This window comes from Lichenostomus cassidix, chromosome 23 (genome assembly GCF_008360975.1).
Source record: "Lichenostomus cassidix isolate B80296 chromosome 23, HeHo_3.0, whole genome shotgun sequence".
NCBI lineage: Eukaryota > Metazoa > Chordata > Aves > Passeriformes > Meliphagidae > Lichenostomus > Lichenostomus cassidix.
Genome location: NC_139503.1, coordinates 1,027,913 through 1,080,000, shown reverse-complemented (window position 1 = coordinate 1,080,000; position 52,088 = coordinate 1,027,913). Strand labels below are relative to the sequence as shown.

The 52,088-nt window shown below is 45.7% G+C and overlaps 2 protein-coding genes across 11 annotated transcripts in view; both read left to right on the top strand.

Annotated features, from left to right (window-relative positions):
- The window catches only part of SRRM1 (serine and arginine repetitive matrix 1), a 16,661-nt gene extending 5,643 nt beyond the window's left edge, over window positions 1-11,018 (top strand). For 3 of the 10 annotated variants that reach the window (XM_085081490.1, XM_085081500.1, XM_085081499.1), the window contains 15 exons: window positions 1-143; window positions 346-458; window positions 842-1,042; window positions 1,498-1,701; window positions 2,221-2,340; window positions 3,856-4,127; window positions 4,249-4,329; window positions 4,662-4,748; window positions 5,366-5,510; window positions 5,746-5,787; window positions 7,390-7,494; window positions 7,978-8,439; window positions 9,026-9,203; window positions 9,660-9,854; window positions 10,022-11,018. The exon at window positions 1-143 is cut by the window's left edge. In XM_085081490.1, coding sequence (XP_084937616.1) covers window positions 1-143; window positions 346-458; window positions 842-1,042; window positions 1,498-1,701; window positions 2,221-2,340; window positions 3,856-4,127; window positions 4,249-4,329; window positions 4,662-4,748; window positions 5,366-5,510; window positions 5,746-5,787; window positions 7,390-7,494; window positions 7,978-8,439; window positions 9,026-9,203; window positions 9,660-9,854; window positions 10,022-10,126 — 2,453 coding nt within the window. In that variant the 3' untranslated portion in view covers window positions 10,127-11,018. The remainder of the gene's footprint in view (window positions 144-345; window positions 459-841; window positions 1,043-1,497; window positions 1,702-2,220; window positions 2,341-3,855; window positions 4,128-4,248; window positions 4,330-4,661; window positions 4,749-5,365; window positions 5,511-5,745; window positions 5,788-7,389; window positions 7,495-7,977; window positions 8,440-9,025; window positions 9,204-9,659; window positions 9,855-10,021) is intronic. The other 7 variants (XM_085081494.1, XM_085081493.1, XM_085081492.1 and 4 more) reach the window with 7 other exon arrangements.
- A 12,845-nt stretch (window positions 11,019-23,863) lies between these two features.
- Window positions 23,864-50,235, top strand: CLIC4 (CLIC family member 4). The gene is made up of 6 exons (XM_085081357.1): window positions 23,864-24,054; window positions 38,590-38,699; window positions 43,249-43,374; window positions 44,056-44,162; window positions 45,252-45,433; window positions 46,298-50,235. Exons 1-6 carry the CDS (start codon window positions 23,983-23,985, stop codon window positions 46,460-46,462), a joined length of 762 nt encoding a protein of 253 aa, XP_084937483.1. The 5' UTR covers window positions 23,864-23,982; the 3' UTR covers window positions 46,463-50,235.
- The last annotated feature ends 1,853 nt before the right edge of the window (window positions 50,236-52,088 follow it).

Genomic DNA, 52,088 nt, shown 5'->3' with positions numbered 1-52,088 from the left:
ACCTGACTGGTTTTTTGAATGGGAAAAATGCTAGGGAGTTCATGGGAGAGCTGTGGCCACTGCTATTAAGTGCACAAGAAAACATTGCTGGTATTCCAACTGCATTTCTGGAACTGAAGAAAGAAGAAATAAAACAGCGACAGGTAGGATTTTCTAAATGGAGTTGTGGATGGGTTGTGAGCACTGGGCAGAATTGGTGGCTGTTCAAATTTTGGGTTCAGCAGAGCTCTGCTGCCTGGGCAAAACGTTCCAGTCCTGCAGCAGATATTTGCTGGTGTTGGACATACATATTTGATAAGGTCTGTATGCTGCCTCTGAGTTAAGTGCTGATATTTGGTTGCACAGATCGAGCAGGAGAAACTGGCTTCCATGAAGAAACAAGATGAGGACAAAGAGAAGAGAGATAAGGAAGACAAAGACAACAGAGAGAAAAGAGACAGATCCAGGAGTCCAAGAAGGTAATGAAAATGCACAGGCAGCATATCAAGGGTGCTGTAGAACAGAGGGAGGACACGTGGCAGAGAAAAATTAATTGAGCTTTGGAAATACTCCCCTCAGCTATTGTAGCAGGCTGGCCTGACCTACTGCTGAACAGGAATTGCAAGTAAACCAGAGCAACTTTGACATGGAATTGTTTTCAGTGGTTCATCTGTTCCAGGCTTTGTTAGTTTTGGGGGGTTGGGTTTTCTGTTTGACATCTGAATTTGTCCGTGAGTTACCAGCAGAAAGTTCAGTTCTCTGCCTGCTCTAAATGCTGCAAACAGCGCTGAGTGTCCCTGATTGCAGAGTGTTTTTCTGCTGGCTGTCCCAGAGCTGTGAGTGTCCCTTCTGTCCCCTGCAGACGCAAGTCCCGCTCTCCATCCCCTCGGCGGAGGTCGTCCCCGGTGCGCCGCGAGCGCAAGCGCAGCCACTCGCGCTCGCCCCACCACCGCACCAAGAGCCGCAGTGCCACCCCTGCCCCCGAGAAGAAAGAGGCCACTCCTGAGCCAGAGCCCTCCGTGAAACCAAAGGAGACTGTTGTGCAAGAGGCAACTTCAAACAGGTGAGTGTGAGAACTCTGTGTGTTGAGCTATACATTGCCAGTAAAAAATGGAATTATTATCCTGATACCTCCTTGGAGCTTGATTTGGGCAATGCTTCTCCTCTTTGTGCCACTTCAACAGCCAAGGAATTTATTTAATCTTCAGTAGGGTTTCTTTCTCCTGTGTAGAATTGTAAGGGCAGTGTGCTTTGCTGCCACCATGATTTCATTGTCCTGGTCATCACTGTCACTTGTGACAATGTCATCTTGTCTTCCTGCAGGCTGTCGTCACTTAGCCTGTATGTTACTTATTCTCCTTTTTGAACCGTTGTACCAAATTCTAACTCTTTTCACAGTTCTGGAGCATCTTGTCAGGAGAATGTTTTTTGTAGGGGAAAATCTGGGCAGCTTCTGAAGTGTTACTCTACAGGCTATTGTTTGTATGTGCTTACGAATAAAGTCCTTATTTTTAACAGTGATATCCCAAAAGCTCCTAAACCTGAACCTCCTGTACCAGAGACTAAGGAAACTTCACCAGAACGTAACTCAAAGAAGGAGAGAGAGAAGGAGAAAGAGAAGACTCGCCAGAGATCCCCAAGTCGGTCCAAGTCCAGGTCAAGATCCCGATCCCATTCTCCATCTCATTCTCGACCCAGAAGGCGCCATAGATCACGGTCAAGGTAGGGCTTGGGGTGTTGATTGTGAAGGTTGAGAATGAATGTTTTCTGCTGAAGGTGCCACTTAATGTTCTTGGTTAGTGATATTTTTGGAGGTGTTGAGGTGTGGATGTTTTTGGCCAAATGAGAAAGATGCATTTGGTGCACAAATGTGTTTGGGAGTGTTTTGTTTGCATTGATTCATTAAAAAATGCTCACAGTGACCAGCACTGACTGGAGAAGAAATTGGGCTGCTTAATATTGATAATGGGGATTGTGTACCCTTTTTTTAGGACATGGGTTTGATGTTGAAAATGCTGTAAAATACTTCTTTTTCCTCCTTTTAAAAATTATTTTACTGCTTAATAGAGAGATGTTGTTAAACTTCAAAGTCCTGTTTGTATCTGAACGTAAACTTCTCATCCTCACCTTAATACGATGCACTTGAAGGAAAGCAACTCTGCACTCAGTGCCCTGAGGATAAATCTCCTCAACTCTGGAAGTTAGATAGTTGCTTTTCATTGGAATTTCTGATTGTGACAGGTCTTACTCCCCTAGAAGGCGACCCAGCCCGCGGCGCCGGCCGTCCCCACGCAGGAGGAGCCCACCCAGGAGAATGCCTCCCCCACCCAGGCACAGACGGAGCAGATCCCCTGTGAGGCGGTAAGATCCCTGCTTTTTGAGACAGCTGCAAGTGCTAAACCTGCAAAGTGAAAGGGAACTCTAGTTGTGTTAGCAAAATTACCTCGTTCATCTCACCTTAGCGCTGTCAGGTGTGTGATTAGAGTGATGGAAAAACTGTGGTGTCACATTTCCTGTGCGTTGTGGGCGAGCACAGTTACAGCTGGGAAATTATTTCTTCTGAGTTAGAAGAGTGATGAGAATTCCACCCTTTTGAAAAGTGGCAATTTTAGAGCTATTAGTTCTTCAAATGGCTCTGGGTAGCTCCCAGCACAGACTGACATGACATCTCTTAGGTCTTTTTTGCTTAAGTCTCAGTACTTTTTTTTCCTGCCTGGGGAAAAAAAAAACCAAGAACAAGTAATTGAATTTTACTTGTTGGGAATTTTTAATTATGACTTGTATTTCTATCATGTAAAATTAAATTTGAAGTTGAATTATGTTTCTTCTTCGTGTTCTCTTACTTTAAATTCTTCAAGTTTTGCCCTTTGGTGTTGAAAGTCACATTTTTCACAGCATAAGAATTGTTCTAGTGGCAAAGCTCTTAGTTGCCTTGCAAAGTAAATTATGTGCTTATGGCAAAGGCAAAATAGATATTTGTCTTCATGGGGAGAGAACAGATTCTTATCCTCTTCATAGGAAGAGAATCAAAGTGATGTTTCTTGTGTACAGCAGTTGTTTTTGAGGAAGGAACACTTCTCTTCCTTTCTGTGACAGGGTGATGACTATTTCCTGAGTTTGTCCATATGTTCATTTCACACAGTTACTGGGAAAACTGTGAAAAGTATCAAACATGTATGTTGCAAGATGTACAAGAGCTCCCTTTCAGCAAATGTTTATCTCACTCAAGGTAGGGTTTCTTTTTTCCAGGTTCTCAGGAATTCTGCAGCCAAAGGTGGATTCTGCAGGTACACAATTGCAACAGAACTTGCCACAAATTTTGCCGCAGAATTCTGAGGCCCTACCTTTCTAAATTGCAAAGTAAAGATGAAAGACTAAAACATAAGGATAGATAGATTGATTTTGAATTGTTGTTAAGTTGTCTAGAATTTTCACCTCCTGGTGTAAAACATTTTAGTGTACTTTCACACTAAACTCTTATTCGGATCTGCTCTGAAGATCATTTAAGTCACATGTGCTAACACAGAGAAGTTCTCTTAACCACCCAGAAGCTAGAGAGCCCAGACAAAACTAATTGTTTCCAGGGACAAAAAAAAAGCTAAAGCTTAGCTGTAGCCTGTAGATTGACAGAAAGCCAGTGAAGGTGACACTAACAATTTTTAGCTCACTATTGTAGTTTAAGAATAACTGTGAAAGATGGGTTGTTATCCTCCTCTTCTCCAAACCAAGTGTTGAAGGCTGTCCACCATGTTTGGGAAGTGCTGTTGTCTGTGGCTCAGTGTCTGTGCTTGCAAACAACTGCAGTTCTTTGTTCTTTGTGCTGAAATGTTTCCCCTCTGCGGCCGGGCAGGACCTGACATGGGCTTTGATTTGCAGGAGAAGACGATCCTCGGCCTCTCTGTCCGGCAGCAGCTCCTCTTCATCCTCCTCACGCTCCCGCTCTCCACCAAAGAAGGCTCCCAAGAGACCTGTGTCCAGCCCTCCCCGCAAAACTCGCCGCCTCTCGCCCTCGGCCAGCCCTCCCCGGCGCCGGCACCGCCCCTCGCCCCCCGCCAGCCCCCCGCCCAAGCCCCGCAGGTCTCCCACCCCCCAGCAGTCCAGCCGCAACAGGAAAAGCCGCGGCTCCGTCTCACCCAGCAGGGCTTCAGGTGAGGGAAGCTGTCATTGCTTTGGGTTTGGACTTCTCTCAAAGATTGTGTGTGTATTTTGGAGAAAAGTGGGAAGGGAATGGCATGAATTGCAGCTGAGCTGTTTGGTTTTGTCTTGTAGCACCCAAACATAAGAGTACTGAGAAAAGAGAATCTCCTTCGCCAGCACCCAAGCCCAGGAAAGCAGAGCTGTCGGAATCAGGTATGGCTCTCACTTGTCAGCTCTATTTCTGGGTGAGGCTTTTAGTCAAAAATACCTGACAGTAAAGGGTGGTGAAATGCTGAGCTCTCCTGGTAGCCTGGCATGGAAAGAAAGAGGTTTCAGAACTCTAAAGGTGATCACTCATATTGCCTTGTTCTATCCAAGATGGCTTGGGAGAAAAGCCCAAAGTGCATTCCAGCCTTATGTTGTCCTAAGATTTAAGTGGGGAAAACCCCAGGGTCCATGATCTGCTGTCCATGACTTTGCTTCTGCCTGAATAAGGCAAATTTGTGTCCTTGGTTTAAGTGCCCTGTCCATGTGTGTCCTTTCAGAAGAAGACAAAGGAGGCAAAATGGCTGCAGCAGATTCTGTCCAACAGAGGTGCCAGTACAGGAGGCAAAATCAGCAGTCTTCATCTGGTATGGAGGAGGGGAATTCCCTAAAACTGGGTTGTAGTTTACTTTTGTAGTAGTTAAGTTCAAATATAGATTAAAGCTATTGGCTGTGTGCTCTGCAGTGCTGTTGTAAACTTAATTACAGATTTGCCACTCATAATGAGGTCACTTTAATTATTGCTCAGGAAGAATAGAAGTATGACTTCTAAAGGTTATTATATATCTTTTGTTAATGGGTTTGCATCTTTAAAAGTTGTACCTGTAAACTCTTTAACATCACACACAAATGTGTGCTGTGGGTTACTTCATCTGTTCTTATTTTGGACTCTTTTATGCTTGAGATCAGTGAATTCACCTGGGTATTTTTATCCACATAATCTTTCAAAAAGCAACTGCAATTCACTTTTTAAATTACCTGTCTAGCCAAATTTTGTGGGGACAGTTAGATTGCTGCAAGTATTTTTACCCAGCTCTGGTAGATGTATTTATCATTTGGCTTCAGCCAACTCTTCTGGTTGATCTGCTTTTAAATTTTGGGTTCTTGTTTTGTGGGAGAGGAGGTTGATTAGAACCATAGCCATGTATGACTGCTCAGTGTCACGAGGATCATTTCCCAGATGGTGATTCTTCTACTTTTGCAGATTCTGGTTCTTCATCTTCCTCAGAAGAGGAGAGACCCAAGAGGTCCAACGTGAAGAACGGGGAGGTGGGCAGGCGCCGCCGCCACTCGCACTCGCGCAGCCCCTCGCCGTCGCCCCGCAAGCGGCAGAAGGAATCCTCCCCTCGGTAACTCTGCTTTAAACTCACCCTTTCTGTTCTTTAATTTTGTTGATCTGCTCTGCAACTGCCACCAAATGCACATCAAGTCATACCCACTTTGCCCCATCTTGTTTCAAGATTTCCTTCCCGTTACACTCATTCGGTGTAAATGACTCTGACCTTTCTTTGGACATGTTGGTTTCTGCCTCAGATAAGTGGCAGATAGATCTGTTTTGTTTTGTTTTCCCTCCACTGCTCTCAGGATGCAGATGGAAAAGAGGTGGCAATCGCCAGTGATGAAAAGGTTGGTTAGAAATTCATCTCTTACACAGGCTGTCATTTATTTTGGCATGGATAAGCATTTGCCATCCTTTGTCCTTCAGACTTGGACATTCAGAGTAAGGGAAGTTCAGACTGATGTGCTCCTTAATGTGTTGGCTCTGGAACCATTTCAATGGCTAAAAAAAGAGAAGGAACACCATCTGCTCTGTGTCCTTCAGTGCTCACTCTGTGTTAATTCACATCAGCCTGTGACATCAATAAAATCAGTTTTATTGCATCTCTCTGGTGCCTGAAAACAGCTGAACACTTGTGTTCCTCAGGGACTCCTCACTCCAGACACCCAGCTTTGGGTGAGCAGTGTTGGATTCCTCTGACTCAAACCCTCCTGCACATGTGCAACAAGCAATTAAGATCTTGATCTTCTGGGTCACAGATGATTGGAGTTTTGTAAAGTCTCATTCCTCAGTTCATGAGACATTTGGAACTACTGGAAGTAGACCAAAAGTAAAATAGTAATGACTTTTTCATTTGTGACATTATATGCTTGTGTTGATCTGAGAATACAGAAAGGTTCAGGAAGCTGTGTGCTTGATGGGTTTATTAATTGGATGTAATGACCCTTGAGCAGGCTGTAATTAGGCCCTAGCAAGCAGATACTCAGCATCATGATGTGCGAGATAAGGATGACTACCTCACAAATGTAACCTCCCTAATTATGGATCCTATCAAACAATTCTATGGAAAACAGGTTGGATTCAAAGGCTTTCCTCTTGTTTTGCAACACACTGAATTCACCTACTGCCTGTTGCATATATGCACATTTAATTAGGACAATTAGTACATTTCAAAGCTGGGGTTTTTTTGGATCATAAAAGAACATTGTGTTTTGGAGAAAACTCTTATCTATAAAAGTGTGTCTCATTGCCTTGGAGAACAATACCCAGCGTATTTGAAATCAATTTTCGCTTCATGGAAATGAGTTGCTTTCCTTTTTAATTGCTCTCATTTTCCCTTATCCAGTCATTTTATCTTAATAGCTTTTTTTTAAAAACAGGAATATTTCACTTTACCAATATTCCTGTCCTTTAAAATTCCAGGCAAGTATGTGTTGGATTAAAATTCCCCATTCCAGAAGTCTGTTGTAAGCCCTGCACAGCACAAAATGGCTCATTTGCCGAACAGTTCTAATCCAGAGAGCTGCAGTTTAGCAACCACTCTGTTTTCTTCACTGCATTTCAAGAAAGAAATAATTTTGGATTTCAGATCCTTCAATAAAAGCTATTTTTTAGAGCACAGTTTCACACTGTGAAGAAAATTAACTCTACCCTAGGCAAAATCAGCACACGATCCATCCCTTATTCTAATCACTTGGTCTTCTTATGGCTAGAAGGTGGTGATGGATCAGGTTGTGCAGATGTGGAATTGTGTGTGGTGGGCTCAGAGTCACAGTCAAACACTTCTTGTCTCACGCTCATCAGATTTAAGTACATCTTTTCCATCAGTGCTCCCAGTAGAATTTCATTTAAAAGCGCATGAAGGAGCTGATTTTGTGCAGTGAAACCAGCACGTGAAGAACCTGGTGGCTCAGCTGGAATTTTTCTGACAAAGCCCTGTTTTCCTGCAGCAGGAGGAGGAGGAGCCCCTCGCCGCCCCCAGCGCGCCGGCGCCGCTCGCCCTCCCCAGCCCCTCCGCCCCGGCGCCGCCGCTCGCCAACCCCACCTCGCCGGAGGTACACCTGGGGCACGGACTGGGAGAGCTGTCCTGATCCCAGTGCCTTGCCTGGGAAGCTGAGGGGGCTGTGGTTCTGCTGTGGTTCTGCTGGTGGGGTTGGGAGTGTGGCCTGGATGGCATTGGGTTGCTGCTGCAAATCCTGAATTGTAGAATCGCAGCACCGCGGGATGGTTTGGGTTGGGAGAAACCTTAAAGCTCATCCAGTGCCACCCTGCCATGGGTGGGACACCTTCCACTGTCCCAGGCTGCTCCAAATGTGGCCTTGGACACTTCCAGGGATGGGGCAACCATAACCTTTCTGGGCAACAACTTTTAAAGAGTTTTATTTTAAATTCTTAAAACTTCTAAAGAATTCCAGTTTAAATTTTTAGAAGTTTAAGGAATTCTAGAGGGGTTTTTCCCCCCTCTTTGGGTGAACTGCAGGGCACTGCTGACTGATTCCCAAGCCTGGGTGGCTCCTGAAGGTTTATTCTCTTTGCAGGTCTCCATCACCACCCCCTCGCAGACGTTCTCCCTCTCCACGGAGATACTCTCCCCCGATCCAGAGGCGATATTCCCCATCTCCCCCTCCCAAGAGGAGAACAGCTTCTCCTCCTCCCCCTCCCAAAAGAAGAGCCTCTCCTTCCCCCCAGTCCAAGCGCAGAGTCTCCCACTCCCCGCCGCCAAAACAGAGGAGCTCCCCCACTGCTAAACGGCGCTCCCCTTCCATATCTTCCAAGCATAGGAAGGGGTCTCCTCCCAGCAGATCCAACAGGGAAACACGTTCTCCACCACAAAACAAAAGGCATTCACCTTCACCACGGCCTCGAGCTTCCCACCCCTCCTCCAGCCCCCCGCCGCCCCGCCGGGGAGCGTCGGCGTCGCCGCAGAGGAGACAGTCACCCTCTCCCAGCAGCAGGCCCATCAGGAGGGTGTCCAGAACACCAGAACCCAAGAAAACAAAGTAAAAAAATTCTCCTTGCCTTGTTTGAGTTTAATGAGGGATTGTTGTTTTGTTATGATGCAGTGGAAGTAGCTAAGGAATCCCAGAATGGTGTGGGCTGGAAGAGCTTTAATGCTCATCTCATTCCACCCTTGAGTGGTCATTCAAGATAAACTGCTAAAATTGGATGTTTTTTTGTCTTTAGTGTGCTGCTGCTTTTATGAGCAGACAGTGAAAGGTGTGGTGCTGGCTTAGTGTTTTTTTTTCCAAAGGAAGATGTAGCTGAGTGGAGAACTTTGCACTGGGTGGTAAAATAGCATTGCTGTTCTCTTGACTGTTACGTGGTTATAACTTAGTGGTACCAGAAAGGCAGCAATCAGTTCTGAGCAGCAGCAGGGTTGTTTAGCAAGCTCTCAGGTTGCATTATACCTCTGCATTATGGATCCACTCTGCTCTTGCATTGTTTTGCCTGTTTTAACACATCAGCAAAGCAATTAATGATCTTTGAAGTGGCAGCTTGACCAAGTTAAAGCACACGTGTTCATTTGGCTCTTTTGTTAGTATTTCCTTGTTCTTTGTCTCAAATTGTGACTCTTGTGTTTCTCAGGGCTTCCACCCCCAGCCCCCGGCGTGTGTCCTCATCCCGGTCTGCGTCAGGCTCACCTGAGGCAGCTCCCAAAAAACACCAAGGACCTGCATCTCCTGCTCGCTCTCGCTCTCCTTCCGCGAACTGGTCACCTGCAAAAAAGGCCAAGAGCCCAACTCAGAGCCCATCACCTGCCAGGGTATTTGTTTGCCTTAAAGCAGCATTTCTTGGGGTTCTGGGGCAAGTTGTTGTCAGGAAGGCTGAGCTGCTGAGCAGTTCCAGGGTTACTCACAGGGGTACAAATGCTTGGGGTCATTTCTTGTAGTTAGAAACAATTTGCAACATAAATTTTTCAAACTCAACATTTCCAAATCTGGGGAAAAAGTGCTGTTGTATAGAAAATCAGACTTCAGGGGGAAAAAAGTCTCCCATTTAATGATTGTACATGAGCTTCATGGTCTGCAAAGTGAGGTGGGCTTATTTAAGCCTAGCATCCTATGTGCAAACTCAGAGTATTCCTAGGGGGAAGAGAACAGATTGTTTGGTATCTTCACCTCTTCTTCCGAGGTGTTTCCCAGGGACAATTCCATTCTTCACCAGAGAAGTTTGAAGTCTTAGAGATGAGTTGTAACATCTATTGAATTACTCATTACAGAATTCAGATCAAGAAGGTGGTGGCAAGAAGAAGAAGAAAAAGAAGGATAAGAAGCATAAAAAGGATAAAAAGCACAAGAAACACAAAAAGCATAAGAAGGAGAAGGCAGCAGCAGCTGCAGCAGCTGCTGCTGTGGCTGCAGCAGACACCACCTCAGCACAGGAAGACCAGGAAGCAGAAACAGAACCCAAAAAGGTAAGAATTTTGGGACCTGGGCTTCACTTTGTAAGAAACAGGTGGAGGTGGGTGTGACTGACAGCCCTAATTCCAAAATGGGATTTTGTGGGGGGATTTGAGTGGTGGGAGGGCTCAGCCTGGCTGGGTCTGGGGTGTTTGAAGCAACTCTTTGTGTTTGTTTGAAGGAGACAGAGAGTGAACCCGAGGACAACCTGGATGACCTAGAAAAGCACCTGCGGGAGAAGGCGCTGAGGTCCATGAGGAAGGCGCAGGTGTCTCCCCCCTCCTAGGCCAACCCTTTGATATAATGTACATTTTATTTGGTTTGTACTCAGAATTCAATTTCAAATTGCTAAATGTGTTTGAGCTTTAGAATATAACATTTGTTGTAATAATTGCTAGGTTGAGGTTCACCATGTACAAAGGGCATGGATTTACATTACAAAAGGTGTCCACAGTGTACTAGTGACATTCTTTCATTGACAGTCAGCATAATTTCATTTAGGGTGAGACTTTTTAGAAGCAATAGGAATTTGTTTTGGAGGTTTGAAACATGACCGTCAGTTCCCTCATTTCTTTGAAATCCAGCAGAGCCTTGAGCAGAATTTATGAGGGTCTCATTTGACTTATTTTGTATCACTTACATGATGCTACCAACCTTTGTGGTTTGTAGGCTTGCCCAGGAGTAAAACCACTGCAGAATTCCGAGGAAGTACATCTCTATTTTAATGCTTTCTACTGTTGCCTGTATAGTCTCCATTAAAGCCAATCAAGAAATAGCAATCTAGAGTGGTACATAAATGAAAGCATGTTGTTTACCAGGACACTGTGGGTTTATATTGATGTAACATGTTGATTTGGAACACTGGAATTTCATTTGTATTTTTATGTTCTTTTTTTAAAGGGCAGTTTCCATGATCAGCAATCCCAGAAAAAAAAAAAATAATTCCTTCAGTTCCATAAATTTTGTTTGTGAGCTGTCGTTGCCCCATTCATAAATCTTGTCTCGTTACGGTTCTTCGGAATGGTCTGAGCAACTTTCAGAGCTGTGTTCTTTGAAAGTTTAGAGGAACCTGAACTTTGGATATTGTCATGTTTTCACTGTTCTTTGTTTTTGTTTTTTTAACTAAAGCTATATAAAGCTTGTGGATTAAACAAAATAAATTTCTAAATTTAAACAGATGTTGGCTATTTTTATATGGACATTTACTTTGCTAATCAGCTTTGTTTTGTGGAAGGTTAATGACTGCTCAGAGATGGGAAAGTGTTTGATCCACTGTGCTGGCTCTGGAAAAATTGAAGCTTTTAACTGGCCTGGGGGAGCAGGAAAAGCCCTTTAATTAGTGATGCTCATGTTCTTGCAAAGAAAGAGTCAAACAGCCTTACCTGGGCAGTGCTCTGAGAGGATGGAGAAGCTTAAACAAAATATTTGCTGTGAAAATTGATTGTCAGAGCAAGTCAGGTGTTTCAAGGTCCTGCAAAAAAATGAACAGCAGGTTTGATTAACTTAGAGAAGGAGCTGTAATGGTGTGAGAGCTCATCTGAGGAATCCTGGGGGCTTCCTGCCTTTCCATGGAATCAGAGTGGGTTGTTGGAAGGGAACTGACAAATCATCCAGTTCCAACTCCTGTAGTCACAGTGGAAACCTGCTGCACTGCTACTGTGGAACTCTTGTAAAAGCTCAAGCTGTGTTTCTGAGATCAGCTCAGTTCTGAAGGCTGAGGTTCCTCTGGAAGGGGGAATGGAGGATGCTTTTGAATTCTTTCTGTCCTGCAGCTGCAGTAGATGTGGTGTGCACAATGAAATGTGGCTTTTCATAGCCCTTCCTTGCCACTGTGCAGGGTTTAAACTGAAGCAGGGCTGCTCTAGATCCTGGCTGGAAGGGAATGTTATTTTAAAAGTCCATCTGGGTGAATTTGGTACTCATGGAGCCACAGAGCTGAGCTCAGGACGTGCTGATCCTCATTCCCTTGGATTTCCCCGGGATGTCCTGGGCAGAGCCTGCAGGGCTGCAGCTCCCGAGGGTTTAATGCCTCCTCCTTTATCATCCCAATCTTGCTTCCACCTGGGTTTGGTGACCTCTGAATGCCTTTTAATCTTAGCACTAATAGATGTTCTTTAAATATATTCTGGACCTGAGTCACTGCTTATCTTCCCTCACACTATTTCCATCTCCTGCCTCCAGGACTGCTGAAGGACCTCAGTGCTGGTTTGGGATGGGCCAGCCTTCCCTCCACCTTTCCATCTCCCTGGCAGTTTCTATTGTTGCTGCTCCCTCTGTCTATTTTTTTTTTATTAATCCATAAAGAATGGTTTAAGCTTAAAAAGAGCAATTAAATACAGTGTTTAAAAAGAGTATAACTTCTAAATTGTGCTTAGCTTGGTGTTTTAATTCCTTTCTACTTACCCTTTAAATACCAGTCAGGGGATAATCAGCCCTCTCCTCTCCTGTCCCTGTCCCTGTCCCTGTCCCTGTCCCTGCTGTTGCACAGACCCTTTTTAGCCCAGAATCTCTGCTGGGCTGCTTTCCATCTCTGCTGTTCACAGACACCACTGGATTCACTCCTGATCCTCTAATTGAGCTCCTGTCATCCAAACCCAAACTTTTCTGATCCCTTCCCCACTCCAGCTTCTTGGTTAACCTCTCTGTTTTTAAATCCTTTTATTTGTAGCTCAGAAATGACTCTGCAGGTGCTGGTGTGATGGGGCAGGAGCTGCTTGGATCTCTTGCTCTCTTTATCCTGGATCTGCTCCTGCTGGATTTTGGCTTCTTGACCCAGGCCACCTTCCTGAAGTGACAGACACAGGGTCTAGGTAAGGGACTTGCTGCTGTAATTTAACTCCACAAAGGTTTAATTGGGCTGTGCAATTGAAATGGGAGTCCCCAGGAGTGAGTGAGAGGCTGAGGTGAGTCACAGGTCAGTCTCTGTAGCTCCTTCTGAAGAAAGATGTGTTTGTTGTGTCAACAGGTGGGACAATGGCAGGTGTGTGTGTTCAACAGTTCCAGCTTCATAGAAACTCAGGAATGGATTGTTAAATTTTTCCACTTGTGTGACTTTGGCAATTTGCCTGGGAGTGCTGTGTGGAGTTTCCTGAGCTGAGGGATTTACCCTGAATTGCCTGAGGACACAGAACTGTTCCCTGCTGCTTGGGCAGGGCCTGGTGCTCCTGGGAACTGCTGGGAGCCCAGGGATTCATCCCAGCACCAGGACAGAGTTCTGTGCTCTCAGCCATCCCAAAATCTCACACAAATCATGTCCTGAGCAGGGCTGCAGGGAGGGATTTGGCCCTGGAGGAGCAGTGCTGCACTCTGACTTCATTCCTCCAGCACCAAACTCCAAATCTGAGTGTGTTGGTGTGAAAAGCAGCTCTGGGAGGAGCAGCTTTCAGGAGGCTATAGAGCTGGATTTTGGTGGAGTTCCATTCCAGCTGTTTTGTGTCATAACTTATGATTTAGTACAGGATCATCTCATAAACCCTTGATCTGTCTGCTTGAAGGCCACTGTGGAGGTCATCAACGTGTCAAAGCAGTCACAGCACTGACAGTTCCAATTGTGTTTCTCTTAAATCAGGTCTTACTCATTCCAGTAAATTGGAATGGTAAAGTGGAATTAATTATATCTCTTCCAGGATAATAAAATATTATTAAATCTCAGCACAATGGGGTAGGCAGTTGTGTATTCCCAGACTTTAATCAGCAATTTGACTTGAGCTCTATGCTGCAATCCTGGATGAGTTCAGAGAGGCTGGAGCTGCTCGAGTTCCTTCAGCTAGGCTGTGAAACAGCAGCTGGGGATGATTCCCACCTGCTGGCTGCAGGCAGAGGATGTCCTGTACCTGCCACTCTTATCTGGGCTCCCTCTGGCTCAGAAATCAGATAGTCCCTGCCTGAAGTCCAGCAGGAACTGGACTGTCCTGCTGGGACACTGGAGGGGGTGACACACCTTGGCTGTTCTGCAGCCCTGGCTTTGTTCTGAGCCATGCTCTGAGGGAAGTAGTGCTTTGTTTTGTTATCACTTGTTCAGTTTAGTTCTGACTTGAGCCAGAGTGTTTCCTTCTGCTGTGAGCAGAGCTCAGGGAACATCCAACATGGTTAAAGATCTCATGGTCCACTGGTGATGGTTTGTGTTTGCTTCCTTGGCTGCCTGGAGGCAATCAGGCAGAGAGGTGGTGAATTTTTCATATGTCTGATCCTGAGTGTAGATTTAGCCCTGGGAAGAGTGGGATTGATTTTAATTGCTCTTAAAGTAGTGGAACAACCAATTCACAGAGAGAGGTGATGTTCAGAGGGGTCTCCAGTTCTCACTGCAGGCTTGTACCTACACCTCTGCAAGTGGCTTTGCCTGTGTCTCACCAGGCTGGGGATGGGCTGGAAGCTGCTCCTGAAGGAATGAGGATCACAATTTGTCATGGAGCTGGAAAGGAGGGTTTGGGTTTACAGTTTTTCCCCAGTCTTTTCTTTAGCCACAATGTGCCTCCTCTGGGGTTAGCAAACAGGAGCTGTGTGGATCCAGCCCATCTCCCAGGGAGGGAGAACACTGAGGAATTCTTCCCTAGCTGGGAGTGTCGGATTTTGTAATGGGAGCTGAACAACTCCCGGGGCAGGTGAGTCAGGTCTGACGCCCAAACCTGGCTGGGTGAAGCCGGGATTGGAGGGGGGTGACTCACTGGGATGAAGGCATGTGGGGCCACTGGGCCCCTTTGTGCCACGTGCTCTGCCTGGGGTTGTACTGAGCCTGTTTTGGGCTTTGGATAATCCTAAAAATCAGCACTGCAGGAGAGAATGTGATGGCTCCAGAGCCGGGGCTGGGGCAGTGCCAGGAGCACAGCTCCCTACGGATCAAGATTTGCCACAGGGGGAGAAGACTCTGAGCCTTCAGTGCAAGGTGTTTTAATCACCAAGTAATTCATTGTCTTTAGAGTTCGTGTAAGAACCATGAGCTCTCCATCGGGATCAGTCTGTTGGGAATTGTGTGGTGAGCACCTCCCAGGGTGTCAGGAACCATTCTGAGCTCCCACATCTGCTTCCCCAGCCTGAGGAGTTGAATGCAGCATGGCTGTGGGGTCTGGAGCGTCCTTCCTCCCACACAAAGGCAGGATGCAGCCACCCCCCGGGCTGCTCCAGCATCAATGGGGCTTTGTGTGCTGAGCAGGGCTGGAGCTGTGTGCGCCGAGCCAGGGACAGGGGCTGGGACAGGGACAGCAGGGCTGCAGCTCCCACAGCGACCCCAGGGCTGCCACAGCCCCGCTGGAGCCAGGGCTGCTCTTATATCGAGGATTAAATCCTGCAGAGAAATGGAGAGAGACCTTGTCTGGCACATGCTGGAGAGCTCAGGCTGCTCCTTGCGGCTGCTGGAGAGGAGTTGGGCTGGGCTGGGCTGTGCTGATCCGGGCAGGGGTGGGAGATGCTCTGAATCCCTGGGAAGTTTGGAATCCTTGTGTTTCACTTGAAAGAAAACACGGAAAACAGCTGTCCTGGGAAAGCAGTGCTGGGGGAAAGGGAATTGTAGAGAATTGTTTGGTTCCTCCACAGGGGCTTTGTGTTCAGTCCAGGGGCAGAGCTGCAGCTCGTGTAAATTGTTGTGGCTGTGAAATAAATGGAATTGTGCTGCCGATGTCAGTGGGGAATGGGAATGGCCCCTGGAGAGGAGGGTCAGTGTGAGGGGCTGGACTCTCCAAAGCACTGCAGTCCTTATCTGCTCAGCCAGACCTTCCTGTGGCTCCTGTCCCCACCCTGACCTGTGCTCATGCAGTGTCCTGCTCCGGGCTGCCCCAAGTGCACAAAGCTCAGCTGCCTCCATGGGGTGCATCCCCTGAGGCACATGTGGGGTGGGAGAAGGGAATGTCTAGGGGGACAGCCTGGGAAGCTCTCAGGAGGTTATTTACCTGTGAGGGCTTTTTGTAATTCCTCATTCAGGCTTCCAAGCCCGAGCTTCAGATGAAACCAAAGCTGGTGGAACAGTTGTGAGTAACGTGGATCCCTTTTAAGAATAACCCCCCATGCTTCCCCTCCCCAGGAGGGAGGAAGCTCCCATTAAAAATTGATAGTCTCCCTGTCAGCTGGATTTTAATTCAGCAAGTGGATTTGACTACTGATGTGAAAAAAATTACCTTTGTCACCGTGCTGATATTTTTTTAATGAGACAGAAATGGTTTGGCACCTTTCCAGCTTATTAAAACCTTTGTGAGTCCACAGGCACAAGGGGACGAGAAGGGAAAATTACATTAAGTGCATGATTGGCAAAACAAAATTGAGCTCTTTTTTATTTATTTATTTTTAATCTATTACAAGAGTGTGAAAGAGTCCTTCTATTATTTATGGGGGAGAATAAAGGGAGCCTTCCCTGCGGCTGCAGGCAGACTCTGCTTTCAGTTCAACTCTTCTTTCCAGACAGGGAAAGTGGACACCTGCTGTTATCCAGGACAGAGATAAGTGAGGGGAGTTGTGTGAAAAGGGAAATCCTCATGTTTCCGGGGAGAAGAGGGCCCTGGGGATGATTGATCTCCACAGGCCCAGGGTTTGTGTCAGTGCTCTGTGGGTTCCCAGCTCACCACAGGGTACATTTCTCCACTGGAGAAAAGCCTCCCAAGGGGATCAGACTGTTTCAGCCACTGCATCCCCTGAGTGGAGTCACCCCAGGGTCTCCATGCTGCGCTGGATCAGCTGCAGGAGCTGCTCTGCAGCCCCCAGGCTGTGCTGCATCCTCACCCTGAGCAGTGCACACAGCTCGGCCCAAGGTCGGCTGCGCTGCCAGTGGGGATTTGGGTTCTGTCCAGCTCTGCTTCCTTCCTCCTGCCCTCAGCCCAGGGCCTTCCCTGCCTGCACAGCAGCACAGCCTGCAGCCGTGTTCATCCAATTCCCTGCTCCCTGTCCTCCTCTGGGGGTTTTGCAGGGAGGGAGTGAGGTTGGCGCTGAGCTGGGAATGCTGACAAACTGTGGGAATCCTTTCCTGCCTCAGTGTTCCCCTCAGCACCACGGGTTCAGCATTCCCTGGTGATGTAATGAAGATTCCCGTTGATGAAAAGCTTGGTGAAGCTCATGTGATGGGCAGTGTGTGTTGATAACTGAGGCTCTGCTGGCAGCTCCAGAGGCCACTTTGCTGCACAGAGGCTGAGGAGGGGTTGGCCCTGCTGGTAGCATCCCCTGGGAGAAGGGCTGTGTGGAGAGAGGGATTTCTCCCTGTTGCCAACTGAGGATTTGGGTTTATCCTCTCCAACTGCACATCCCACTATTAATGAGCAGCCAGGCTACCATTTGAATTTCAATGACATCACAGATGCAGCACTGCTAATTGCTCATTTGCTTATCTGGAATGAGTTTTAAATCTGTGAAAGAAACCTGAATCACAGAAACCTCTTGCAGAGCTGATTAGGGCAGAACGGTTAGAAAAGCTGCTGCCTGTGGTTTAACCCCCTCAGGGCAATTCCTCCCCTCTGTCATCTCTGTTTCCATCCCATTGCCCACCTTGCTGCAGTGATCAGCTGGGAAATGATCACCTCACCTAGAAACACTGGGATTCACGGCTGGGGCACAGGCAAGGGATTTAAAAGGGAAAATCTCCACAGCATCAGTGCTCAGAGAGGTGCTCTGAGAGCCTGGGTGGGTTTGGACATCCCTGGCTGGGCTGGGGGACAGAGGGTGGCTCCAGTCCTCAATTATCTGTCCTGGTTTTGTACCTAAACTTTTGCCTCTAACTGGCTGTTATCCTTACTCAGTAGGAGCCTGAAGAGCCTTATAGCAATCATGGCACAGACAAACCACTGGGGTAAAGAGGTGATAATTAAAATTGCAAATACCAGAATTTCAGCCTGAGCGGGTCTAGCAGGTGCTGCAGATAAGGAGCAGGGAGATGGGAAGATTTGGGAATTCTCTGGTCCTGCCCCGCAGGATTGTTGTTGTTCTCCCCATCTGCAGGGCACAAGTGGCTTTGCTGGGGACCGCAGCTGCTTTTTGAGTCGGTGACTCAGGAGGTTTGGGTTCAGTTCCCTGCCCTGCTGTGGGCATCCCAGGGATTTGGGATGTCATTCCCTTGGCACTGCCTCAGGCTGTGAGGTTTGGAGAAGGTGGAGTTTTGTCCCTGTGTTTGGAGAGCTGGAGCACCCTACGTGCTGCTGCAATGCAAACAGTTTTATCACAGAGATTATTTCTAAATCCTGGTAGAACTGCGAGATCTTGGCCTCTTGTCCTGCCCACATTTCCTTTTCTTTCCTTTCCTGAGTACTTGGAAAAAGATCTGGCTCCTTTCAGTGTGACTCAGATATGAGGAAATAAACCCCACATCCATCATGTCACTGCTTGAGTCAGATCAGCATTTACGCCATTGGTCCGCAGCAGGGTGGCTCTGGGAGAGGTGTTCACTTTGTTCTTGGGACAAATGTCATTAATCCCAGATGTGGACTTTGCCCAGAGAACCTCCTGGAAAGCTCAGGGGATTTGGGATCCCTCCTTTGTGGTGCACAGCTTCACCCAAGAGCAGAGAACTGTAGAACTTCAGATGGTGCCCGGTTGTACAGAAGTGGTTTGGATTTTTGAAGGTGACAGTCCTGCCCTAAATTAGGATGGATTATCAGGTGCCTACACTGATGGCATCAAGGAATCAGGGAATGGTTAGGGTTGGAAAGGACCTTAAAGATCATCCAGTTCCACCCCTGCCGTGGGCAGGGACACCTTCCACTGTCCCAGGTTCTCATCCTTGGACACTGCCAGGGATCCAGGGGCAGCCACAGCTTCTCTGGGCAGTCTGTGCCGGGGCCTCACCTCCCTCACAGGGAAGAATTTTTTTGTAGTACTCATGGCTTTGGATCAAGCCAGCCTGGAGATGAAGAAGTTTTGGTGTTAGACTTGGGTTTTTGTGGGTTTTTTCTCTCTGATGTTGGGCTACAGCTACAGTCATTGCTGTGATTGGATTGATGCCCTGCAGATCCATTTGAGGGCTGCTGGAGCTGCTGCTCCCTTTCCCCACACACAAAGGAGCTGGCAGCACACGGAGGCTGCTCTGCCTTTCCACACCTCCCCTTCCCCCGGGGTCCCTCACAACCTGCAGCCCATTAAAAACCCACATCAAACAGAGTTTCTTCCACTTGAGCTTTGTGACAGAAGCCAGTCCACAGTGCTGAAACCCAGCTGGGAGCTGCTGGGATATAATGGACAGGGTTCATTAGGGGACTCCCCAGCTACCGGCAACTTCCAGGCTTTCCAGACGGTGGGAATTCAGCGGGAAACCTCGGTGGTGGCATTTGATTGCTGCTTGAGGGGAGTGAGGCTGATTTAACCACTTCAGCAACCTCAGCCAGGCAAACCTGGGGTTGTTATTTGGGGAGAAGCAGGTTGTGTAGAGTTTTTTTCTTAATCAAATCTCCTTATCAGCCCAGGTGTTTGAATCACCTGGGGACTAACCTTAAAAGAAAACAGTCAATATCTGAATTTATTTACTTTCAGGCAACTTCTGTACATAAAGGTGGGGAAATACAGATTTTAATCAGGCTCACAAAACTGTCTTTTTTTTTTCTCTTTCACAAATAACTTTTCTAAGCAGGAATGCAGTGGATTTGGGGTTTTTCTTGAGGGAACTCCTTGTCCATGTGCAGCTGCACGGTGCTGCCATGGTGAGGTTTCCCAGAACTCAGACCCAGCTCCCTTCACAGCAGCTTGGTGCTTTCCAGGTGCAAAAGGGAGAAGCCCAAATCTTTGTTTCCTGATGCTGACAGCAGAGGACAGGCTGATATCTCAATTTGGAAAGTAGGGCAGTGAGAAATCCCGGGCAGAGCACAGCAACAGCCTCCTGCTGAAAGGGGAGAATCAGGCATTCAATTACTCCTGTTGTGTGTGTGGTCCTGGGAGCCAATTTTCCTTCTCCCCCTCCTTGGATATCACCTCCAAAGGCAGGGAGGTGACAAGCACTTCAACTTCCCCCGTGTTCCGCTGAAGGAAGTGAGGTGAAAACTCTGCCTGTGTCAGCATTCCCGAAAATCTGCCCCCAGAGCCTCCATGGACCCACGGCAGAGGGAAACCTGCAGACAATGCCTGCTTTGTCCCCTCCCTGCTCCTCGGGCGCTGGGAGATGCTGAGTCCAAACATTTAACCACAAAATGCATTAATTACCATCCAGCTCCCTGGGGGAAGGACCATATGCCAGTAACCAGGAGGAAAAAAACAAAAGAAGCGTGGAAAGTCCATTGATTGTTAAATTATTCCAACTGCAATTATTGCCACCAAAACTTCTCGATCAACATTTCCTAGAAACATGGAGTTCTCCAACCTCTGTGCTCAGAGTGGTGTTAACCTGGACCGTGGAACAGAGGAGTGACCCAGAAATTGTGGGATGAAGTCACCTCCCCACAGAATGCCATGGGATGTGTCCTGTGCTGCTGTAGCTCTGCCTCAGCCCGCAGCAGAGCTGTTTTCTGTGGGATTTCTCCCCAGTGGCAGCTGTGAGCTCCAGCCGGCTCCACGCGTGTCCTCAGCTGCTCACTGCAGCTAATCCTAAAGTTTGGCATCCACCCCACATGGAGGAAAATGAGCTATCCAGGGACAGCTGGTTGGGAATTACAGCAAACTGCCAACAGTCTGACACCAGCAGAAGTTGGATTTCCCCCGCACTCCTTGGGAAGCTGGTGAGCTCCTGCCCTCCCAGCAGCTCCAAAAGTAAACTCTGCTCAGCACAGGGGCAATAAAAGAGGAAAGAGGCATGACAAAATCGTCCCTCCCAGGTGGCAGGTGATGGATGGAGCCCAAAATCCTGCTCGGTGCCTGGATGGGAGGGAGGAAATAGGAGCTCTTGGGGTTACTCTGCTAAGGGGGCAGCAGCTCAGCAGAGCATCTGTGACACATGGGCTGAGCCAGCAGTGGCTGCACTTCCTCTGTGCATCCCAGCCCAGGATCCTGAATTAGCTCTGGAATGGGAATGTTGGTATTTTTAAACCAGGGTGTGTCAGTCCTGCCTTTCCTTTAATAGGTGTCCCTGGGCAGGTCCTGCTCCCTGAGTCCAGCGTGGCTTTAAGGAGCTCTAATGAACCCGACAGTCAGGACAGGCTCTGCTTCCAGCCACAGCCAGCACTGCATTCTCTCCTTCCCAAGCTTCCTCAGCACCTTGCTTCTCACAGCAGTTTCATTGTGCTTCAAAAAATGGGATGTTCATCCATGTGTCCCACTGAGTGACAACGTGACCTGTGTGCTGAGCTCCTCCCGTGCCTGAAAAATTCCCCGTGGAAATAAAAACCCATTTTTGAGCCCTGGGGTCAGCGTGGCAGCAAATTCCACCGGAGGAACACGCACAGCCAGGGCAGGAGAGGGCCTGCTTTGATATCTTTAACATCTGATGCCTCCAGTTTCAAAAGCCCTTGGAAAGTTTGAGATGGAAAAATAGCTGCAGAAAGGCCAAAAGTGCTGGAGAAGTGAAACAATCACACGTTTTGCTGCTCTGCCAAATGGGGACAAATGCAGCATGAAATAATATCGCAGGAATGACCCACTGAGCACACCTGGGGGGCCAGAATTGCTTTGTTCCCACTCCCAGGCTTGGTGCAAATTTAGCTTTGAATAAGTCACTGAACTTTCCTGACTCATTCCTCACTGCTGTTAAAGGTGGGTGATGCTCATTTCCCTGTGGATTGTTAGGAACACTGGTGATTTATTATGTAAAGCGTGGACAAATTAAGTCTAAGTGTTATTAAAAAAATAAATAACTCCAGAATAATACAAGCAGCAATTACTGAAGGAGGCAAGAATCGAGAGCTTTCAAGACTGTTCTGAGCATCGTTAGAGGTTTCATTTGAATGGGGAGCATGAGGGGTTTGGTAAGTGGCAGCTGGAAACCAGGAAAATGTCATCTGAAAGTGAAATAATTGAAAAGATATTAAAACAGAGCCAGGGCTGGTGCAGCTGGGTATAAATAAAATAAGCTATTAGCTGCTCTGCGAGATCCCAGCATGGGAGAGCTTTTGTTAGAGCAGAAATGCAGCAGTGGTGAGGGAAAAACAGCCCTGGCAGCTCCTTTGTGGGGCTGGGGAAACATTAAAAGGCCCCAAGTGCCTTGCAGACCTCAAATTTGTTGCTCTACACCCACCTTTGTGGGCGCCGTGGGAGAGCTGTTTCTTTGTGCTAAACCACTGCCTTTTCACAAGCAGGTGGGTCTGTGCTGTGGGGAGCCTTGTAAAGTACTGCAAGTTATACAAAACCCTGTGATTTTAAACTTTTTGGTGAAGCAGACAGGAAGGCTCAGTCCTTGGCTGAGGGGGAGTACCTGGCTCAGTGTTCCTTCTCCTGGATTTAGGACTCAGCTCCTGTCCTGTCCTTTCCCAGCAGGCAGAGCATACAACTTTCTTTTGCCCGTCGTTAAACCAGTTCCTAAATCCCCATTTGGCCCTAACTGGTGCAAATTTCTTACTCCGCCAGAAAAGTGAATGCAAAGCCTGAGACAGATGCCTGTGGAATGTCTCTGGGACAATCCCATTTAAGGAAAATGTCTTTCCTTCCCTTCTGTCCCACCCACGTTCCAACAACAACAGCGGTGGGATGGTGTCCTTCGTGGCGCAGGCAGCAATTAATGAATGGGTAATTACCGAGGGAGGTTCCTGGCCGCGGCTGGACTGCACAGCCCCACATCGGTTTGCTTCCAGTGACACACGGATTTCCAGCTCAGACTGTCCCACCCCGTGAATCAGCGAGATTCCTTGGTCTCTAAACCAGAGACGAATATTCCCCTGGCTGCCGGGGAGCTGGGGCTGTCCAGAAGCTGCAGGAATGGGAATAAAAAGGATTTTGTCACATCGGTATCCCAGCCCTGTCAGCACCGGCGAGGGGCTCCCAGCAGTTTTTCCTGCTCCAGATGAATTCAAGGGCATTCAAAGCTGCTATTTGCGTAAAGACATCCGGTTATGCAGAACCGAGGGCAGCAAAACGCCTGGAGAGAGAGAGAAGGTTTTGTTATTAGCAGAGAGCGCTCCGTTGGTAACCATTCGGTGTGGAGCCATCCCGGGCTGCATTTGGGTACAAATTACAAATCACAGGGAGGCTCATCCCGGGTCACAGACAGCATTAAAGCCACTCTGTGCCACCTCGGGGAATGCCACAGCCCCGGCCTGCCCTGGGAACGGCTCCGCCGAGACACTCAGGTGCAGCTCCACTCAGACTATTAAAAATAGAGTCTGGGCTTCCAAAAAAACAAAAAGCAAGGACTGGGAGCGAGGGCGGGAGAGGCCGAGGCATGGCAGCCGCTGTGTTCCGCAGGGCTGGGCTCCGGCAGGCGTGAAGCCGCATGGGGAAAATGTGATCGCGGCTTCTGCTATTTTGGTGGAAAGGCTGGAAAAAGCGCCGTTTCCTTTCGTTCTGATCTTTCACACAGTTCTGCCGCCCGATTCTCTGTCCAGCTCCTCAGTGCCTGACCTTAATAGGGAGGGGAAAACTAGGCTGGAGACTCAGCTGCGTCTCGGCGTAGGGTTTTGCCCCACCAGGAAAGGTGTTTGTCCTGCTCTAGTGTGGTGAGTCCGTGAGGGGGAAGTTTCTGGATTTCAAGCTTTTCGCTGAGGGTGAAGCGGGCTGAGGGGGGCACACACAGCCTGACCTGTGGGGGACACGGCCCCGCCAAGGCCGCTCACAGCCGCTGCCACCGGGCACGGCACCAGCCGCGGGCGGTCGCTCAGGCCGGGGGTGCCCCTGGCTGACACGGGGGTGTCCCCGCCGCCATGGGGGAACCGCGGGGACCCCCGGCCCTGAGGAGACTCCGCGGCCGCCATGGCCGGCGCTGCCCCTCAGAGCTGTCCCCTCAGGGAGACCACGCCCCCCAGCATTGTCCCCTCAGGGAGGCCACACCCCCTCCCCGTCAGACCACACCCCCTCCCCGTCAGACCACACCCCCTCCCCATCAGACCACACCCCCTCCCAATCAGACCACGCCCCAGACACGACCACACCCCCCATCGCTACCCCTCAATGTTTGCCCCGCCTCCACACAGAGCCACGCCCCTCCACGGACCACGCCCCCGCGCGGCCCCGGCGGGCCCCGGCTGCGGGGCGGGGCTGCTCTCAGTCGCGCGCAGGGCGGGTGAGGGGAGCGGAGCGGAGCGGCGTCGCCGTCCCGGCTGTGGCAGCGGCGGGCGAGGCGAGGCGAGGCGAGGCGAGGCGGGGGCTGCAGCGGGAGCGAGAGCAATGGCGCTGTCCGTGCCGGTCAACGGGCTGAAGGAAAGCGACAAGGAGCCCGTCATCGAGCTCTTCGTCAAGGTACGGCCGAGGGGAGGCGAAGGAAGGTGGGGCGGGGGAGTCTCGTCCCGTCTGGGCGGCGAGCGCGCGCGCGCCGCGACCGTTGGGCGCTCCCCCTCCTCCCTCCGCTTTCCCGCCCGCGGGCTCCGAGTGCCTCACGGCTCCCCTCACGGCTCCCCTCACGGCTCCCTCCGGCCGCTCCCTGCCCACCCCGCTCCCCGCTGGCCTTTCCCAGCCGGCACGGCGGGAGGAGCCCCTCGGAGCACCCCGAACAGCCCCGGGCTTGGGGGGCTCCCGTCGGGGCGGCTCCCGGCGCGGTGCGGGCACAAAGCGGAGCGGAGGGCGTGTGCCCGGCGCCGGCAGGGAGTGCGGGAGGCGCGGTGACTCAGAGCCGATGGAGCGGCGATAGCGCGGCCGGACCGCAAGCGAAGTCACTTTTTGGGATAAAGCGGGGCCCGTTTTGCTGGAAGGTTCGCTGCCGGAGCACAGTGCGGGCAGCAGCGCTGGCACAAGGGGAAGAACCGAGCGGCACAATGGATCGCCCTGGCCGGCATTGTGTGCCCAGCAAGGCGGCGGAAAGGCAGCAAAACCACGAGTTACTCCTCGCTCCCCGCCCAGAAAGTCTACTTTTTATGTCGGGAAGCCAATATGTAAAGGAACACCGGGTTTTTATCCAAAGTGGAAGAATGAGCATGTGTTGTACTGCCCTTATCTGGCGAAGATACCATATGGTATCTCCACATGTTTTGCATTCATTTATTGCTGTATGATGCAATATTTTGCATCCTCCGGGGCTCTGGTGATGCAGCATCTGACTTGTACTTCCTAGCAAAAGTTAACACAAATTACTCTGTGCAATCTTCTTTTTCTGGGCTTAAACGTCCTTTAATGGAAGCCTCTGCAGAAAATTCTTCAGATGAAGTTTCTTCCCGTTGCAGTGAGAAAATCAGAGATCTCTTCATCTGGGAGCTTGGGAATTGCTTTGTAGAAAAGCCATGATGACAAACATGAAAGTTTCGAATAACTTAGTCCGAAATAAGTTATTAAATATAGGTTTTATTTCCTAAGTGATGCTATAAAAGTGCTGAATTTTTCCGCCATTCAAAGAGGCAGTAACAAGACCCAGGGAGGATTCCAGACCTGATTTTGGTCAGAGTATTTAGGCTCTTAGTGTCGAGGTTAGAATTTACAACTGCAGCAATTAAGTTACAGTTTACTTTGAATTATTTATAGCAGTGGATCTTTAATATAACATGCCAATTTATCTTCATCTGTCCTAAAGTTCACTGACTGATTTTTTTTCTTATTTTTAAACAAACTGGAGCAGTGATTGATGGCAGAATGATTTGGGGGCAGGGGAAATAAGCTCTGTGGGTGTGTTTAAAGAGAATATTTCATGCATGAGGAGTGGCATGGAAGAAGCTGTAAAAATAGTTTTGAGAGAGATGTGTTCATTCTGATTCGTTCAGAATTGGACCAGTAAAGCTGTGAGATTATATGAAAGGGGGAAATCAGGGAACTTTTCTGTCCTTTTGAATTGAAACTTCTCTATTGGCATGGGCTTAAGAAGGTTAAAATTTGGGTTATCAATGAGGATTTTTTCCCTCAAGGAAACCTTTTCCCAGTGTTATGGATGACTGCTGCATGCTGAGCACTGTCTGCCCTAAGGATAAAGTTCAGGTTAAAATAAGAAGTTGTTCTTGTGTGCCTCAGTGAATTCCAGGTAAAGGTTATTTCCCTGTAGAATCCTTCAGATAAAGGACAACCCCCAGCCCCAGCAGACAGACCAAAACAGTTGTTTCACCTGGGTGTTGCTGCCTGTCCCTCACTTTATTGAAGCTGTTCAGGATTATCAGGACAGCATTTTTGTAAAGCAAATAAAATCTTGTTTTGTGACTCATTTAGATGCTCACTTCAGAAAATGCAAGCAGAATATGTTAACTGAAGAAAACCAAGTGTCTGTCTAGAGGAGCACTAAATTTGGATTTTAGTGATTAATTTTTTTTCCTGACAGTGAGATGTTCAGCTGCAGTTTTTTCACGTGGTTGTGGCTGCAATCTAGAAAAAATACCCAAAGTTGCCGAGCGTTTCTCTACATAGATAATCACTTTCCAAGCCGTGTCTGGGATCTACCTGTGCAGTTAGCCAGGGAAGCTCTTCAGGCAGAGGTAGAGGAAAGGATTCTGGACCAAAATGGAGCTCTCAGCCCCATGCCCGCGGCCCAAGGGCGGTGACTGCATGACCTGAGCACAAAGGATTGTAGCAGCCAGACTGAGATGAAACAAAGGTAGGGATTAAAGCTTGAGAAACAAACCTGCGAAGCAGGAGAAACGGTCTGGCTCCGTGCCCGAAGTGTGGGGTTTGAACCTTATTAAATGGTGATCAGGAACGAAATAGGATGGGCGCAGGGTGGGGAGGAGCAGCACACGGCTGGGTTTCAGTTAGGAAGAACTCTAGCAGGGTGTTGTCGCAGCACATCGATACGATTTTTCCCGGTAGACAATGTATCAATCTGCTGTAACTTGTATTTTCATCGTCGGTGATAACTCCGTGCAGAATTAGGGTGTTTAGGTAAGAAAATCTGTCACAGTGCTGATTAATCTGGTTCTTGGTGTCACAATGAGAACTTTTCAGCAGTTTTTCATTCCACAGCCGGTGGGCTGCCTGTGGTCTCTTTTAAGACAACTGTAAATATTTTTCAAGTCTTTTCTCTGGAGAGCTGATTAGGAGAAAGCAGTGATGTATCTGATTTCATTTAGTTTCCTCGTATGTTCCATGTTTTATTAATGAGGGAGGCTTCCATTGTCTGACAGGAATATTTTTATGTGCCCTAGTGGCATTTCAGAGCAGTGAAGCTGCATTGTGGTGAACGTGCTCGGAGAAACCTGAGCTCTGGGATCTGAATGCAGCTCAGATAGGTCACTTGTAATAATAGCTGCACTTCAGTTGATGGTGTGTGGAATTTGATTGTAAATAAAAAACGTGGTGAAGTGACTTGGTCGAATAGCTGTGGAGATCACAGGACAGAGGTACAAAACTGCCTGTGCAGTTTTGTAACTGAGGATGGAGATGCTGAGAGCTCAGGGTGTTCTGGAGCACACTCAGTGATTGCATCCTCTGCTAATACCGAGGTGAAGACACAGAGGGTCAACAGGTTCAGTGTTAAAGGAAACAAACAGCAGACTCCACAAACAAGAATTTCACAGTTGTGTATCTGCTGGCATGAGATGGGTTAGGGCACATGTAGGGAGCCATTGAGGAAGGTCTCTCCTCTGAGTAACGTGTGTGTACTTGCTAATTAATCAGACCTTGGATTTCTGGCAGCTCTCATAAGATGTCATTGCGAAATTGGGCACCTGTGTTGAAAATCAGATAGAGTCTACTGTTTACCTCTGAATTGTACTGTCAGTAAAAAAAAAAAAAAAAAAAAGTTGTGATTTCACATTTAATAAATACCCCCACTCTGAAACACTCCCAGTGACTGTAGCAGAAGCTTGTCTCCGTTTTTGTATATCTGAACCAAACAGAGATTTGGCAAGTGAACTGTTTGCCTTCCGGGCTCGGGGTCTGTTTTGCTCAGTGGCAGGCTGGAGCCAGGGCAGGAAGGGGATGTGAGCATCTCCAGCAGCTCCCTGGGAGCTCAGAGCTGGGCAGAGCAGGGTGATTGCTGTGGATTCACGTCTGCCTTTGTCTCACCCTGTGCTCATTGCCTTATGTAAGCTCTGCTGTGGCACTCTGGAGCCCTGTAGCTCTGTACATGGGTTTATAACAAACTATCCCATCAGCTTCTTTGTTATCAGTTCTTTTTCCACCCACAATGTAGCTGTACAACTTGAAAGCACATTGGTACAAGGAAATAACAGGACTGGAGACATGCAGTGCTGCTTCTCAGAGATAGTCTTGTCAGGGTTATTGCTTGATAATCTTATTAGATAAGTCTCCTCCTTATGCACCAGATCATCCTTGGAGGGTTTGATGTAACCTCAGCAGCTGAGAACCTCCTCAGCCTGTCTTTGATATGTGTTTGGTGTAGCCAGCAGAATGTCATGTGAGGGTTGTTTCTTGGGAGTGTTGTAAAGGAGCCCTTTATAAACTGAGGTGTAACCATTTTGTTATATCCTGTGCTCAGTGGCTATAAATCAGGCCTGTTCCTCCTTTAGGCAGCAAAATGTAATTCCTTTAAATTCTGCCTGGGAAAGTTCTCACAGCCAGAAACATCCTCAGCTTTTTGAGTGTGGTTGGTGATAAAGGAACTGCTGCACTTGGTACAGAGTTGTTTAAAAGTAGAGATGGTTTCAAGTGTAAATGTTAGAATTTTTGCAAATCATTGGTAAGTAAGCTTAAAACCTCCTGGCAATAATTTCCAGAGGGATTACACACATGAGTTAGCTTTCCCTCAGTCAGGAATTGCTTCTGAGTAATGGTTGTATTCCCTGGCGCCCCTTCTTTCCTTCCTTCCCAGTGATTAACATCCAGACAGCTCTGATTGTCAGGAGACCCTGTGTTTGACTTTCCAGCTGAAATATGTCTTAACACTCAGTCACTTTTCCTCCTTTCCCCTCAGAGGGATCTAAAAACTCTGTGAGTTCCCAAATTTCAGCTCGTGGCTGTGCCAGGCTGCTGTATGGCCATGGGCAGTGGTGCTTGTGAGTCACTCCCTCCGTGGGTCAGATGCCATGGGCACAACCCTGGAACACAAACCCTGCTACAAAAGACAGCTCTGTCCTCAGTTTTCCCAGCTGGGATTTCTCAGGGTGTGCATTGAAGGCTTGAAGTGTCACAGCACATGTTGTGTGGCAAACTTTAGGGCCTGGAGGATGTCAAAAGTCAGGGATAAAGGAACATTGAGGATCCCAGCCCTGTCATGATGCTTTTGTGTCAGTCTGTGACAGGGTGAGCGTGCAGTGATGAGTTCACAGAGCAGGGAAGGGCATCGTGAACACCACCATTCTTGTGAAAATGCACGAAGAGAATGAGAATCCTCTTTAAAGAGAGTTTTGTGTGGACATGGAGATGGTTGATTGTTGAGAACTAACGAGATCTGAGGAATCCTTACATCAACTTCGGGAGTGGGTGGGGAGAGCCTGCTAATCTGGCAGTGGGCAGCGCTGGGACACTATTAGCATGCTAAGAAGTTAGTAATCATTTCCCTCCCAGCCTGGAGTGACTCATGGCACTGTCTAGTCCTTCCTTGGTTATCCTGACCTCATCCTGGGCATGGAAAGAGTTCTTTATTCGAGGAGCAAGCCTGTCTGTCTTAGTTGGAATGGGGTGAGCAGAGAATTTGTTGGTTCTCCAGCTGGACGTGGATTTTTGAAGGCTGAGTTGTCTCTTCCAGAAATCTGTTTGGAAGAATCTATTTGGGGAATTCCTTGAACTCCAAGCTAAACAGCAAGCTGTGTACTCTGGGAGGTGACTGTTGGACTCTGAAGTTTGATTTTTAAAAGTGTTCATTAGCTCAAAGGGACAAAAAAAGCCCTGGACTGTTGTTTTCTCACCAGTGTGTGTTCAGATTGTCTTTAAATGAAACATTTATAGTGATGTGACAAACACAAGGCCTACATGCTTTTGTAACATCAAAAAAAGCCTGCATCAATTCCAGCTTCTGGCTGGGCTGGACATACCACTTAAAAATCCACAAGAACAACTTTTAAGGCTGGATAACTGTACTTGGCAGTAATTGGATTTGTTGCCTTGTTTTGTTCTCTTTTCCCAGTGAACTGAGCAGTGCAGTTCTGTAAAGGCTGAACTGGAGAAAACAAGGTGGTTTTTGTCTGCCAGGGGAGACACTTGGTTTGTCTAAGACAACAAAATTTAATTAAGGTGGTGGTTGGTTGCAAATTGATGGTTCATGGAAAAATAATTTACATCTGTATTTGTTATCCATCTAATTTGATTTTTATCTTCAAAGTTCTTGGTAAATAACCTGTAACAAACAGCTTATTGTCCTAACCAGGTTTGGTTTTGTTTTTTCCCTGCATATTCTTCAGTGTGGAGCAATATAGTTTTAATCTTAAAATAGGTGCTAGGTGCTCCTTTGTGGTATTAAGAGGTTGTGCATATTGTAACAGTTAAAACACCCAACCTGAAAATCATGATATTGTCTGCTTGGGAGTTTAAACAGAAGTTTGACTCCAGGAGCTTTAAATCCTTTATTTAGAATACTTTTCCCTAAAAAAAAAAGATAATGGTTCATTTTTTAAAGACTTGTTTTTAGTTTGGGGCTTTTTATTCAGGTCAAATATGTTTGTGGCACAATCTGGATTGTTTCTGCTGAAGTGAAAAACATAAGCTAAACTGCTGTTAATGACAAACATCTTTGTGTGGGAATTCTGAGAGAGTTCAAACTTATTCCTTGCATTGTTGGCCAGACAAAGGGCAAGGAACTTAGCCGAGGAAAGGAAATGACTGAGTTCTGCGCACTGAATCTCCATATTAGGTATAAACTAAATATAGGAGTGTAATCCAGGAGTGAAGTCATATCTGTATATTTTCCTGAGAAGAGCTAATGAGATCAGTCACTGCTACTGGACCAGCTTCAGAGTTTTTTGGCTCCCTTGAAGCTTTACTATTTTGGCTGGAGTTTGCTGCTGTGTCCTTTGGAGAACTGCTTTTCTGAAATAAAGGAAATCGCTTTTTTATATGGTTTTATCTAAAAATAAAATCAAAGCAAGCCTAAGTAGATTTCTGTGGCCTTTCAGAGCGATGCATTAGGTGCCCTGGTGTTAATACACCTTGTTCTGGAGCTCAGGGAGACAAGGCAGTGTATCCCAGAGGAGGAAATTTGGATCCCATCTCCCAGGGGAGGTGGAATTCAGTCACAGAGGTGCCTTTTAGTTGTGCTGGAGAGAGAGCAAACCTTCCTCAAACCCTTCACTCTAAAATAAAAATTCCAAGCCCAGTTTTGGTCTAGGAGAATGTTTTTCCTTCCCAGAGCTTCTGAATGTGCTGCTAGCAGGGGAACAGGTTCAGAACTGCACTGCTCTTTGAGTGGCTGCTGAGAATTTGGGGAATTTCTTTATTTTGGTAAATAAAGACATTCTTCTGTGGGCATTGCTGTTGACAGCACAGGCTGGAGGCAGCTGTGGTTTTAGCTGTGCATCCTGTGTCTCACCAGCACTTTGAAGCTCCCAGTTGGTGCCTTTTGGGCTGGGATTTTAGCATGAACCTGCTCTGGGCTCTCCTGCTCCTGGGAGGGTTCAGTCCAACTCAGCTGGGCTGGAATGACCTGGAGAAGGAGGAGCAGCCTAAGGTGGAACTGGAACAGCCCTGGATTGCTCCTCTCTGCTCATCTGCCCAGCCCCTGGCTCACTGAATGAGGTTATAAAACACCACAGACAGTTCAGTGTTTTCCTGTCCCACGGAAGTGATGCACAGGCAGAGGTTTATTGAAGAACCCTGCAATGCCACAGATACAAAATTAACTTGGTTCTTCTGAGCCCCAGTGACAGAGTCTGCAGTTCTTTCCTCTCGTTTTGATGTTTCATGGTTTGGTGGGGGAGGTTTGGAAATGGGTCTCTTGGGCTCTAGCCAAGGTACACACTGTACTTTCACAAATTTAATAAGCTGAGAGAGAGAATCACTGTCATAAACAATTCCTGCTCTAGGTTTGTGCGCTGGAGACCCAAAGGCAACTTTCAGGCTCTGTAAAAGAAACCCTCAGTGCTGCAGAGTTAATAGTCTGCTTACAGTTTCCTAGCAGAATATTGCAAGAATGTGTCAAGCTGTTCCCCAGCACGTTTTAGTCAGGGTGGCCCTGCTGATCACATGGGTTTGTTCAACACCAGCTCTCTGTTCAAGGTATTGCCTCAGCAGAGATGCCAGGCTTGTGCCATTAGGGAATAATTGAATTTTCCTGTGCCAGGGCAGGAAGTGTCCTGGGTCTGTCTGTTCACAATAAATGTATTCCTGTCATTAAACTCATTTCTTCACTCAAGAAAACAGGGATTTGTATTTAAAGCAGGTTTGGGTTCTGACTCTGTATCTGATTCTCCCAAAGGATGAACATAGAATAATTTCTGTTCTCCAAAGAAGCAGGAGCACTTAATTAAATCTTACTGAATTGTGAACTTACTTCCATACATCCTGAAGATCCCATAGCTTTCTCTAAAAGCTTTCCAGTGAGAATTGAGCAGCAATGAGCAACAGTTGCAGCAAAGTGGGCAAGACAAGTTTGCTAATTATTCTCTATTCTCTTGGAAACAGCATCCCAGGGCTAAAAATAGCATCATCCTAAAATGGTCAGTGGCTGTTCCAGTCTAGTGTCTGACTTATCAGAGAGGTAATGACTTAAGAGGCAGATTGAATGGGCTGACAAACATGCCTTTCCCTGCTCTAAGAGCCACATCTGGAGTGGCTCAGTTAATGATTTTTAAGTATTTTTTGAGTTTAAAGGAGTTTCAGCTGATGTGGAACTTGGATTGATTACAACAAATAGCACAAAGGTGAAGGCAGTGGTAACTCAGGTTGGTTTTGCCCTGGGTGGTGTTAATGTCAATCAGTATATAGCAAATATAGACTAATTATCCTGGGCTAATTATCTTAGAGAATTCCAGGCGTGAGCACTCACCTGATGCTTTTTGGTTTCTATTTTTCCGATGTTTTTCTCGAAGGACTGGCTGTTTAAGGTAGCAGTGATGGCCTCAATTGTTCAGTAGAGCTAAACTTGGGCAGAGTGTGGTGGTTGAGACATGACAGTTTAACTTCACACAGTGTTACCAAATTAAAGATTCACTTTCAAAAGGGCTTAGACTGATCATGTGAAGATAAAACTGACATACAGGGGCTGGAAGCCTCATTTGGAGCTGGCTGAGGTCAATCTGCAGTTTGAAAATGAATGTGCACTCATTTCCTGGAAGATATTTTCTTGGTTTTGGGTGCCATGTAACAAGGGATTTGTTTATTTTGTCACTTCCTTGATGAAAAAATGTTATCTTCTGAGTTCAGAAGCATTTGAAAGGTTTTTGGGAAGGTTATGTTGGAGCTCAGTTACCAAAGGCAGTAGGGAACAAGATTTAATGGAAAAGGCAGGATGAGTGGTGGAACAAAGGTGAATTTGAAATAAATGATGTAAAGTGCCAAACTGCTGCCCTGTGAGTGAGCAGAGTGGTGCTGCATGTTTTATTTAGAATCTTCTTAACATTGGGGAAGAATTACAGGAGTTAGCTTGCTTGTCAGAGACATTAATAGTGTGAATAAATCTTCTTAATGGTTCCTACAAGCTTATTTTGTTCTCAGGCTGAGTCTTTAGTGACTTTTTAACCCAGTTTAGCAGTAAATGTGCAGGATAGATTTCAAAGTACTTAAAGCTGGGCTGTGGTGTCAGCTGGAGTACACAGTGAATTTCAGTGAATCTCAGTGCCTGAGATTTTGTTCCCTTCCATTAGTTTATCCCTGTAATACCATTCTTTAAATCCTCTCTTTTAATGTTTTTTTTTTCCCAGTACTCTGTTTTATACTTCCCAGGATGGCTGAATTTGGAAGGGAAATGTCCCAGAGCAGCATGTGTGAGGTGTCTGTAGATGATCTGCCCATATGAAGGTTTGAGAAAGCTTTGCTTGCTCGCTCTCAGTGCTTTAGGACAATGGCAATGAGTGGTTTAAGTTCCTGTTTGTCCCCACAGTGGCTGCTCTGCCACTGCCTGGGGGCTCCCAGTGACAGGAATGAAATGTCTGATGTTGGGTTTTTCTCCCCAGTTCCCACCTTTCCTTGTTCTGTTCATTGCAGAAAGGAACTTTGGGCTCTCAGCCCCATTTCTGTGCCACCCCCGTGTTGAAATGTGCTGTTCATTTTGGGGCTGCCTGGTGGCACATGGAAGAGCTTTGCCCAGCTGTGCCCTGTCCTGCAGAGGTGACAGGAGGAGGTGTCCCTGTCACTCAGCCCTCGCATTAAATCTGGTTGAACCGGATTTAGTCAGGGCCTGACTCTGCCTTGCTCCCTGACCTGTTCCTCCCCTAAAAACACAAACCAACTCCCTTCTCAAACTGCAGATCTGCAAGGGTGACAAGGAGTGCAGCACTATTGCAGATAAGCTTTCCCAGCCCTGGTCTCACTTGTTTTCCTCTTTGAATAGGAGGAAAATATCAATATTCATCAATATCTGAGACATTGGGAGCCTTTAAGCTCTGGATTGGCTTTCAGGGTGAGTGTTTGCACAGAGCATCCCTGAGGCTCATCAACTCACTGCCTGAGCACCCAGGGAGCAGTTGGAATAATGGCACTGTGGGGAGAGTTTGTTCCATCAATTACTGTCACACTCCTTCCATGGGTGCAATTCTTCACGTTTTATCTGGAAACACCCTCAGTGAGCAGCACAGAATTCTGTCTGCTCAGCCTGGCAAGATGAAGGTCCAAGCAGACCCTGCCAGGATTTGGGTTGATACACCCAGACCCTTTTCATGTGTGGAACATCAAACCACTCCTCTCTGCATTCTCTGCTCCTTTATCTCAGATTTGGAATCGCTGCAGGTTTTTCACTTGAATCGCTTTGTTGGTTCACCTTAAACCATTTCCTCTCAAAACAGTAATCCTTAAAGGATTATTATTAATTACTCAGTTTTGGAATGAGCTTACTGCTCATTAAACCTGCAGAATTGATTGTTATCTGCTGGTTTGAGGCAATGGCTTTGAATCATGCTGGGTTGCTCATGCAGTTTTCTCAGCAGGTTTGGTTTGCATTGTTAATACTTGAGACATATTTCAAGATTGCTGAGTTCAAAATTTGAACATGTCCTCTCATTTATTTTCATTTTCCCCCCATCTGTTTATTGGCTGGAACATTTTGCCTCTAAACTTTGCATTCTGTGAGATGCTTCTAAAATGCATTTATCCCTCTTCATCCAAACTTTTTCTACCAGTTCTGGTATGTCAAATCTGGGAGAAATTCCCTTGAGAGTTTGGGGTAAATTAAGAAATGGTTTTCTGGTGTTCTGCCCTTTCCTTTTGTTTTATTTTTATAGGCAGAGGCTGAGCTGTATTACATTGCTCATTGGATGCACTTTGACTTCATTATTATTCTGCAGTTATTTGATCCAGTTTGGGCTCCTTTTAACTGGTTAATGTTTGAAACAATTTTGCAGGAATCTTTGGGACCAAGGATTTCTGGAATTCTCAGATCTGTGCTGTATAAGAAAGGCTTTGTGCCATTTAAAGTGTTTCTTTGCTTGTCTGGTTTTTTGTTAGTCTTGCAATAAACTCAGCACTGCCTTGCTAAAGTAAATCCATGCAAGTTCTCCTGTCAGGGCTCAGCTGTAAAGACAAACATTTCACAATTTAAATGGATTTTTCCCTTCCCTTAGCTTGTTCAGCCACTTAAACAGATGTATGATTACTTGTATTCTCTGGGGTTTTTTTTGTTCTTTTGGTTTTGTTTTTTCTTTTTTGGAAAAAGTCTCATTTGAATGAAATCACTACTCAGGGGAAGGGAAAGGGAGGAGGTTGCTTCCGCCTTGGCTGGATCAGCTGAGCTCAGACTCCCAGACACTGGGATAAGTCGATTTTTTGGGTTTTTTCCTTTCCAAATAGCTGGCACTCCTGCTCTCCTGAGCTGCTGGGCACTGGGAGTTGCCAGGAGTTGCACTGTATCTGTGATAAACCAGGTTGACTTCTCAATGAGCAGCTGATTTGTGTCACTGCCTTGGAACTCTCATTCTTGTCTGAACTTCCTTTCTTATTGAATGTTTCTTTAAAAATAGCTTTATTTGTTTTCACAGAGCGCTGTAGAACAGTGCTCTGGGGTGTGTGTGCTCTGCTCTCCCTGTGCCACGTCTCACAATTAACAAGGTCCTTTCCCCCTCCTCTTCAGAAGTATTTTTTTAAAATTACATTCAGTTTGTAGAGGGAAATGCACAAGTGAAAAATTCCATGTTTCCTTCCTCTGTGAGGTGTGGCACTTTCTCTGTCTGGTCCAAATTCCTACAGCTGAAAACCTGAAATTCGGTGAAATTAGATACATGAAGTTTTTGAATCCATGTCCTTCAGTGGGCAATGGCAGAATTAAAAATAAGCCCTAATTGCAGGCAGAATGGCATTAGTAATATTGGTAATGAAGATTTTTAGACTGAGTTTAAAAAGAATTTGAAATAAAACCCCAAAGCTTCTATGTGTAGAAGGCCTATAATCTTGTTGAATTAACTTATGCTAAGTTTAGTGTAAAGAAGTCAACACTTAATATTTGCTTTACTCCGATGGTGATGAGGATTAGACAGTGAAGATAACCTGGAATTTCATGGCCTGAATTCAAAGCCAAAGCAATGACAAGCAACAATTATTCTATGGTTAACCCCTGCGTGACACATTGTGTCAAATTTCAGAATCCTCTCGTAATGTAGGAAGTTCAGAGTTTCTTCTAGTGGAGAAAATCAGAGCCAGGAGTGACTCTTGGAGGAACATCCAGCAGAGTGGTGACCCTCAGAAGAGAATCCTCTTGGATTGAGGGACAATCCAGCACTGGCTGCTCCTGTAGGGCATCAACTGCAGAGACACAAAATGGGCCTCTCGGGCAAACAGTTACAGAGCAGAATTCCTTGGCTCGAGAGCACTGGAGCCAGAGTTTCTTGGCATTCTGAGTGCATTCCTTTTGCACTATGTGCTCAGAATAACTCGGGACTTTTTGGAGCAGAAGTGGGACAAACGTTTGCAGACAGAGAAGTCTGGGCTCCACTTAGGCTGTTGAGCTTTGAAAGTGCATCAAGGTTTGTTCACAGCACTGGGTTATTGGGCTCTAATCCTTTCTTCTGACTCCAATCATTCAAAAAGCCTGGTTTGCTTAAACAAAAGCAGATGCTGTGGGTTGGCTGTTCATTTTGAGTGTTGCACTTGTGTTGGGAGAGAAGGAAAGTTTTGGGATAAATAAATGCAATTGATCTTTTTTGGTCACTTTGATTTTGGCTTAGGAGGATGAGCCTTAATGAAAGCCACAGGTCAGTGCTATGTCTGAAATTTTAAACAACTTTTTGTGCAGTTCTATGATTTTAAAGTAGCTTTGCCTTGGATCCCAGTGGGCCAAGTAAAGTTTAATGGGATGGGGATTTCAGCCTTTGCTGTCGCTGCAGTGTAACTCAGGGCTTTGCTTTAAGTTTGAAGACTGAGATCAGTTCTGAGTCAAATAATTATTTCTGCTTCCAAACATGAGTTACCCTAGGCAGTACAAAATACATCTTTTCCTTCGATGGAATGCAGTTTTGTATTTTTCAGTCCTTTTTTCCAAAGGTAGATCAGATCTGACACATGGCAGCAAAAACCAGATGAATATAAATCTATAATTTACCTGTAGGAAATGTCAGTTTTAGTGTAAACACAGGAGTGTCACTCTGGGAATTGCTGAAATCCACTCTGCTCCATGGAGGGACAGTGATGTGTTAAATATTAACATCCATAAAAGCACAGCAGCTGGATGGAGAGTGCAGTTGAAAAAAAACTGATTCCATATCTACAGCTGAGCTATTGGAAACTCTGACAGGAGGAACACTTGCAGAAATGAATCCAGGAGCTGTAGAAACCTTAATTTATAAATCCTCATGTCCTGGTATTTATTGACAGCTGTTGAAGCAGACTCAGCTTTTTCTGCAAAGATCCCCTGAGTTTACAGAAACCAAAAAATCTTTCTGAATTTAAGGCAGTTTCACTGAAAAGCTTTCTGTTTTCCTGGTCTTTGGAAATCCTACTGTTACTCTTCTTAACTTGCAAAGTCTTTCTTAATTCTCCTCACTGTGAGGATGAAAGAACTGGCCAGGCTTTGAGAATTGTACTGATGAAAATCACTCTTGGAAAGACTCTAATAACAATAATAATAAGCAAAATCCATTGACAGTTTTCTAATATAAAGTACATGTCAGGATAATCTGACACACACAGCTGTTTTAAGTACTGAACCAGTCTTCAAGGGATCAAATTTTATAGTAAAGCTTTCCAGTGCCTCATTCTATCCCAGTAAAAACTAAAATTTTCCAACTCAGCAATGCATCATTCATTGTCAGAGCAATGATGAGATGTGTGCTATCACTGGGGAGCTCACTGCTGCTTTCTAATGGACCTTTGTTCTGCTAGGACAAAGACTGATTGATAAATTGCCTATAAAAAGTGGCTTTGGGATATTATTTAATTGTCAGTGAAGTCTCTATGTACTCACAGTTATGTCTTTCCTCACAACACCTGCAGTACAATCAATTCTCAGTTCCTGGCTGCACTTGGCTCCCTGCAGCACTGCACAGGGAGAGATAGAGGCACTGAACTGGAAGATGACTACAATTAATTAGCCATGCCTTGGAGAAGAAAGAAAAAAAGAATAATAAAGAGCAAAGAACAACATTGACGTTGGAAAACAGCCATCAGAAGGTGTGGCTGCATCATCTTCAGTGTCAAAGATAAACTTCTGTTGGCTGAAATATTATTTTACACATATATTGAGTAGCTAGAGGACATGGCAAGTGAAAACTCCATAAATGTGGCAATTTCAGTTGTTCTGAGTGTGTGTTTAACTGGAGATGTTTCAGTGTTTGTGAGGTGTGCAGATGGCACAGTCCTGCCCCCAAATTAATGCTGTTTTCTGTCCCACAGGCTGGCAGTGATGGTGAGAGCATAGGAAATTGTCCTTTCTCCCAGAGGCTCTTCATGATTCTGTGGCTGAAGGGAGTGGTGTTCAGTGTCACAACAGTGGACCTGAAGAGGTAAGAAATACTTGATTTATTGCACCAGCAAGAGTTCAGCAGCCTTGGTGCAACAGAGCTTTGGCCAGAGCTTCTATGGCTCACAGGGCTGATTCTCTGAAATTCAAAAGAAAATCTGTCCTCATAAATGAGGTAACCTGGATGTAAATGGTGCATTCATTGATGGTAACCAAAAATAATTGTCTGGTAAATTCACTTGAATTTGTTCAGTGATGCTCTTCTGTAAAACTCACAGCAGACATGAAGTCTTTTATAACTGAATATTGAATTTTCCTTTACTGACTTCACATCAAGATCCCCTAAGTGGGGACAGATGGATAATTTTGGTCATCCACCCTCTGGTCAAATCTCCAGTGATTATTGGATAATTGTCACCAATAATGTGCAGCCCACTCCTTTTATTAACATTTTTAATAATAATTTTGGTGATCATGCCATAACAATGAAAATAGCTGCCCATGAGGTGAAATGGGGTAGGAATTAAATGTAGGATATTCTGCCTCTCTACAGTGTCAGCCAGATAAGTCATCATGCTGTGTGTCACCCAAATTCCAACTTCTCCTCTATGAAATGAGTACCTTGGTGGCTAAAAAAGGTGAAAAGCAAATCCAGGAGTGTGAATTTCCTAAGGCTGGGCATTCTTTTTTACACAAGTGCTAAATCCAGCAGGGGCCTCGTGTTTGCTTTGGGTGTGAAGTCATGTTTTCCCAGCACTGATGTAAAACTGTTGCTCACAGCTCTGCAGAGAGGGGAGGCTGCCAGTGCCTGCAAACCTGAATTTCAGGAACAAAGCCAACAGAAATACAGTGTTCTCCACTGAATCCAGCATAGAAGGGAGAAATCACCCTGCTGGACTTAGCCTCTCGGGATTTTTTTTTTTAGGGAGGTGACTTGTTTGGGTTTTAAAAATCACTGAAGCTGCTGTTCAGCGCTGGCAAGGAGAGTTAAAGACTTCCATGTGTGGTGAGGGGGAGAAAGCAGCTTTTGTCAGCTCTGGGTGCATTTGGAGCTCCTCAAAGAGCTTTCCTGGCCACTGTGGGATTTCCCTGCAAATATTGGTGCTGCCAGCCCCATAAACCAAAAGTGTCACATCTTCCATGAGCCCTGCCTGTGGTTTGTGGCAGCTCAGGAGCAGAACTTGTGCACTGCTGGGCTTTGGGATTTCCTTTCCCCTTAATGATGGTGTTGTTTAACTACTGCAGTTACTGGGGTGGGGGGATGAGGAGAAGGTGGACTCAGATATTTTAGATTTGGAAGAATTTTTACTGCTGAGCTGGTTTAGATATCATAAAAATGCCAAATATGCCTGATGAATTTGCTTTATTTTGTGTCCCCTTGGCAACTTGGAGTTAATTGGATGGGGGAATGGGATGTAAGAGTAACTTTTAGCATATAAATTGGTAGCAGATGTTTAAAGTTGACCTTCCTTACACAAGTAAAGCTTTCTTTCAGGGTTTTTTTTTTTTTCTGTTGAGGAGGGGAAAACACAAAATAAGTGCAAAATTAAAGATCTGCAGGGGAATAGGTCAAATAAACCACCTCTGTGTTGGGCACTGAAGGGGCTCTCTGGGAAAGGAAACAAAGGACCACTGAAGCTAATTCAGATTGGAATAGATATTGATACAAACTTAATTCCTTGGAGACTTCATTTAAATCTTCATCAATACAACTTTAACATTAAAATACCCAGTGGCAGGGCAGTGTGGCTTGCAGAATATCACAACCAGCTAAGTGCTTAGTGGGAAATGTTTTCCAGCAAATGGGGTTGTTTTCCATTATTATCATCACCAGAGTGATAATAAATGTTAGGTGCCTTAATATCATCACAAGAAGCTGCTTTTACAAACAGCCAATTATCTCCTCTGCTCTTTGTTCCTGTTAGACACAAACTTGAAGAGCAGAGCAGGAATCGTTTTAAGCAACTGAATTAATTTTGTTGGCCAAAAGAAGAAGAAAGGCTTTGCTTGCCTCTGCCTCATAACGTCATTGCTGCACAGCAGCAAGGCCAGCTCTGCCTGTGAGGCTCAAAAGGTCATGGTTGGGTACAAAAGTTCCTAAGTGAGGGACTTGGGACACAGGAAAAACTGAGGCTGCTTTGCCTGGCTCTGTGCTGGGTGTTTTTCCCCTCCATGATTGCACTGCACACCACTCTGAGCTAACAAAGGCACATTCTGCACTCCTCAGCTCTGCTCTCAACGCACAAAATATGCACATAGGCAAACGAGGAGAGCTGTCCCACCCTCTGCAAGGAGTCAGGCATTTCTTCCCTCTCTTTGGGCACACAGAGGCTTCATTCTTCCCCTTCTGGGCAGCAGCAGTGCAGTGCTCAGAGGTCTGGCTTGTTCTGAGGGCAGAGCAGAGCTGCAGTGCACAAACCATTTGTTGGGCTTGGAACAACATTCAGGGCCAGCTTGCCTTCAGCTGAGCTCTGAAATCCTGTTTGAAACATCTTCATTCCCAGTTTTTGCAGTTCCTTTGACAGGCAAAGCTTAAATAATGATATTAAATATTAAAATTAAAGAGTGCCCAGAGGAGAATCCAACTTCAGCAGTGTGAGGTTCTGCTGAGCAACTGGGGTTTTATTGCTGACTTCTCCCCATGTTCCTCTTCAGATACTCATTGCAGTACGTGTGTCATTTATAAATGTATTACATTTGGGGGCTGGATTTTGTCTGCTCTACAAGAAATAATTTGCATGCTAATTGCTCCTCTGGTTTGTGGCAAAGCCAGGAGGTGTTTACACCTTGACTCTGGGGGTAATGATGACCAGATAATTAGTGTGGCCCTGCCTCCAAAAAACCCTGGTAAACCCTGGGCTAGGCACAAACCATCTTGGAGTTATTTGGAGTGCTTATAGAAGGGCTTTTTGTTTGGGTTTGGTTTGTTTTTTAAGCTCTCCAGCTTTATCTCTGAAGTAAAACTTCACTGTTACGTTAATTGCCTTCTTGTTTGACTGTTAAGGGAATTTGTACTCTCAGCCTTTTAAGGCTGTTTTGTGCTCCAAAGGCTGTGGTGAACCAGGGCTCGTTTATAATCCCCTGGCAGGAGCAGCAAACTGGAATTCAAACCCTAAGTTATGTTTGGGCTGTGGGATGTTAATCTCTGCCTTCTTCCTCTTGAAAGATCCAGGTGGTCTGACTGCATTCATAAAGTGCTCTGGGATGCTTGAGGTGCGCTCTGGTTTCTTTGGAAAAGCTTTTTTTAATAATCTGTTTCAGAACTAAAGCTTGCCTTTGATAGTATTCCTGCAGATCCGGTGGTCTTGCTCGTGTTTGTTTTTAAAATAACATTCCTTTGGAGGAATTTTATCTGCCCAACGTGGGGAATTGGAAAGGAGCCACGATGACTTCCTGTAATTGTTGGGAGTTACAAAGCTGTATTTAAATGAAGTGTTAAGCTCCTTAAAGAATTACCCGATGACAGACTTTAAATCCTAAAAGTGAGAGAATGGTGGCAACTCTTAGTGAGAAATAACTTCTCGGAAGCTTAAAAATTGAAAAGAGTTAAATTCTTGTTTTCGTAAGATTTCCATGCCCCAGCTTAAAGCAGGGTGTGGAATATTCTAAAGTATGAAAATCACTTTTCTCATTCAGTCTTACAAGTAAGCACACTTTGGCACTGTAACAGCAGTGGGCAGGACATGAAATTCTGGCAACAGTCCTTAATTTTGTAAGAAATGGAAAACAAGATAAACTTGTAAACTCTGCTCAGTTTCCAGCCCGAGTGCTCTCCCTGAACACGCTGCTTTCTCATGCTGTGTTTGTGGATGTTCCCAGTTCAGTCTCCCTGTCTGGTGCTGTCAGGAGGATTTCTTGAGCTGCACTTGCAGTTTCCAGTAAATCCAGTTCCTGGAGCTGGCTCAGGAACGTGGCCACGTCGGAACTCGAGCCCAGTTCAAAGGTTACTCTCCACTCTGGATTTGTTCAAACACCAGCAGAGGGGCAGCTTTACCTTGGCAAAGTTTTCAGCTGGGCCAGTATTTGTTGTTGCTGATCCAGTTCTGATCAGACTAATGTGGGGATTCCTCTCCCAGGTGTGCAGCTCTTCTTTGTAAACAGCTTTTTTGCACTGGAGGAAGCTGCAGCAAAATTTTAAACACGATGTTTAAGCATCTGTCAGCCTGCCTAGAACCAAACTCCCATGGCACAAAATAAATGGTTTATACAGTGTTGTATCAGAGTTGCTTATTTCCAGAGCAGCTCTGTGTGAAGGGGGAGGATTATCACAGATTATGCTATATATAAACTGTTCTGTAGGGCTTGGAAAGAGGGACAGTGTTTGTGTGGTGTGTATAGATACTCCTCTTCTAGTCAACAGTGGATCGATTTGAGAATAAACACAGCCAGAGGTAGCAGGAAATTGGTTTTAACTGCTTTAAGTTAATTGTTAGCAAGTGTATTCAAAATGTTAAATTGTAAACTCACTTTTTAGATGGAAAACTGGTGATACCTCTTTCAAACTGAAAGGATGTGAAAACCTCAGCAGTGTTTTTCTGGTTGTAGCAATAAAATTATGTCCCCTGCTTACTCTGTTTTGCATCTGACCCCAGAAAACCAGCAGACCTGCAGAATTTGGCTCCAGGCACTCACCCACCCTTCATCACATACAACGGGGAAGTGAGAACAGATGTGAACAAGATTGAAGAGTTCCTGGAAGATGTTTTGGCCCCACCCAAGTAAGTGTTAAAGGGTTAATTTGTCACCCCAGATAGGCACAGTTCTCACAGGGGATTTCTGCCCTAATTAAGATGTTCTTCAGCATCAATAAACTGAAAATAGTCCTTGCTTGTCATACCTTCCTTCCCCCAGCTCCCCCCTTCTGTTTTCTCTTAAATATTATTTTTAAACTATCCTGTGTATAGCCCTGTCATCCTTCCTGCAGTTTCATACTCTTCCTTTTTGGTGACAGGCACAGGCTGTTCTGCTGATGTGTCCAAATAATGCAAATTAAGATGAGTCTGCTGTACAAAACCTAGTCCTAAACGACAGTGAGAATCTGTTTTAATGTGTTCAGACTTTCTCCAAACTCTTGGCTTTCTACTCTTCAGCTGGCAGGCACATCCAGACACTGCCTTTAACAGACTGAACTGCTTTGTCTTTTTAGCTTGGCAAGACTTCAGGTTTTTGTTAAAAGATGTGAAATCTACAATTCTCTGGAGCAGCTGATATTATTTTAAATGGAAAACCTCTTTGGTTTCAAAGTCTTAGTGTGTGATACTACACTTCAGAAGCAAGTCTGAAAAAGGATAAATTAGTAAATCTACATGATGTAAAATATTTTTAAAAGGCCCATTTTGTGCTAGTTAATATATAATCAGCACAAATGTACTCTAGATCTGCTCCTTTCTGCTTTTCAGGTACCTGAAACTCTCACCAAAGCACCCAGAATCCAACACTGCTGGAATGGATATATTTGCCAAATTTTCTGCATTTATTAAGAACTCCAGACCAGAAGCTAATGAAGGTGAGTCCCTGGGGGGACATTGCACTCCTGGTTTCACTGTCTTGTGTTTTTCAGAGCTGCATGTTGGTGGACACTTGAGAGTCTCCTGAATTAAATCTTTAAATTTAATGTCAAAGATTCCAACATTTGAAAGAGAACTTCAGTCAGAGTTTCAGTGGGGTGTGCATGGTTTGTAAACATCCCTGGCATTGGATCTTCTCTGTGCAACAGCCACTCAAAACTCCTGAAAGAAAGAAAAATATCTTAACATCCAGAACCAAACTTCAGGCAAAGTTTGTGTCATGCCCCATTGGTTGAATTTCTGCTCTTATTTCACCTCCCTAGCACTGAGGGCTCCCATGCAGAGTTCTGAGCTAAGCTCAGTTCATGTTGCCTACTTTAAAGGATTAAAACCTTTTTGTGTGGAGGAAAAACAGGAAATTTAACATGAGAGATCAGTAAGTAGTAAAGAACTCACAGCTGGACCTGTAAGCAGTTCAGTACAAATCAATTTTCTCCTCAAAGTAGGGAAAACCAAAGCCAGGCAATCAGTATTCCTTTCTGCTGCATTTCAAACGGGAGATGCAAGGTATTTGTAAACAGTTGGGAAATAAACTGGGATTTTTTGGGGTGTGCTGCCCTCTGCTGCTGCATCCCATAACCTGCTGGATTCCAACCTGGCTGCTCTCTGTTTGCTGAGCATGTGACATTAAACAGATTATGTTTAAATGTATAGAAACCCCAGCATAGCTTAATTCTAATCAGTTTAAGCCAGTTAGGCACAGTCTTAAGAAACTGACATAAGCCACTTTTTAAACCAAAAATAAACCCTTGTGGACAGCCTTAGAGTATTTTACATCAGTGCAAACTCCTGTATTAGCCAGCTTTTAAATAACCTGCATATGTGGGATATTTAAAGGGCTTCTGGTCCTGTTTCAGTGGTCCTGGTGACCACAGAGGCAACTCCAGCAGTGTTGTGGCCACCAAAACTGAGCAAGGATTCCAAATCCTGCAGTGTTTCTGGGTAGCACAGGGATGTGGGGCTTGAATTTCACATCTGTCACCAATCTCAGCTTTTCATTTGGTTTGAAACTGTCACTCTGTGTGCAGCCTTAGAGCGTGGCCTGTTGAAAACCCTGCAGAAGCTGGATGAGTACCTGAACTCCCCTCTGCCCGACGAGATCGACGAGAACAGCCTGGAGGATGTCACCATCTCCACCCGCAAGTTCCTGGATGGCAACGAGATGACCTTGGCCGACTGCAACCTGCTGCCCAAACTGCACATTGTCAAGGTAAAAACTGGGGCTTTGCAGGTAAAAATGCAGGACAAAAGGCCTGTGGTTTCTCAGCTGCACAAGGCAGGTACTCTGCTCGGGTAATTAACTAGAGCTAGGGTTGGGGTTGAGAGATCTAAAGAGCCTGGAGCTGCAGGCACACTGCTGCTGCAAAGACCCTCCTGACATTCCTGACCCCAGCTAATTTCAGCTGTTTGCAAGTTTAACTGCACTATTAACACCGGAAATTGTGCAAGATTTGAGTTATTGCTGAGGGCTTTGAGGCTGGAGCAGTTGGGTGCAGTGCAGGTGTGGAGCTGTGAGCAGGTTGGGCAGCAGAGGGTTTGAATGGCAGGAGCCAAACCCCATCTCCCTGCACTGACCCTGTGGTCACAGGGGGCTGCAGAGCTCATGAGAAGGAGGAAGGTGAAGCTCAGGTGAGCAGGTAATGGCTGAAGTGGGTGTCTGTGGAGAAAACTGCTCGTTTAGGACAAAATAAATGACGCAGTGTGAAATAAATGATTGCGTAAAAAACCCCAAGCTGGAATCCTGGACGAGGTGGCCTGGGGTAACCACAGCAGTGCAGATGTGCCCACACAAGTGTGGGTTGGTTTCTCCTCCCTGCCTGCAGAGATCTGTGTCAGTTCTGTACTGCAGATGGAGCCACAGGCTCAGTTTCTGCCTGGCTGCTGGAGAGTCTCCTCAGGTGAGGATAAACCAAAGGGAGCAAAGCAGGAGCATCCCTGAGAAACAGCTTCTGGAAACTTCAGCAGTCATTCCAAGTGTCCAGGTTGGAAGGATAACCTCACAAGAGAGTGACCAGCGCTGGAAAAGTGTTTCAAGTTAAGGATGTAAATTCATAATGCAATTCTTCCATTCCAGGTGGTGGCCAAAAAATACCGCAACTTCGAGATCCCCAAGGAGATGACAGGGATCTGGAGATACCTGACAAATGCCTACAGCAGGGATGAGTTCACCAACACCTGTCCTGGAGACAAGGAGATTGAAATAGCTTACAGTGATGTAGCCAAGAGACTCACCAAGTAATCAGCACTTGCAAAGGATGACCTCCTGCATATCCCATAACAATGCTTCTAACAGACTGCTCTTTTCATATCAAATAGCAATTGTTTTTTGCATGAACTCGCAGTTACTCAAAGTCACGGTGGATAGACCAGGTACAGTAATTACCTAAAGTTTGCAGACTTAATTACAGGCTTGTTTTTCCTGACCTCCTCTCACAGCCTTTGAATATTATCGATGCAGTCGTGTTCCTGTGGCACTGGGGTGACTCTGGATTCTTCAGGCTGAAGGGTTGTCTTGCCCCTGCTGCTTTTCTCTGTAAACATTTGGTCCATGATTTGTCCAGGAATTGGTTTAGGATTCTGTCTCACTGTATGGTACAAGGAATATTTATGTATTTTGGAATTTATTGCTTTTCCAGCACACAATTGTCAGACCTGTGACACGTTGAACTGTACCTGCTTGTCTATCCTATTTACATAGAGAAGGGAACTTAGTATCCAAAAGAGCCATTTGCAGATTATTTGGCAATGTTTCCTTGGTTTTGTTGTGTTATTTTGAAATCTCTTGGATTTGAAGTCACGGCAATGGTTGAGAATGGACTCAATGTGGAACTTGGATTTGAATGACCTCAGCGTCAGGGAAGTTTGAATCCAGGCTTGAGAGCTGGAGCAGGAAGCTCAAAGTTAATGTTTATTGTGTCTTCAAGAGCTTGAGGAGATTTAAACACCTGCATTTGTCCCGAATTTTGAGTTGCAGCAAACAAATCATTGTCAGGATTTACCACCAGGAAGCAGCAGAGTTGGAAGCTTCCCTCTGTTCACCTTAAGAATTGCAAGTGGCTTTCCTTTTGGTAGTTAAAGAGCCTTTGTTTTGTATAGGTATTTTTGGTGATTTTTACTTTAAAATCTGTTCTGTCATAAACCAGGTCCATGGAAACTGTAGTGTCCTAGCTGGTAACTCGGGGTGGTGAATAGCAGTGCAATGATTAGTGGTGCAAAATGGACTGAGAGCCATGAAATGGGAAATTTTTAATGCCCTTTCTTCCCTGAAGAAAGCTAAAGTGACCTTCAAAGAGAACATTTGCCTTAATTGATAGCAATTTTTTTTTCCTGAAAGGAAACCTGGGAATTTTGTAAAGAAATGGTGGTGGAATCCAATCCTTTCCATTGAATTTATCCCAATTGTTTGTCTGTGCACCTGGACTGCAATTTTGCATACTCATAATCATTGCACTACTATACTTAAATCTTTTAAACAGCAACACTGAGGAATAGCGCTACAATTTTTTAAAAAGCAAATTTCAAATGTTTCTAAACCAGGGAATAGTTTTCTTGTTTAAAATTAATGATTTTTGATGCACGAAATAAACTGCTAGGTTATTTTTAAAAGACCATCATAAACAACTCCAAAGAATGCTAGACTTATATGCCTATTTTTTTGTAAAGATACTTTTATATTTAACTGATTTTAGATGCTGGAAAGTGCTATTCCTGCTAGGTTGTTCTTGGAATATTTAACATTCTGCAATAACGTGGAAATGCTCACATAAACACTTTTATACACTATTTTTTTTCTTTTTTTTTTTTTTTTTTTTTTTTTGGTAAGCACTGGCTTTCTGAAAACCAGCCTGACTTTTCTAAGCATCCTGCTTTTGCTACTTTATATACCCACGGAGTTAGTTTGACATAGAAGAGGTAGAGAACCAAATCCATATTTGTATACCTGGCTTGTGGTGCCTTGCCTCGCCTTCCTAGAGCTAGAATTCCAATATCCAGGCAGTTAGCAATCCTGTCACATCTCTTTCAGAGGCAACTCTATTAGATACACTTCATCCCTGTTCTGATTTGGTACAGGAATGTTTAGGCACAGAGGGAAAATCTTGCTTAGGAAAACCTTAACTGTGGCTCTTTAATAATTACTGTATTCTGATGTCACGTTCTCCTCCTGAATAAAGTTCCTCATCCTCTGTAGGGCTTCAGTCTCTGCTACAACGTGACATCTAGAAAAAGGAAGGACGTTTTTATTTCATTAACAGCATTTTAATGACACATAGGGTAAAAAAAAACCCCAACCCTCCTTGGTTTGGTGCTCTTTGCCGTCGTATAGTTCACAGAGCTGTAGGAAGCAACGTGATTGTGGGCAAATCTTAGTTCAGTTTGAAGTCCTTTGAAGAGTAGATCAGGATGGCCTTTGGAAGTTGTGTTAATGGGGTTGAGCAGTCAGGCTTTGCTCTTTCCCAGTGGGTTATCCCTGGAGTGCAGAGTGCAGGGCACAGCACTGAGTGCAGCTGCTGCCAACCAACCCCACCTGCTCACACAGCACCTCCATCCCTCTGCTGCTCAGCCTTCTAGCCATTCTCATCCCCTCTGTGTTTTCATCGTGTCTCAGAGCTTGTAAACAAAGTTCTGTCTGTGACCAGTGGGTTTCTTATCTCAGCACAGCACAGCTTTTCCCCTGCAGGTGGAATTGCCAGGAGCCCCAGCTGGCTCTGCTAACTGTCCTGGGTGTCTGTCAGGCTTCCTGCTGCACACTTTTGTTGTGGCAGGAGCTGCCCAGCCCCTCCTGACCCGGGGAGGGAGCAGGGATGGTGGAGAGGAGCAGCTCCCAGCTCCCTAGGTGATCCCTGAGAGCAGTGGGGAAAGGCAGCGTCTGGTGTGGGCAGAGCACTTTCATCTGCCCCAATCACCAGCTCCGCAGTAATTAAAAAAGCCCTTTCATAACTATGTAAATTCTTGACTTCTGTCAACTTGTTTACAATCTGATCTTTAAATGCATTTTTAATTTCATCAAACAGCAATTAATCTACCCCCTGTTTAAATTTAAAATGCTGCTTCTAGCCCCTTCTCCAATTTAAAAACAGCAGTTACCCTTTCAAGTAGGCATTCCAGTTTGCAAGTTGGTTGCATGTATTAGCATGCTGAATAACTTACTTTATTCTCAAGCTGAAATATGCTTAAATTCGCATTAAAACAGGTGACTTGTGTATTTCCTGAACACAAAGGGAAAATCCATCACCTGCACCCTGTTTTTGTGTGGGAGAACACATTATCCTAGATGCATTGTTATTTTTTTCCCCCCTTAACGAAGCTTTCCTTCTTGAAGAGATCCCTGCTGTGGAAAGGCTGCCTGTTGAACAAGAGGAATTCTGGAGCAATTCCATCCACCTCACAGCATCCCTGTCCATCTCTGGATGTCCCACATGGGCAATCCCAGCTTTTAGGTTTGCATTTTCCCATAAAAAATCGGTGTTTTCTCCACGGTGGGCATGTCCAAACTGCTCGAGAGCTGCGTGCAGCTCCGTGATAAGAACAGAGATGTAATCAAATTTTTATGCTAAAGCAGCAAATTAGCATTTGGTATCAAAGGAGCACAGACAGGAATAAATGGAAGCTGCTCCAGCCAAACCCACTGATGCCTATCTGGGTGCAGAACAAAAAGTGGTGAAGTGCAGCCAACTCAGTGCTCTCTTTGCCACTCAGAGCCATCTGAACTCATCCCATGAATATTTTTCAGGAGAAAGCTGTGTAGCCCAAGTGAAAAATGCTTCATCTGCCTCAGAATCTGTGCCACCAACTCTTGTATTTTGTTTCTGGAGGGGCTGGGAGCAGGATTAGGATGTGGAGGCTCCTGAGACAGGACATCAAGGATTGGAGCGTGGTTTGCAGAAATACTTGAAGAGTTGATACAATTTGTTGTAGTTTGCTTTTGTCTTTCACTTTCTGGAACATCTTTTACAGATACACCAGTATACTGCTGGCAGCTATTGTTAAATAAAATTATATTTTCACTACCAAGCAGATCTTTCTCTTATTTCTGAAGGTTTCATGTGTAATCCAGGACTGCAGGCTGATGTGCTAAACTACACAATTCAACTTATTAGTAATTATATTCTCTATTTTTGGCTTTTGGGTTTAGGGTTTTTTCAGATGTAATGTGATTTAAGGCAGAATTGGTGTTATTTCTAACATTATAAGTAACTGTTGTGTCCCTGAAAGTTAAAAACTTCCCTAAAATTAAGAGCAAGTTGAGAAATAATGACTTTCCACAATTTCTTTGGGAGAAGTGAGATTTTTTTTTTTTTCAGATTTTAAATGGAAAGCTAAGAACAAATCTTGGTTGCCTGTTTTTCTGTGGATCACAGGTTTGCAAAGATGGTGAGATTTGATTGAAAAGAGATTAAAAAAAAAATCTCAAGTTTGGTTCAGATAATTCCCTGAGTAGCCATTTCAGGAGTTGAGACTGAATTGATCCCATTATGGAATTCCTGCATTTCAGTGCTTTGTTCTGAGTTTCAGGTGAGTTCCTTCGCTCTCTTTTGCTTTCAAATAAATCTCCACCACCCCAGCAAAGCCCTCCCAGCCTTGGCTTTAACCTGAGGGTGCAGAGCAGAGACCACCAGTGGAAATGTTCTCCCAAACTTCCCAAGCCTTATCACATCCATCTCCTGTCTGGCTGCTGAGTGTTTGGGGTGTAGCTGGGCTCTGATTTGTGTTTTTGAAAGGAAATTTGTGGAATCCAGGAGACATTCCTGGAGCCTGTAATCTGGGGTGCCATCACTTGGGCTTGTGCAGGAAGGAGCAGCAAATCCAGCAGTTCAATTCAATTTTCTAATTGTTTCCTCACCTCGTTTTTCTTACAAACAGCAAAATGCAGAAGCTGAAAGGCTGAGGAGACTCTGGAAGTGTCTCTGAGAGATTCCTGCTGTAGGAATAAAGCAATTTGTTAGAAGATGGTGGAGATTTTTATGAAAGGGAGAAGAAACTTTGACAAACCTTTGGATTCAGTGAGGTGGGAAAGGAACTTGTTCAGCGTGGTTGCCTGAGGGGTTTGGACAGTGAGAGCTGAGGATGAGCTGAATGGTTTTGCTGTTTCTGGAGGTCCTCAGGACAGGATGGATGTGGTGGCTCATTAATTAAGAATTAATGACTGTAGTGTCTCCCAAATTCATCTCAATGGATCACAGGAGGCCAAGGAGAGCCTTTGATGGGTTTGCCTAAATCAGGGGATGTTTAATGGGAATGGCTTGTGAGGAGTTGATTGACTTTTTATTTCCAAAAGTTTAGGGACTCAAGTTTGGGGTCTTTGCTTCACTGAATTCACTCTGCAAAAGCAAAATCCCCTGGAGCTGGGGAATGCTTCCCTCCCAAGTGCTTGGGGTTTTGGGGTCTCCTCTGGAGGCAGCTGAGCCTCCCAGGAAGGAAAGTACAGCAGCTCTAGCAGCACCAAAGTGTTTTAACCTGCGTTAGTGTTTTTCCAGGACTGCCAGCAGCTGTGACTGAGCGAGTTGGGATCACGATGGCAGCGTTCAAACCAGCCCAGAGGAGGAGGTGAATTACTCACCAGGTAATTTCTGAAAAGTCTTAATTTCAGGTGCCATCCAGAGCGTGGCTTGTCAGTGGGAGAGATGAGCAGTGGAGGTGAGCAGCCCTGCTCCCTGCACAGCCTCTGCACTTGGCTGCCTAAATTTGGGATGAGCTCTCCAAGCTGATGCTGGATGCTTTCCAGAGCTGGGAGAAGAGAACTCATGATTCTTTGACTCAAGAGAAGAACTGCTGTGTTCTTACCACTGGCCAAGGAGATGAAAACAGTTGCTAAACAAAGATCAAACATGTGAACTTTATAAATAAACAAACAAAATTGATGCTAA

Coding starts and splice junctions, on each gene's coding strand:
- CLIC4 (XM_085081357.1), top strand. CDS start 23,983: ATGGCGCTGTCCGTGCCGGTCAACGGGCTGAAGGAAAGCGACAAGGAG. Junction 24,055..38,589: donor TCATCGAGCTCTTCGTCAAG/GTACGGCCGAGG, acceptor TCTGTCCCACAG/GCTGGCAGTGATGGTGAGAG. Junction 45,434..46,297: donor CCAAACTGCACATTGTCAAG/GTAAAAACTGGG, acceptor CTTCCATTCCAG/GTGGTGGCCAAAAAATACCG.